This window comes from Capsicum annuum, chromosome 1, assembly GCF_002878395.1.
Source record: "Capsicum annuum cultivar UCD-10X-F1 chromosome 1, UCD10Xv1.1, whole genome shotgun sequence".
NCBI classification, from domain to species: Eukaryota; Viridiplantae; Streptophyta; class Magnoliopsida; order Solanales; family Solanaceae; genus Capsicum; species Capsicum annuum.
Window position 1 is genome coordinate 14,790,649 of NC_061111.1, and position 64,478 is coordinate 14,855,126.

At 33.5% G+C, this 64,478-nt stretch overlaps 5 protein-coding genes across 5 annotated transcripts; 2 read left to right on the forward strand and 3 right to left on the reverse strand.

Moving 5' to 3' along the window:
- Positions 1 to 16,553: 16,553 nt before the first annotated feature.
- Positions 16,554 to 17,522, reverse strand: LOC107867254. The gene has a single exon (XM_016713448.2). It carries the CDS (start codon positions 17,520 to 17,522, stop codon positions 16,554 to 16,556), a length of 969 nt encoding a protein of 322 aa, XP_016568934.2.
- Positions 17,523 to 17,559: 37 nt separating this feature from the next.
- Positions 17,560 to 18,775, reverse strand: LOC107867336 (zinc finger MYM-type protein 1-like). The gene is made up of 2 exons (XM_047409984.1): positions 17,825 to 18,775; positions 17,560 to 17,628 (listed from the first exon to the last, which is right to left on the reverse strand). The coding sequence occupies exons 1-2, from the start codon at positions 18,773 to 18,775 to the stop codon at positions 17,560 to 17,562; spliced, it is 1,020 nt and encodes a 339-aa protein (XP_047265940.1).
- Positions 18,776 to 23,625: 4,850 nt separating this feature from the next.
- LOC107869091 (beta-amylase 3, chloroplastic) lies at positions 23,626 to 27,312 on the forward strand. Its single transcript, XM_016715666.2, has 4 exons — positions 23,626 to 24,366; positions 25,019 to 25,229; positions 25,871 to 25,981; positions 26,110 to 27,312. The coding sequence occupies exons 1-4, from the start codon at positions 23,843 to 23,845 to the stop codon at positions 26,899 to 26,901; spliced, it is 1,638 nt and encodes a 545-aa protein (XP_016571152.1). The 5' UTR covers positions 23,626 to 23,842; the 3' UTR covers positions 26,902 to 27,312.
- Positions 27,313 to 28,674: 1,362 nt separating this feature from the next.
- LOC107853259 lies at positions 28,675 to 31,031 on the reverse strand. The gene is made up of 3 exons (XM_016698258.2): positions 30,855 to 31,031; positions 30,413 to 30,533; positions 28,675 to 28,989 (listed from the first exon to the last, which is right to left on the reverse strand). The coding sequence occupies exons 1-2, from the start codon at positions 30,920 to 30,922 to the stop codon at positions 30,416 to 30,418; spliced, it is 186 nt and encodes a 61-aa protein (XP_016553744.1). The 5' UTR covers positions 30,923 to 31,031; the 3' UTR covers positions 28,675 to 28,989; positions 30,413 to 30,415.
- A 2,410-nt stretch (positions 31,032 to 33,441) lies between these two features.
- LOC107869098 (novel plant SNARE 11) lies at positions 33,442 to 43,845 on the forward strand. Its single transcript, XM_016715672.2, has 10 exons — positions 33,442 to 33,959; positions 34,439 to 34,531; positions 36,604 to 36,697; positions 36,794 to 36,831; positions 38,150 to 38,238; positions 39,898 to 39,977; positions 41,243 to 41,299; positions 41,407 to 41,499; positions 41,583 to 41,657; positions 43,312 to 43,845. The coding sequence occupies exons 1-10, from the start codon at positions 33,883 to 33,885 to the stop codon at positions 43,399 to 43,401; spliced, it is 786 nt and encodes a 261-aa protein (XP_016571158.1). The 5' UTR covers positions 33,442 to 33,882; the 3' UTR covers positions 43,402 to 43,845.
- The last annotated feature ends 20,633 nt before the right edge of the window (positions 43,846 to 64,478 follow it).

Below are 64,478 nucleotides of genomic sequence, written 5' to 3' on the forward strand. Positions count from 1 at the left end.
CTCCATTTATTAATTATTTTTTATTAATGTGAAAAGTAATGAATTAATTAAATTAAGAAATATTGTGATAAGTCATGACTTTTCAGATTATTATTATTAATTAGTTCTTTCCAAGAACTGCTTTTATTGAGTTGCGACTCGATATAGGTTGCATCTGTTGCAACCATAGTGAACCTGTTGCATCAGATAATTTAATTGTTGCAACATATAATCTACTTTTTTTAAAAAAAATAACAATATCATCATATCATTAATCCAAATTTGTTTACTTTTTTATTTTATAAATAAAAAAAAATACCTTTTCAAATTCCCTAATAAAATAATAATCATTTTATTATATAATAAATAATTTAAAAAATAAATTCAAAAACAAAAATGGTGAAAAGTCACGATCAGTTATTAAAATTATGGTTATAAATTATGTTTATTATTTATTTCCTTATTATTTATTTACGAAACATTTTTCATATTGAATAATCGGAACTCTGAGTTATGTCTTTCTTTTTTCACCCTCTCAATAACAACAATAGCCCTTTTTTTTTTATTAATAACCGCCAGGTGCAATATGTGATCGATCTGTCGTAGCATATTAACCTCTAACTGTTGACACAAATTGCTGCTCAATCCCTACCACCAATCGTCGACATGCTGAGAACAAGGAATAAACAGAATAATTATTATTAAATACTAAATCAGAATTAAAAATTCAAAGTCAACAACAAAATGAAATGAATGTTCATAGATTTGATATACAAAAGGAGGAAAATAATCGCAAAAATAAAAAACTTTACCTAATTATTATTACTACTATTATTATTATTATTATTATCAATCAGACATCTTTCATTCATCCGGCAGCCTTGCTCCGAAGTCAGCCAAATATCTCTCTGGAGTTCATCAATCAAACTGCCTTTGAAGTTCATGCAAGGACTCGATATGAATATTCTTGTACGAATCTGGATCATCCATATTTGTAAGGAGGGACCTATTTATAAATTATTATATCTCGAAAAGAAAAGAAAATTGCTTTAAAATAAATCTAACTGATGGGTAATCTGTTGCAAAATATATTCTTTTTGTCAGATAACTTACAACATTCTGGCAATCTTTTTGCAACAGATATATATATCTGTTTGATTTCTGCAACAGGTTGATCACTATCGTAACAGATGTCTCCAATTGATTGACAATATAAACAGATGTGTCATCTGTTGCAATAAGCTCGTCATCTGTTTATTCAATTTAAGCTATAGATGGGCTAGGAAGAATAAGGTGCAAGCAGATGGATCCACTATCATATGTATGGGAGTTAAGTATGTATTACTGATAAGGTTATCGGGACAACACACACAAAGTACAATGTTTTTGTGAATGCAGTTTTTAACCGATTAGGCATTGATCATTCAAACAAGATCCTGCATTACACCGTTAAGTTTGATAGGTTCGAAATTGATAAGGCTGAGGACCTCATGAAGATGGTGCAGATACCCTGTTACGAATTACTGATGGTTGGTGCTCGTGTTTATGCGTGTCAAGTTTTGAGAAGGGATCAATATTTGTCGTCACTGCAGAGAACCAATAGCGATTAGACTTAACTTTAAGTGTGCATTGGACCCTTAGAGGGCCCTCGAAGCCTCGCACTGCATCAAACAAGGATGGAAAACCAATATAGTTATTGCCCTGGCCAAAATTTATATGGTTGGGTTGCTCGCTCGGGTTGATGATTATATGCCAGAAGGTGCGGTAGAAAAATGCTTTTGAGGGAAAATGGGTTGTTGATGGAAGATTATATCATCTGAGAGCTAATTGAAGAAGAGACACAGGGTAGAAAGTAACTTCTAACGAATTTGGCCGATGGAATTATCTTAACAGATGCGAAATCTGAATAAGTGCAAATATGAAAGTGTATCCGATAATGCAATTTCGTCTGTTGTGTATCTGAAAGAAAAATAATGCAGATGGACACTTTTCTAGAGAGCTGCATGGTCAGGATTATCACCTAGGTAGAAAATAGGAGAAGACCAACAAAACAGCCTCACGAGCATCGAGGGTAAAAATGATGTTCAGCAAGTATAGAATACTTACGTCAACAACAACTACAGTTAAAATAAGGAAACTAAGCGAAGGCGGCAATATCTGAATTTTAAATTTTATCCCATCTTCTTGCTTGTGTTTTCGATCAGGTCCACTGCCGTTGACCTGATCGGAACCACAAACGAGATTGAAAGGCAAATAGAGTATCATTGCTTCCTTAGCAATATGGTTATAATTGATTGTGTTTTCTTGCCTTGACATGCTTTCGACATTCCTTGGAGAAGATCAGATGCTTGTTGTAGTATGTGAATCCCGATAATTTTCAATCTTGCCTCTAGCTTTTTAATTCTGTATTCAAGCTGGTCGTTACCGTCTTCGAAGTTGGTAAGGAGTTCCTCATATCTTGTGAGCTCGATCAAGAACACTACCTTCAAAGTTGTGGCATTCTAGAAGTCCTTCAGAACACATTCTCTTCAGAAGCTTTAAAGGATACATGGAGGGTCGTTGTGTTTGTTTTAGGTTAAAATGTGTTGATGCACGTTGAAGATGTGGTCCAAACAGTTGAACAACACACATTTATCGAGCGTTGCTCCATGCATCTTGCTCAACTAATTTGATAAATTAGTAAGCATGGAGTTACGTAGCATGTGATTTAAACTGGCTCTACCAAGCCTATCAAACGTTACGTAACTCCAAGCTCATTACCCTATTAAAACAATATGCCCGAGTTAGTGCACATAGAAAAAAAGCCCAATCTGTCAGCCTTTCTATTGATCACTCTTCTCCAATATAGATGACAAGATATCTGCTATGCAAAAGTCTACACCATCGCCAGACATGATTGCCTGGGATCATGTCTGGCGACGGTGTAGACTTTTGCATAAAAGATATCTTGTCATCTATAGTAGAGAAGAGCAATCAGCAGAAAGGCTGAGAGATTGAGCTCGTTCGATTTGTGCACTAACTCAGTCATATTTTTTTTATAGAGTAATGAGCTTAGAGTTACGTAACGTTTGATAGGCTTAGTAGAGCCGGTTTAGATCACACGCTATGTAACTCCATGGTTACTAATTTATCAAATTGGTTGAGCAAGATGCATGGAGTAACGCTAGACAAAAGTGTGTTGTTCAACTTTTGGGACCACATCTCCAACGTGCATCAACATATTTTGACCTAAAACAAACATAGAGACCCTCCATGTATCCTTTAAGGATTCTGAAGAAAGTATTTGAAGGGCTTCTAGAATGCCACGACTTTGAAGGTAGTGTACTTGATCGAGCTCACAAGAGACGAGGAACTCTTTACCAACTTTGAAGAGGGCCACAACCAGCTTGAATACAGAATCAATAATATTGAGGCAAGCTTGAAAATTATCGGGATTCATATACTACAACAAGTATCTGATCTTCTCCAAGGAATGTTGAAAGCATGTCAAGGCAAGAAAACACAATCAATTATAACCATATTGCTAAGGAAGCAATGATACTCTACTTGCCTTTTAATCTCATTTGTGGTTTCGATCAGGTCAACGACAGTGGACCTGATCGTAAACACAAACAAGAAGGCATGGGATGAAATTTTAAATTCAAAAATTTACCGCCTTCGCTTAGATTCCTTATTTTAATTGCAGTTGTTGTTGGCATAAGTTTTCTAGACTTGTCGTACATCATTTCTACCCTCGATGCCCATGAGGCTTCTTTGTTGGTCTTCTTCTATTTTTTATCTAGGTGATAATCCCGACCACGCAGCTTCCTAGCAAAGTATCCATCTGCATTGTTTTTCTTTCAGAGACACAACAGATGAAATTACATTATCGGATACACTTTCATACTTACACTAGATTCAGATCTCGCATCTGTTAAGATAATTCCATCGGCCAGATTCGTTAGAAGTTACTTTCTACCCTATGTCTCTTCTTCAATCAGCTCTCAGATGATATAGTCTTCCATCAACCACCCATTTTTCTTCAAAAGCATTCTCCTATCGCATATTCTGTCATAAAATCATCACCCCGAGCGAGCAACTTAGCCATATAAATTATGGCTAGGGCAATAAATATATTGGTTTTCTGTTTTTATTAGATGCAATGCTAAGCTTCGAAGGCCCTCTAAGGGTCCAATGCACCCTAAAAGTTAGTCCAATAGCTATTGAATCTCTTTACAAAGACACAAAAATTAGATCCCTTCATAATGCTTGACAAATAAACATGAGCAACAATCGACATTAAATCTTAACAGGCTATCAGAACCATATTCATAGTCTCTCAGCCTTATCAGTTCGGACCTACCAAACTTAACTGTAAAATTGCAGACATCTTGGTTGAACGATCTATGACTAATTAGTAAAAACATCATTCACAAAATCAGTGCACTCTATATGTGATTCTACGATAATATTATCAATAATAGATACCTCCCACATATGAAGTGGTTCCATCTACAAGCATCTTATTTCTCTGATCCCATCTTTACTGCAGCCTCTTGAGATATTTCGTCAAAAGTTGATCAACTGTCAGTTCCTTATATTTACAAAGAAGAGGAAAAAAATGATGTTACAGAAAGAACATTGTCCATCTGTTGCATCAGATGTGGAGTCTGTTGCAACAGATATGGAGTCTGATGAAATACATCAAACCAGCCTTTCTGGTGGTTTTATTTGTTCCAACAGTTTCTCCATCTGTTGCAACATCACCAACAGCATAAACATCAATAAAAAAGAAACAACATTTGTTCCAACAACATCATCAACAACAAAGAAACAACATCCTTTGTGCCAGAACCATCAACAACACCACAAGTTCCAACAACGCCAACCCCACCAACAACATCAATAACTGCATCAACAATAATGAAACAAACAAAATACATACAAAAAAATGATACTGCCAACAAGGCTTTTAAACTTCTCCCAACAGATGACTTTTTTCTCATATTGTAATAAAAATTCTCGAATTGTTTATTCAACACTTACAAGTTCCTATAAAATTTTTAATAAATATGATATGGGTAAATAGTAATTAAATAAAAAACAGATGTAAATAACATGTAAAAAAGAAGACGAGAATGAAAGAGCAATAATGAACCATACCTTAATATCAAAAAGGGGATCAAAACAGAAATGTAAGTCGAGAAAAGATATGGATGGGTTTAGATCCGAAAAGATATTTATGAGAAGAGAAGAGAAAAGAGAGAAAAAAGACTGTGACCCTAAAGAGGAGAGAGAAAAAGATGAGAGTTGAATAAAATAAACTGCAGCTGAAGGAAGAGATGAGATAATTTCTATAGATGTATTGTGTATGTAGACGTGGTGATTTTCAATATTCATTAATAATTTGAGGGGCACGAGGAAGACTAAGACTACTGACATTGAAAAGACAAGACAAGACTGCTCAATGAACTCATTTTGAGATATCCAAGAAATATTTTTTACCACCTTTAGTAGTAAGTACTACTACTTGATATTATCTACTCGGACCAGAAGCTTCTTGCTTTAAAATTAAAAGAGATAAAAAAAATTTCAAAAAGATATGTCATCTGTTGAAATATATATAAATATCTGTTTAGAAATTTGAACAACTCAGTCATCTGTTACAACAGATATAAATATCTGTTTAAAAATCCTAAAAGCTCAGTCATCTGTGCCAACAGTTGAAAATGTTAATTTGATAATTAATAAAATTAGATATGTCATCTGTTACAACAGATATAAATATTTTTTTGAAAATTTCCAACAGCTCAGTCATCTGTCACAACAGATGCAAATATCTATTTGATAATTAAATCAGATATGTCATCTGTTGCAACATATATGTACCTGTTTGAAATTTTTAACAGCTTAGTCATTTATTGCAACAAATTTCATAGCAATTGATTTAGGTGGAACTAGGGATGAATGAATGAGCTTGCAGGATCAACTACAAATCCAATCGAGTCTTTGCAATTGCATATAGTTGGTATTGCGTTCATACCGACCCGAGTCGTCGATCGATCACTTTGAGTTGATATAAGTTCTCATCAACTCAATGTTAGGATAGGGATAGTACCTAAGTTGATTTAGGTGGACTAGGGATGAATGAGTGAGTTCGCAGGGTCAACTACAAATCTAATTGAGTCTTTGCAATTACATGGCGTTGGTATTGTGTTTATCCTGACCCGAGTCGTCGATCGATCACTTTGAGTTGAAATGAGTTCTCATCAACTCAATATTAGAATAGTGATAGTACCTAAGTTGATTTAGGTGGAACTAGGGATGAATGAGTGAGCTCGTAGGTTCAACTATAAATCTAATCGAGTCTTTGCAATTGCATAGTATTGGTATTGCGTTCATCCCAACCCGAGTCATCGATCGATCACTTTGAGTTAAAATGAGTTCTCATCAACTCAATGTTAGGATAGTGATAGTACCTAAGTTGATTTAGATGGAACTAGAGATGAATGAGTGAGCTCGCAGGGTCAACTATAAATCCAATCGAGTCTTTGTAATTGCATGGAGTTGGTATTGCGTTTAACCCAACCCGAGTAGTCGATTGATCACTCTAAGTTAAAATGAGTTCTGATCAACTTAATGTTGGGATAGTGATAGTACCTAAGTTGATTTAGATGGAACTAGAGATGAATGAGTGAGCTCATAGGGTCAACTACAAATCCAATCGAGTCTTTGCAATTGCATGGCGTTGGTATTGCGTTCATCCCGACCCGAGTAGTCGATCGATCACTCTGAATTGAAATGAGTTCTCATCAACTCAATGTTAGAATAGTAACAGTACTTAAGTTGATTTAGGTGGAACTAGGGATGAATGAGTGAGCTCGCAGGGTCAACTACAAATCTAATCGAGTCTTTGCAATTGCATGGTGTTGTTCATCCCGACCCGAGTCATCGATCAATCACTCTGAGTTGAAATGAGTTCTCATCAACTCAATGTTAGGATAGTGATAGTACCTAAGTTGATTTAGGTGGAACTAGGGATGAATGAGTGACCTCACAGGGTCAACTATAAATCCAATCGATTATTTGCAATTTCATGGCGTTGGTATTGCGTTAATCCTGACCCGAGTCATCGATCGATCATTCTGAGTTGAAATGAGTTCTCATCAACTCAATGTTAGGATAGTGATAGTACCTAATTTGATTTAGGTGGAACTAGGGATGAATGAATGAGCTCGCAGGGTCAACTACAAATCCAATCGAGTCTTTGCAATTGCATGACGTTGGTATTGCATTCATCCCGACCCGAGTAGTCGATCGATCACTCTGAATTGAAATGAGTTCTCATCAACTCAATGTTAGGATAGTGACAATACTCAAGTTGATTTAGGTGGAAATAAGGATGAATGAGTGAGCTCGTAGGGTCAACTACAAATCTAATCGAGTCTTTGCAATTGCATGGTGTTGTTCATCCCGACCCGAGTCATCGGTCAATCACTCTGAGTTGAAATGAGTTCTCATCAACTAAATTTTAGGATAGTGATAGTACCTAAGTTGATTTAGGTGGAACTAGGGATGAATGAGTGACCTCGCAGGGTCAACTACAAATCCAATCGAGTCTTTGCAATTGCATGGCGTTGGTATTGCGTTAATCCTGACCCGAGTAGTCGATCGATCATTCTGAGTTGAAATGAGTTCTTATCAACTCAATGATAGGATAGTGATAGCACCTAATTTGATTTAGGTGGAACTAGGGATGAATGAATGAGCTCGCAGGGTCAACTACAAATCCAATCGAGTCTTTGCACTTGCATGGCGCTGGCATTGCGTTCATCCCGACCCGAGTCGTCGATCAATCACACTGAGTAGAAATGAGTTCTCATCAACTCAATGTTTTAAAAACTATAACTTTTAAAAATTTTAAAATTAATTAAGATCAATTCGGACCAAATTAGCAATTTTAAAACTTGTCATTCTTTTTCAAAATTACAAATCAACCCATACAAATCATCCATTTGCGCGAAAAACTTTTTATTTCAAATCTTAAGTTCTTGCTCTTCTCTCTCTCTCGGGGTGTCCTCTCCCTCTCAATAATACAAATAATACAAACAATAACTACTCAACATATTGCTCAACCCTTCAAAATAGGTCATTTTCTTCCCATTTACGACTACATATAGTTGTTTTTTTCGAATGCATTCCCACTTGTATCGGTTGTTTTCTCTATCTTCACATGTAACAGAGTTCGAGAAGAGTTCTACATTTGTTCTTTATTCTAAAAAATAGGGCTTTTTAGTTAATGATAAAAATCAGACTTTTAGTTGTATTATCTTCAAGAATGGGTTAACAATTTTGAGTTTTGATGCTAAAAAAGTAGGAAGCACCCGAGAAAATCTTAGTTTTTCTCTCAGTGTTTTGTTGACTATCATGGTATTGTTGGATGGTGTTTGTGGTGTTGTTGGTGATTGTTGTTGGTGGTGTTGGTATTTGTATTTTTTGGCGGTGGTGTCGGTGGTCTTGGTATTGGTATTGGTGGCATTGGTGGTGGTATTGGTGGCATTGGTCGTGGCATTAGTTGTGGTGGTAGTGGTCCATTTGTTGCAACGGGTGGAGGATCTGTTGGAAGATATTAAATAGGTCTTCAAACAGATTCCCCATCTGTTCCAACTGATAGGTTATCCGTTGGAGTATTTTCTTGTAATGTGGCAAAGAATAATTTATTGAAATTTCTCCACCTGTTGCAACAGGTGAAATATCTGTGGGGAGATATTAAATAGGTCTTCAAACAGATTCGGGTTCCCCAGCTATTCCAACTGATGGGTTGTTCGTTGGAGTATTTTTTTTGGTTATGTGGTAAGAATAATTTATTGAAATTTGTCTCAACTTTTTTAAAAAAATTATGCATACATCAAATGCAATGTTTTTTTTTATTTTTCTTTTGTTTGCAGTTAAAAGATGTCTCCCAAAAGAAAAGAAACAGAAAGTGGAGAAAGTGGATCAACTTCCAATCACCAAACAAAAAAGGCTAGAGTACAAATAGATTCAGAGGAACTTCCAGAACAATCTTAGTCAGGGAAAAATGAAGCCGAGGAAAGTGATAACTCCTCCTCACCAATGGGGCGTGAAATAATATCGAATTCCAGCATGATTCTGTCAAAACCATTAGTATTGACAAGTTTTAAGTTGGGATGCTGATGAATAACCCTAATGCAGTATTTGGTGATCTTGTACTTAAATGTCAGTTGGGGAAATCTTTTGACGAACTTAGGAGTATTATGAAGAAGGAAAACATAGATGGACTTTTTAAGAAGAGCTGCTTTGCATACTTTATTGAGCTATTTGGGCCCCGCCCTCTCCATTTTCCAATGATCATGGTATATGGCCTTCTCAAGCGCAGGATCATGTATGCGGGGGATGATGGAGGTCCGAAGGAGGGCGGAAATAAGATGGATGAAGTCTGGATCAACTACTGTGGCATGTCAATTTGTTTTGGATTGAAAGAGTTTGCCATTGGGATGGGCTTGAGATGCGATCGTCTAGAAAAACCTGTCATCAAGAAAACACCCCACAAAGGGTCCAACAAACACAAGGCAAAAAAAGATGGGTTGTTGGTCATTGTTGGACCTAGCTACAAAGTGAAGGATTTGATAGCGGATCTCAAGAATAAAGACATACCAAAGCACTACCGGGAGAAATTGTGCTTAGTTTGGTTTGTCCATTCCATTTTATTGGCGAGAGACGTCAAGAAAGTCATAGAACGTGATTTGTTGGCGCTTGCTGATGATTTTGGGAGATTCAATGATTATCCCTGGGGCTACGATAACTACTACTTGACTGTCAAATATTTACTGAAAGAGCTAAATCCAAAGACGACCATATTATAGGGCTTTCCTTGGGCTTTCATGGTAAAATTGATCACTATTTTTACTCATTCATTAATTTATATTGAATATACTTGTGACTTTTTTTTTTGCTTCCTGTTTATAATTTTTAGGCTTGGGCATGTGAAGCCATTCCTCCCCTCCGAAAGCATTTCACGGATTAACCGGATAAGGTTTCTCATCCAAGGATCCTTAGGTGGTTGGCTATAGTAGAGAGCAGCAAAAAAAATATTAATGAGGCAGATCTCTTTAACCCTCTGGATGATGCAGTACGTCTTCATTCAACTAAAATAATTTACCTCAAAGAAAGATATTGAAACAGATGTTTCATCTGTTGCAAGAGATTACCCGTCAACTGCAACTGGTGCAATGGGTAATCTGTCGCAACAGACAATCCATATTTCGCAACAGATTAACCATATGTTGCTCTGTTCCTTGAACCCTACTCAACAGATTACCCATCTACTGTAAATCATACAACAGATGGGTATTCTGATGCAACATATTATTAATATGTTTCAACATACAGATCAGCTATTACGGTAGCTAGATCGTCTGTTGTATAAGTTGGCTGTGTTAAAATAACTCGAACCCCATGTAACCCAACTGACTGCAAATTATTATTATATAATTTAAATTCCTCCTATTATTTTTTTATAGGTTGTGCATCCTTGGATCGTGCCTACCATTGATGAGCTGGGGATGACTTCTTTTCTTACTCTGGGTTTTGTTGATACAAAAGAAGACCCAACGGTGGAGTTAATAAAGAATGAATTGGATGGAGCAACATCCATAAGAAGAGCAGTTAGGCAAGGTCAGTCTAATGTTGAAGCTCTTCACGGCCTAACTCAAACTGTAATAGATCCGAGTACTTCTTCTGGGGTGTTACTGTTGGAGTTGTTTGTGATGGTGGCAGCCATCTGTTTGTTCTTTTGCTTCTGCTGCCAGTCGTGATTATGAGCATGTTGGTGCTCAACAAAAAATAAATATATTTGAAAACACCCCTTGCATAGGTCCTCCCTCTCACCCCTACACCGGTCTCTTTCACCCTTACAGTGGTCCCTCTCACCCCTCCTCACCCTCATATTCTCATTGCAAATGCAAAGTGTTCAAGGATAGAGAGGATAAACTCCTCGACAAGCTAGAGACTATTGCTGAAGCTGCCGAGGAGTTGAAATCCAGGAGGGATGTCATACTATTCAATGAACTGATAGAGCCATGCACTCCTACAGTGGAGGTTAGGAGGAAGAGAATAAAAATTAGACAAATTCTCTTTGTTCTGACATCAACAAAAAATACAACCCCTCCCCCCCGCTCCAATAGTTGTTGAAGTTCAGGGACCGCCGAAGAAGGTGGACATATTTACGGTGTTTGGCAAGGAGAAGAAGAAGGAACTGGAAGAATTCATCAAGATGAAGGTTAAAAAAGAATACACTATGCATTCATTTACCGCCAAAGACTTCTCGAATATGACAAATATGTGTGTGTGGTACGAGGACAAGGTAAGTTTACTTTTGCTAACCTACCCTTCCAATCTACTCCATGAAGAAGAATCTACGCAGCAGATATGTAGTCTGTTGCAACAGCTTAGTATTCTGTTGCAACATAATACACATCTGTTGCATAAGTTGCGTTGGCTGGGTAATCTATGAACTGATTCAGAGAACCCTTTACATCGAATTCTTTTCACTGTGTTTTTATTCTTTACAATTACTAACCTATTTAGAAATTATCTTCTTATACCACAGTATGTTGATGAAATTCTCTGCCTCATGAGGGGCAGGCAATTAGCGTACCCAGATGCTTATGATGCTACTGATAGGATAATGGACCTCAACTTCTACAATAATTTCAAAAATAGGTACGCTGATCTTTGTAATCTAGCTGATTCCGGTGGACTGGGATTTGATCAGTTATTTTCTGCGTTCCAATGGGATGAAAAAATGATTAAATATATTAGAGGAAAGAGGCCATATCCACGCGGCAAGAGCTGGACCAAGGCAAAGAAAATCCTTGCAGTCATGAACGTGGATGTCACCCATTTTCTCACTGTTGAGATACTACTATACGAGGGAAAGATTAAGGTTTATGACTGCAACTTACCTGTGTTCAGCGGAAGACGTTTTTAACCCACATGCAGCCACTCTTGAAGTTGTTGCCCAAGTTATTGACGTAGAGTAAGCTGATGGATCATTTATCGGATGAAGTCTTGGCGAAGAAATCATGGGTTTTTGAAGGTCGAAATAAGAACATCCAGCTCCCAAAAAATACAACCGGTGCAGCGTGCGGGCCGTACTCACTTGCATACATGGAGTGTTTGCTGACAGGCACACAAATGACCGGTGTGTGCAACACCGTTGTTGGAAAGATGCAATGGGTCTAGGCAATGAGGTACTAACTAAATGGTTGAAGCCTGTGTATAAAAAAGAACATGTACAAAGACAGAGACGAACACGATAACAAATTTTTATTTCAAGCCAATTCACTATGCATATAGGGGCAATAATTTTTATGTCTGGCAAAGTTGAAATTTTATAATGCAACAAATTTTATATCTGTCGTAACAGATATAGTACCTGTTGTGACAGATTGATTATCTGTTGGAATAGGTTGGTCATCTGTTGCATTATACAGATGTTCCCCGTCTGTCTGTCGTAATAAATTTACGATCTGTTGCAACATATAACTTATCTGTTACAACTGGTCGGTAATCTATTGGAGCAAATAAAAAAAGTAGGAATACCTGTTATATAATTTCCAGCAGATGACCTACGTGTTGCATCTCATGTTGCAATATATGTCTAAATCTGTCTGATAAGATATGTCGTCTGTTGCAGCAGATGTATTATCTGTTGCGATATTTGAATCTAGTACTCCATTTCAATTAATATGTTCAAAACACAGAATTAATTATATTCATAGACAGAATAAAATAAATCGAAGCCTTCGAAAATTACATGAAATAAAATAACTCAACAAGTAAATGAAATGTAAAAAAAATCATTATGAGTACAAACGATCTACTCTACAAATAAATCAACAAGTTAAACCAAGGAGGATAGGTTATTACATTGACGAAATCGAGCTATAAAGATCTAATCAATATGGACAAGTTGTTCTTCATCCAATGCTATGGAATTCGTCTTTGGTCGTCGTGGATCTTTAACGTCGGTTGCGTACGGCTTCTAAGCTTTCGCTTCTCCATATTTCCATAAAAGAGCAGCATATCTTTTGCGGAGTAATCCGGTATCAATTCCATCATTTGGGACTTGTAATCCATCGCTCAAATACTCAGCATAGGTGGCAATAAAAGGACCGCAATCACTGCGTTATAAAAAAAATAGATAATCCATATCTTGCAGTTCATGCAAGCGTTGTGAAATTTGTGAAATGAAACTAAATCATGACACTTAAACTTACAGGCTACCAATGTTTTGTTGAGCAATTCCGTCAACATATTGTACATCAAATGGATTAGCCATTTTATCCCAGTATGCTTCAATCATCGACCAATCAGTACGAACCTTTTGATCCAAAAATCCACTCATATCAAGGTAAGTAGGCAATATTTTGGCCAGCTTTTGTATCTCAGACGACGGCCCGAAATGTCTCCTTTACGACATCGAGTCATAAACTCGGATGTGCCTCTCTTTTAGAACGATGACAACCAACACCCAATGGAATTCATCACCATAATTGATTGGGATGTACACTTCGTCGACCAAATGCCAAGGTAAGCTAGTAGAAATGCTAAAATCTTTGATGATGTTGATTAAGCATTCCTTATTTCGGGAAACTTCCGGCTGCTGTTGACAATACCTATCGCAGACATTATTGATGTAAACTTTGTACAAACAATTGCCTGTGGTATATCTGTATTGTTCTTGTGTTTGCAACTTGGCCTTCTTTCGAAGGTAGTAAAAAATGACATCGATGTGCTGCACATATTATCAAACATTTCGGATTAAGTGACGAAAAATCAATATGCAGATGTAATCATATAAAGAATTAATTAATAGTAATATGTATGGCCTTTAAACTTCATCATTCCAGCAAGTTTGGGGCTGTGACATCAAATAGAACCAATTCTTCATTTCGGGATGTGTAACAACAAAGTCAAACATATCAAAACCAAGACTCGATTCATTCACTTTGTAGCGCTCGTCATTTGTTTTCTACATAATGATTTATATGTGTTAATGTCAGGTTCTTACAACAAGAATTGTATAAACCAATATTCATAAAATTGATTTATGTACCTGCCGGCATAATGGTTTAACAGTCCATCGATAATCCATTCTGAATAGTCGTTGATCAACTGTATTAGTTTTTTTGGAGCTTCATTCGAGATGTTGAACCCTTTAAACGGGTGATTCTTCCGTTCTCCCAAACTGACAGGCTCCACTTTTTCTTCATCTTTGGAAGCAATTGATGGATTATTAACTGTCATATTATGATCTTCGGCAGTAGCTGTAACATCCACCTGGAAAGCCAGAATTATTAATACTAAGTAGAGATATACAATAAATTTTCCATCTGTTGCAATAGATGATTCTTATGTTGCATCAGATGGATTATTTGTTGGGACAAATCGAACAGGTAAATCAAAGCAGTATGATAATTTTGAACAGATGATCCATCTGTTGCAACATAAGACTTATATGTTGAAACAGATAATGAATCTGATGCAACAGGTTAGACAACAGTTGCAACAGATGTATACATCTGTTTGATAATTTTCAGCAGATGTATCATCTGTTGAAATAGATATGTTCTTGTTTGTTTTTTAGAACAGATGATGTACATTCACCTTCTTCAGCTCATACTGCTCTTCTGTGGCCCTTGTACACTGAACATCCGTGCAAGACAAAGACAGAGGCATTGCAATCTTACTTTTTTTTATGATTGATGATGCCTTGGAAGTGTCTTTCCTTCTCCTCTTAGCCGCCTTGATCTCTAGTGGAGTGTCTGGATATGAAATCCTCTTTGATGGAATGACACCCCTCTTAGATGTCATTTTCTTTACAGAAGCAGTTAGTGCATTAATCACTTCATCGTGTTTCGCCTTGCAGCCTTGATATTTGCATGAAGAACATTCACTAGATGCGGCAAAATCTGGAGAAAAATCTGTACAACTATTATGATCATAATCATAATGGCTTGTTGTTTCAAAAACTGTAAGAGGAGCATCATTAGCCCCACCCTCCAAAATTATTTTTCTTGTGATGGTTGTTGCTCCAAACAATTCCATTTTTATTCCATCAATGACCTTAGGGTCCGATAAAGTTTTCACTGACCGTAAAGTAAGAAAAAATAGCATCTTCAACTCTTGGTTGGTTGGAACAAGCCACAGATGGACAATCTAAAATAAATTGGTACATATATTAAGAATGATGATGAAATCATTTAATCATTAATTAAAATAAAAACTTGATTAGAATTGGACTTACTGCTTCCTTGGGGGATTAAAAAGATCAAGAAATTTTGCATTTTTATCGGTTTTGGCCGACAACCATCTTAGAATTCTTGGACAGGAAACTTCTTCCTGGTAGTTCACTTGTTGTCTCAAATAAGGAATGGCTTCAAATGCCCAAGACTATAACATAACGCTAATAAAACAAAAGCATTATTGTATAAAAAATGATGAATCATATCATGATAAAAGAAATATTTACCATAAAGGCCCATGAAAAACCATATAAGTTGACTATTTTTGGCGTTAACGGAGTCAACAAATATTCAACAGTCATTTTGAAGTTTTCATAACCCTAAGGATAGCTGTTAAATGCCTCAAGATCCTCGGAGAGATTTATTAAACCGAGGCTTATGTTGTTGTTAACGTCTCTCGCCCAAAGAACATTATGTACAAACCAAACCAAGCACAATGATTGCTTGTGCTTCTTTGAAAGTCCTTTATCTTTCAACGTTTCAATCAGATTTTTGTTTTTGAAGCTTGGACCAACAATGGACACCAGGTCATCACGATCACTCGCCTTGCCTTTTCCTTTTTTGGGTGTGTGGGGTGTTTTTTTTTTGGGTCAGAGTAGGTATAACTTGAAAAGGAGAAGGAGGATAACATTTTAGTCCGGTAAATATGTTAAACTCCTCCCAACCAAAACAAACAGGCATGCCACAGTAATTTATCCATACCTCATCCATCTTATCTTTGTTTTCATACATAAACCTGCGCTTGAGAAGATCATATACCATTTTCATCTAGAAACGAGCATTGTTGTCCTCCGGTAAATCAAGATATTTCCCAAAGCAACTTTCCCTGAAATAAGAATCCAATTTTTGTTCTCGAAGCATTTTTCTGAAGGCGTTAAAAGATTTTTCCATGACTGACTTAACCACGAGATCACCCGTTAAATCCGTGGCACCATCGCACTGCATTCTTACAGGGTAACGATCAATGCTGAAGGTTTTGACCAACTCTTCAACGGAAGGGCTATTAGCATTTGGATCATCTCTTTTGAAAGATTCCTCCTCCCCGTTTTCAGTCACAAGTTTCATACAAAAAAGACTTCAGGTCATAAGTCTGAATTCAGAAAAGACCTCTAATCATAGGACACCAATTATAACTGTGCTCGACAACTTTTCATATTTTGAAAACGATGAATAATAGCATCATTACTTATAGTTGCAAATATCTTACGCTCTACATAAAAAACTAAACAACCATTTAAAAATTCATCACCCATGCTATTAAGGAGTTCATTTTTTATGTAGTTCATGGAAGAGAAAGCTCGTTCCATAGAAGCAGTAGCAACGGAAAGAATGAGAGTCAACTTGATGAGCAAATAAAACAAGAGGCCAGGTCTGATACAATTCTGATTCAACCAATACTTTAGCAAGATCAGTAATTCCCTTCATATTGAAAAATCTTTTATCAGAACCTCGAACATGTGCTATGAAATTATCAAGCTGACAACTGAGATCTCGAAGTTTGTTGCTATCAAATTCATTCGAATAATATTCAGCCAATCTCATTATTTTTTTCTTATCAAAATTACCAAATGACTTAGCGGGATGTAAACAAGCCATACCAAGAAGTAAGTCAGTACTCACAACGTCGAAACGATTATTAAGCTCCCGAAGTAGCAAATCAATAACAACATAAAATCTTTCAACCCTAAAATGATGATAATATGTAACATCAAGAGCTTTACGTTTCGACTTACCAGGAATGTAGCGAGCATCCATTTTCGGGATCTCTATCTCATATTTATCACAAAAAGAAAAGACATCATTTAGTAATGAGTTCCATCTACTATCTCTCATCCTTTGCAACTCTTGCTTTGCAGTATTGAGTAGTTTCAAAGCATTGACAATATCTTGATCCATCTTTTGTAATAAGAAGTTCAAATGATTTGTTATCATTAGAACTTTCAACATCAAGTGTAGCATAAAAGCAAAATCAAACCCCTTAATCATATTCTCAAGAGTTTCAGCTGTAAGTTTGTCAAGATAATTTAGGCACTCACGTGCAGCAAATCCAAGCAAATAAAGAATTGATGAAAATATGTCAATGAAGTTCTCTAATGTCTTACAGTGAGAACCACAACGAGTGTCACATGGTCGTTGAAGTCCACGTTCTTGATTTAGTCCCCGTCCTGTGTGCACTTCACCAGAAATGATCAACTCCTCTAACTTTGCAGCTTGATGTTGTCTGAGCAAATCCATGCGCTTATAAGATGCTCTAGCAATATTCAACACATTACTAATTAAACAAAAAAAAATCATCCACATCTGAATTCTTCTTCACAAGAGCCACAAGTGTCAGCTGCAACTGGTGAGCAAAACAATGAGTAGAATAAGCAGATGGAGTATCACGCTAAATTAAACTCTTAAGATCATTTAGTTCTCCTTGCATGTTACTTGCACCATCATAACCTTGTCCACGGATTTGGGACGGACTTAGTGAGTGATCGAAAAAAAAAAGAATAGATTGACTCCTTCAAGGATCGTGCGAATGTATCACTAACATGGACTACACCAACAAATCGCTCTATCACTTTACCTTTTTTGTCAACGTATCGTAGAACAAGTGTCATTTGCTCCTTATGTGATATATCTTTTGATTCATCAACTAATATCCCAAAATAATCACCATCTAGGTCTTCCATGGTAACCTTGATTGTTTCTTTTGCATAACACATGATTTCATTTTTTGGGGCATTTTCTAAAATAATGCTTCCAACATCCTCATTAATGTTTCCATACCATCGTAAAAGCTCAAGAAATATACCTCTATTTGTAGATGATACACTCTCATCATGACCACGAAATGACAATCCTAATCTCAAAAGAAACCTTGCAACATCGATTGAAGCACTCAAGCGACATCGAGATTCATTTTTTTCTTTCTCGGAATGCTTGTCAAAAGATGTGTGAATAGATTGTAATTGATTCATCATGTTTAAACACTTATTGTGGATGCTATTAACCTCTCTAATATGAGTTCCGAATCTCTCCAAGGCCTTGTTCCAACCCTTAAATCCATTTTGCGTAAAAGCAATATTCGCCATATTTCCACGAACTTCATGCTCATTTTTAAATAAGTAGCAACACAAACAATATGCAGCATCTATTGATACACTGTACTCTAACCACTTGGAATATGGACCCTTCAACCAATTGGGATAAAATTTACGCATTGTAATTTTCTTCTTCCCAAATTGAGTTTTCGGAAAATTATGATCCTTAGGCTGACAAGACCCCTTTTGAGTATAATATCTTCTAACTTCATCACGTATATTAGCATCATATTCTACTATAGGCCTTCTTTCTTCCGGGCCGGCTTTCAAATATGTAAAATCTATATTTGAAGGAGTAGTATCTCTTTGAACTTCCGAAGGTGTGGATGAAGCAACGAGTGGAATAGTAGCATTAGAGCTTGGTTGCCCACGTTTTGATCTAATGACAAACTTATCCATCCCGATTTATATAGATTTATAAAAATTCCTGCAAAACAAGATCCAATTAATACGACTTTCAAGGAAAAATCATTCATAGAGTCATATCTATAGCAGATTGGTGAAAAAGAAAAATTTAAAATCCTTATTTCATTATTGTGACATTTCGAATATTGGTGAAGTAGCAAAATCTTTTAAAACTAATTGCTAAATGCTAAACAAGATACATGAATTTATTCTACGCTACTGTCAACTGGATATAAGAAGGTGTCGCTTGTAATTTCCTTCTATCACTTGAAATTGTGAATTAAAGATTATCTTAATGATCTAATCATAAAGTGACTATGTATATATTTTGTAGTAATATTATTTAACTTTCCTCTTAGCAAAGCAACATATTACATTTATGTGTCAAATTGTCAATTGTTATTTCATCTTTTTGAGAGGAATAGTGAATCACCTAAAATTCCCCAAATCAAGTACTCTTTATGCTAACTCAAATATTTTCTATAGAAATAATAATGGATAAGAAATAGATACACATCATATAAAAATTCAAATCCAACATCATATTTTGAATTTTTAACTCTAAAGAAAATTAAAGTACCTGCGTTTTAAGATTAGTGAATGAAGATTATGAAAATTGAAAATAAAATTGAAAGAAAAAGAGAACAAGATGATATTTTGTTTTTAAATTTTGGAAGAGAAAGATGAAAAATTTTTGCCTTTTGGTGAAGAAGGGTTTTGAGTAAATAAGGAAGAATGGTTTACTTTTGATTTAATAAATTAAGAAGTGAAAAAAGAATATAAAAATAAATTAATATTAACATTGCAAAGTCAAACTCAAAATTCCGTGTAATGGCACAAGTTGTTAAAAAGTTTATAAAAAAGAAACACTACTGTAGGGATTTGAACCCATGCAACAGGACACGAAAGTTGCACCTTTTGCCGCTGCACCCAAGCAAACATTTGTTCATTGGGTGCTTTTTTATATATAATACCATTTTTGTTGTGATTCTTATATAATTATACCTAATCTACGTCGAGTTTACTGGGTACCGGAGCACCCCGAAAAAACACATAGATCCGCCCCAGCTAACTTACAGAAGGTTTCATTCATGCAAGAAATTTTTACCCTATATCATGAAGGCTTACTGTAAATATATAATCGACATGATATATAAAAGAATGTTAATAACAATATATATAACTTAAATTCGTATTAAATGCCCATCCTACTTAACCAAGTCACTATATTTGATGACAACGGAATGCAAATTATTATAATGAACAAAAGGAAGAATTGAAAAACTCATGAATTAATAAAGATGGCATTATTTCATTTTAAATTTGAACTTTTCTTCTCCATTTATTTAAATAATAATAAGCTTTGTATAAGACATTTACATGATAACAAATATTGAACACAAGTGGATAAGATTTAATTCCCTCCACAAAGGATTACTAGGCAGAAATTGAACGAGAGGTACATATATAGACTGCAAAAATGAAAGCTAAAAAGGACCAAAATCTATCAATTCACTACTAATACTTAGCTGTGACATATTGGAATTTTCCCCGCAATTGAAGATTTAAACAAAATCTTTTGGTAACCTTTATGTTCTCATGTTTTCATAGTATTTGATAATAGAAACTTATCCACCGACAACTTTAATTTCAGTTCAGTGCCTTCAATAAAAGTATCCATGGTTGAATTTTAATGATTTGACATCCTAATTTCAATAGTTAAACTAACCTATAAGTGGTACTCCTAATTCATTATTGGGGTGGTAAAATTAATCGATAAAAATATGACTCAGCCTAATTTATTCAAATTTGAATTGCTGATTGATTCACCCATTTATTATTTCAACTCATCTAAAATTGAGTTAGCATGTGGCACAAGTGATTCATGAGAAATCATGTCAAAATTTTACGATGAGACATCATTGACGCGTCAACAATAGAGAAATCGTAAAAAAAAAAAAAAAAAACTAAAAAAGGACCATGTGAAAATTAAAAAAAAAAAAAAAAGAATTATCTTTAAGATAGAGTAATAGTTTTAATCGAACTACTACTCAAAATTCTTATAAATCTTTAATTTCCAATTGTGTTTAATTGGTCTTAGGTTGAGTTGGTGGTTTTGTTGAACCACCTAACATGTCAAATGCTAGGTCACACGTTGGATCGTTCGGCCAAAAATATTTATAATTGCTAGTCAATTCTATTCATAAATATACGTTTATTAACTAATATTTGGGAGGCGGCTATTCAAGTTAAATACAAACTAAAAAAATATCCAAAACTACTGTCAATTCATCAAGGCACCTTTTTAAAGTTTTTGTAATTCCTCATAATTCAAAAAGCTCTTTCTTGAGAACAAATCAACAATGTGTAAACTATATCCGACTTGGAAAAATTCTGGAGAAAAAGAAAAAAAGTGAAATTCCAAGAAAATGAAAGTAAAGACTTCCGTTTATCTTCTTTTTTTAAAAAGGTGGTATGTATATATAAGGGAAAGTAGAAAAATTTTTGTTTTCGTTACTCCACGTAAGTATGAATTGCAAGTATTTTATTTTTTTTGTTTCCCAAGGTATCCCAGCCCGACATGCCAAGGATCCTCCCCGGATCTGAGCTTCATTTAATGGTTTGCCACTAGCCAATTGATTGTTATATGCACAAGGCGAGAATCAAACCCCCGACACTTGCTTAAGCAACCTAGTGAGCTAACCACTACGCCAACCAAGCTTGGTTGCAAGTGTTGTTTTTTAGTTATAAAACACACAAAGAAGGTGGCTAAGTTTTGTGGGGTTTCCATAATTTTGGCAAAAGAAAACCACTCAATGATTATCACCACAAAATTATGGCTGAGAATTTAGTTGGAAAAAAGAAGACCAGAGACTTCATTGTCTTGCCCTTTATGTAATCACTCCGTCCAATAATAGTGGAGTTTAATAACAAGGATGAAAAAAAAAAAATTATTCATTGGTTTTCCAAATTAAACAATATTATTGGACATTTAGTTTTAGTATAGTGAAGAAGTATTGTTAGACAGAAGAGGGGTATTTATTTATTTTTGACTACGTACATTGTTTTCATATACACCTTTTTCTTCGATTCAAAAAATTAAAGGAACTTGAGAAATATCTTGAAGTTAAAGGTCTTAGAAATATCTACAAGTATCAGTGCTTTATGATGATAATATCTTATAGTTAAAGCATATTGTAATTTCTAAAATGTTGCTTCCCATTTGATATTTTATTCATTTAGCTTCTTTCATATGAGAATTTGGACAGGACTAATAAGGAGAATAATAACTAAGACATCCTCAATCAAATGTTAGTTTTAAGACTTTAAGGAGAAAGAAGCCCTGGAACAGTCCTATGCGCCATTAACAATTGCACAGGCTCTGTCCAAGGCCGGATTATTTCAAATATATAATGAGTTCAATGCTAAAATATTAAAGGTCAAATTCATAAAACTTAAATCGTGAATATAATTTGAAGGCTGAGAGGAGTACTATTGAGGACATTATAAGGAAAGTTTCATAAATCTTTACTTTTACTCTTCATTCACCTCCACTTTTCTAATAACCATAATGTTCAAACCACGAGTAGCTTATATGCACCTCGATTGATTTCATAAAGTAGCTTAGTATCTTTCACCGGCACAAGTAGCTTGATATCTTTGTCTCCGCTGAGATTTAAACATGAAACATCTTAGTTTTCAGCCCAATTCATCGAAATACACACCCTCGGGTGCCTTTTATCCTCCCCACCTCCCCTTCCAATAAAACTCATCAGAGCCTTAGACCCTTACCTTGCATTTCTGTCAGCAGCTTGAACCTGTGACCTTTTGGTCACATGACAACAACGTTACCAGTTACTCCAAGGAAGTTACTTCTCTACTACAATAAAACTCTAAAGGGTCATTTGGTGTGAGGTATAAGGGATAAGTAGTCCCGGGATAAAATGATGGATTACTTTATCCCATATTTGGTTGGAGGTATTAGCTAATACCGGGATAACTTATCCCACCATTTACACCATAGTGATGGGATAAGCTATCCCATATGCATAGTGGGATAAGTAATCCCGGGATTAATCACTATTTCCCAACCAAACGACCCCTAACCATATTAAACACAGCAAAAAGGTGGATTGACTGGATGACATATTGGCATTATGCACCAAAAACCAATGGAAGTGACTCGGCCAACACAAGGACTTTTCATGTTTATCCACTAATAATGCGTTCCAATTCTGATGTTTCTATTGGTCAGATAACTTGAAAAATGCCTATAGCAGACATGCCAAGTGGATTACCATCATATTCTCAAGGATTTTTAACTTACATATCAAACCACTAATACAACGAAATAATACGGTATAATCCCACAAATATTGTCTGGGAGGGTAGGATGTGTGCAGATCGAATGGATTGTTTAAAATAGACCCCTTACTAAAAACGAAGTATCTAATGCAAACAACAATATGTACGGAATAAGTGTAGCAACAAATATTAACACACACTGGAGAAAGGAAATTATACGATACAATCATACACTTGGAAGTACGACAACTACCCACTAACCGTCTATCCTAATCCTCGATCACCAAATCTTACTATCTAAAATCATGTCCTACTTATTAATAATTTCATAATAAGCCCACTCCCATATCAAGAGCAAATAATATTTAAAGGAAATCAGATGACATAATCTCTGACTGGATGGATAATTTGACAGTTTTTATTTTACATTGAAATGCTTTTTTATTGACTTGGTGCAATATTGAGAACATGAAAAAAGGAATATAAATAATAATATGGTTGTTATATGTGTCGCCACGTCAAGTAAGCTGACTTGTTTTGAACTTTTGCACTTTTTTTACATTCTAAATAGAGCCACCACCAGATTTGTCTCCTTCATTCACCTCAAACCTTTAGGGATCTTGCTTTTATAAATACAATACACATTGCCTATATCTTCTATTATCAGCACAAAATCATCATACATATTATATTATCAAAAACAACACATTCCTACTTCTGTTTATCTATTTTCTATTATAAAAACAGAAACAAGAAATGACTTTAACACTCCAATCATCAACTTCTTTTATCAATTTAAAAGAAACCAAAGGTGTTAAAACACCTGATGATTTCTTAAGCATGGTTTCTTTTGCACAATCCAAGCCATCTTGCCGTCTCGTAGCAAAAAGCTCGATGCAAGAAGCTCAACTCTCCCATGAGACAATCATGGAAGGGAGGAAAAATGAGAAAAGAGAGAAGCTACATGAGTTAACAGCTAGTCACAGCAATAGCAGTAGAAAGGTACCGGTTTTTGTGATGCTCCCACTTGACACCATGACCATGGGAGGGAACTTGAACAAGCCACGAGCGATGAACGCGAGTTTGATGGCCTTGAAAAGTTCTGGAGCTGAAGGGGTTATGGTGGATGCTTGGTGGGGATTGGTAGAGAAAGATGGACCGTTGAAGTATAACTGGGAAGGGTATGCTGAACTTGTCAAGATGTGTCAAGAACATGGCTTGAAGCTTCAAGTTGTCATGTCTTTTCATCAGTGTGGAGGAAATGTTGGAGATTCTTGCAGGTACTAATACAAAGTTCTTTCTAACAGCTCTATGTTTTATGATTTCATATCTAGCTTTATCAAGATCTAGCTATATTCTGCCTTGTTTCCATTAGACTAGAACAAACTCCACTATTGTAGAGCTAGTAGATATTCAAGGCACATTTAAATAGCAATCTGTATAAATTAGACCTTGCAACAATGTATTTGTTGTCGAAATTAGTTGGATGAATTTTTCCCTGGATACAGGTTTCACTGGCTTGTATCAGACTTTGAAAAACCTATTGCTTCTGAACACACTATTTGCATAGATTCATGAATTATCTAGTTGAGTTCTGAAGAACTGGGAAAATTATCTTCTCGGTTCTCATAATTCCAAATCAAAACATCAGTAGGGCACAGTCTGTCATGTTAGTACTGTTTCTTAATCTTTCATAGGAAAAATATCCAACGGACCTATAGATCTTAGGTTTCTTCAAGTTTTCAATCCTTGGTTTGAAATGGTTAACAGAATTTAATCTTTGTCCAAAGACCTAATTTGCTCTAATCTTAAGTACTAGTTCATAATTTAATGGGTATATAATTCAAGTAGAAATAGAATTTCTCACTGATCAGACTATCAGCTAAGAGAAACCAATCGATTCATCACTAAGAATTGTTATGGATTTTGCAGTATTCCTCTACCTCCATGGGTACTTGAAGAAATCAGCAAGAATCCTGACCTTGTCTACACAGATAGATCAGGCCGGAGAAATCCTGAGTATATATCCTTAGGTTGTGATATGTTGCCAGTACTCAAAGGAAGAACACCCATTCAAGTATACGCCGACTATATGAGGAGCTTCAGAGAAAGATTCAACGATTATTTGGGAAATGTCATAGTGGTAAGATTTATGCTTAACAATCACATATCATATCTTGTTACTTTAAGAGTACACTTCCTATTAATTCACAATACCTTAAAGCAACATCAACTGAAAACTCCAAGTATAAGCTTTATAACACAGACAAGCAGGCATAAATTAACATTTCTTTAAGAGAGGATATGAGTTAGTTGGAAACTAAAGCTGCTAATTAATGTAAAAAGGAAAAGTTTAAACATAAAAGCCACTGCAGGTCATACTGTCATAATTCCCTTTTAGGATAGAGAATAAATAATTCATCCAAATCCAGAAGAAATATTGGCTGAAGTTTAATCTGAATCTAAACAAAAATAGATCAGGGAATTTATCCAAAAGAGAAAAAAAAAGGTGGATAAGAGAACAAGCGAATAAGAAAAATAAATAAGTTACTTTATGTCAGTGTCATGTGGTCCACTTAATATATTTTTTTTTATTTTTTTTTATTTTTTTTTACAAAATGGTCTACTTAATTTATTGGTTAGGAATCTTAAAGGTGGACCACAAAAAGTACATAGAATCATCCAAATGACACAGGGGACCACCTAATATACTCATGTTAGATTAGATTTTCCAAGTTAAAATGGTAGGAAAAAGTGAAATTGACATTTTGTTTTCTTCTACAGGAAATTCAAGTGGGAATGGGTCCTTGTGGGGAGCTAAGATATCCAGCCTACCCAGAAAGCAATGGTACATGGAGGTTTCCTGGAATTGGAGAATTCCAATGCTATGACATGGTAACCACTTGAATTTATGGCTTGAAATATTAGAATAATCTTGTTGAATACATGAATAATATCGGAAAAAATTAGGAAGACCTTCAGATGCTGGAAAAAATAAATCTAACATCTTTTTGTGAATGCAGTACATGAGAGCTTCACTAGCAGCAGCAGCCAAGGCAGCTGGAAAGGATGATTGGGGCCGGGGAGGGCCTCATGACTCTGGGCAGTACAATCAGTTTCCCGAGGATACTGGATTTTTTCAAAGGGACGGAACATGGAACAGTGAATATGGACAGTTCTTCCTAGAGTGGTATTCAGGAAAACTACTAGAGCATGGAGACAGGATCCTAGCAGCAGGAGAAAGTATATACCAAGGAACTGGGGCTAAGCTATCTGGAAAGGTAGCTGGGATTCATTGGCATTACAATACTAGATCACATGCTGCAGAGTTAACAGCAGGATATTATAATACAAGACACAGAGACGGCTATCTACCTATAGCACGTATGTTAGCGAAACATCGAGTTGTACTTAACTTTACATGCATGGAAATGAGGGATGGTGAACAGCCCCATAGTGCAAACTGCTCACCAGAAGGCTTAGTTCGACAAGTTAAAACTGCAGCGAGAACTGCTGGAGTAGAACTTGCTGGAGAAAATGCTCTAGAAAGGTACGATGTAGGAGCCTTTTCTCAAGTTTTGGCAACAAGCATGTCAGATTCTGGAAATGGGTTGAGTGCATTTACATTCTTGCGAATGAACAAACGGTTGTTTGAGCCAGAAAACTGGCGGAATCTAGTGCAATTCATAAAGAGCATGTCGGAAGGAGGTCGAAATGCTAGCCTTCCAGAGTGCGACTCGAGCAGGACAAACCTCTATGTAAGATTTATCAAAGAAAGTCATTCTAAGAAAGCTACCGAAGTTGCAGTAGTGTAAAGATACAGGCTGTATACATGTAATATATTTATCCCATTTTAGGTCAGCAGAAAGTGGCATAGAGTACTTAAGTGCCATACTCATAGCACCCCAAAGGGTCCAGAAGAATTTGAGCCCGTGTCTAACAAACTATAGGAAAGAGGTAATAGAAGCTAAGTATGCCAATCTTTGCCTCTCTGGTTCAGAGTTTGTGAAGCTCTGGGTCATTGGAGACAAGAAAAAGAAGCTAAGTGAGTCAACCTTTGCCTCCCTGTTTCAGAGGTTGTGAAGCTCTGGATCATCCAGGACAATTAGATAGTATCATACAAGGATTTGGATGAGCATACTCTTTTCTTTGTACAAAAATAAAAAATTTCTGCCTTCCACATTTATTATTGAAGAATAAAGGAGCTAATGATATTGCTTCCTACAGATGCATTTTCCGGTTAATATTTACACTTTCTTCCTTCGAGATATTAATTATCAACAAGCCACTTACTTGAATGATAACATATTGCTAGACCAATGGATATTTCAAGTCGAGCAGATCACACTACCCTATTCATTGTATAGAATCATCTCATGCAACAACCGATGATAACAGATCATAAACATATCAGCGATATGGTGAAATTAGTTTCAGGCTCTCGAGGCTCCACAGAATAATTTTTGAGCTCTTAGCATTATTTTGTTAGCCATGTTTTAGAATACTTGACAGAAAAATAAAACAAAGTTCACAGGTTAAAGATATTTGTCATGTCTTCGCAGCCATAATAAAAATCAAAGATCTTAAGAGCTTTTATAACAAAGAAAACGGAAAAAAGACGTACAAAATATTTTATTCAAGTAAACGCAATATCCACTTGCTTTATACATGGTCTACGGCCTATGTACTTCACTAGATATTATTCCAATGTATCTGTGGCAATTGTATGTGAGTGTATGTTGCTACTAGGTGGGTGTCCTATTCCTTTTTTCCTAGTTCCTATTTTCTCTTTTAGTGTTGCCCTTATTTCTCATATTTTGCTGATTTTTATTTTTATTATTTTCTATTCCTTATTTCTGTTATGTCATCCAACTCCTCGTTTACTATGCGTTATCTTGAGACGGGGGTCTATCGGAAACAACCTCTCTACTTCTTCGAGGTAGCGGTATGGTCTGCGTACATCTTACCCTCCCCAGACCCCACTTTGTGGGAATACACTGGGTTTTTTGTTGTTGTTGTTGTTGTATCTGTGGCAATTACCAAGAAGTTAACCTAAAGCAGAATGATAATATTGGGGAAATTATGGCAGCTGTTCTTAGAGCTTCTTCCAAATGTTTGCCTATGAAAAAAAAATTATGGACTGCCATTCGCCATACTTCTTCTTAACTGAAGTATAGCTTGGTCAATAGGTGGATACGGGAAAAGGCATTTAAGAGACAAAATCAAAAGAAACAAAAATAAAGTTAAAAGTTTTCTCAGATGCAAAGGTATTGACACACTTATACAAGTTCTTTCAAGATTGTATCTTTTCTCGCCCTTACAAGAGGAACAAGCTAACAATGTCAACATCCCGTGAAAGACAAATACCAATCGGGATGAATCTATGATCGAAAGATCCCAGTACATGTCAAAATCAGTATATCAAAGTCTTGACCTTTTTAATCAAACTAGATTTAAAGGAACCCCTCCCAACCTCAGCACAAAAAGACCATAACCCATTCCAGAAATTAATAGAACTAGAATACTGACCAGAATACTATTACTAGCATGAAACTTCCAAGATAGTTGTTAGGGCAGACATTAAATAGTTGCTTGGAATGGGCAAAGTATGCCAATCGTAAAGAATAAACCTGATATCCAATACAATTATACTACTTTCTTCTCAATGAAGAATATCATTATACAAACTTCTATCTTAATAGTAAAGGCAATTAAGTTATCATCAACGACGAAATTAATTTTTCAGCAAAAGAACAAGAGAAACATGAAACCTAAATTGTTGTCACGATCTCAAAGAGTTTTCTACCAACACCTATGTACCTTCAGTTGTCTCAGCTTCAACAAGAAATGAGGCATCATTCTCTTCGGTTGTCCAAACTCACATCATCACTTTTCCTTAGCACCTACAAATTGAAGATAGGGATTTAAGAAGGATTGCTTTTACGAAAATTAGCAAGATTAGTTCTGGTGAAGAAATGTGGTAGAAACTGCTTTTGTCTATTAAGAAGATGCGGCTGGTTCATTTTTTAAGAAAAAAAAATTGAGAATCATGGCTGGTTCAGTTTTAGTATTATCCATCAATACAAGCATCCCTAAAGCACAATGTCATCTTCAAGTTAACAAAATGGCAACAACAGTTTTTCCATAGCCAATACAAGCATTGTAAATTAGTAATGACCATGTGACAGAATCACCCACCAAAGTAGAATCATGTCTATTCATCTCAAGTCGACATACTACTACTGATGGTAAAGTAAATAAACACACTCGTATCATACCCTTTTTCCAAGGTTAATCATTGAGCAGCTAAGACAGAAATGCAACGTAACGTAAGGCTGCATATAATAGACCCTTGTGATCCAGCCTTTTCTGGACTCCAGGCATAGCAAGATCTTAGTGCACCGGACTGCCTCTTTGTTTGAAAAAAAATTATCAAGCAGCCGAGGTTTCTAGCAGTTGCAGTCAAATCCAATTAACATGATACAACTAAGCAAGCCTAAAGTCACATCACATATATACCAAATTGTTTGGCACTATTACTATTCAGAAGTAAACATTCTTATCATTTGTCTATGTTAATAGAAACCTTCCTCCTTTTTAATAACTGTGGATGCCAGCTTTTGAGCACCTCGACTAATTCCACGTGACACTTGCCAAAGCCGCATCACATATGTACCAATTTATTTGGCACTGTTTTTTTGGGGGAGGGAGGGACAAAGTATTTGGCACTATTTCTATTCAACAGTCAACAATCTTATCATTGGACCATCTTAATACAAACCCCTCCTTTTTTCTAACTGGGGTTTCGAGCCAACTTCCGCGCACCTCAACTAATTCCACGGATGCTTGCCACCTCCCACCAGCAATAGGTTCCAGGTAACTCCGCCCACTCCGCCCATCAGGACTGGAACACATGGGAAGAAATCATTTAGTATTTTTGTCTGTGTTGGGATTTCAACTTTGAGACCTCATAGTGCTCGATCCAATTCACTGACCGCTAGAGCACATCCTTCGGTGCAACACGAACCCCTCTTTTCCAATAAAGAATATGTAACATGGGGTGGCTGAGAATTTATCACTTTTTTGCACAGTTGGACTACGGAATACACGCTTGGCCATAAAATTCCGGAAGTTGAATTCCAAAAGTTTCAAGAATTAGAAAAACAACAAAATTAGTTGTTTTCACTCCAAATTACTTACGAAAATTCAAAAACCAACTCCAATTTATATTCATCGAAAAACACAACTCCAATTTTCAATATCAGTTTTCACTTGAAAACAAAAACTAAACATAGCCAAAAGCCAACAATTTATTGGGTATAATACCTGCTACTCTTGAGAGTGAGGAGCGGGAGGTGACACGGAGTCAAAATTGGAATTGCGAAGACTTTCAATCAAACCTCCCAGCTCCTTCCTAGCTGACTCTCTCCCAAACATGAACCCATACCTACAAACCAGTAATCGGGATTTTCACTAAAGAATTCAAAATATAAAGAATTAAACACACGAAGAAGTCAAACGGAATCCAACATCTAATACATATACATATATAAAAAAAAAAAGAATTAACCATGTATAAACAGTGTAATTTCCCCCCTCGCCCCTACCTGGCTTCACCAATAAAGTAATAAATTCGTAGATCCAAACAAAACCCACTATTCAAATTTCCTTCTTAATGAAACTAAACCATTTATCTATCAGAAAATTAGCTGAAAAAAGCTTTCTTTAATTAACATAGAGAGAAATACATATAGAGTTGATTAATTACCAGCCAGAAACAGCAGAAAATACACCTGAAATTGCAATTGTCTGTAAGAGAGTGAAGCTTTTCTGCATATTTATAATCGAATTGTAATATGAATTTCTCCTCCTTCTCTAGCAAGATCAATTTTTGGGTTTTGGGTTTTAAGGAACTGGGTTTAACGTAGATTTCAAGATTCATCAAGGACTAGAACTGAAATATTTTTCGTAAACTTAAGTCCCATTATTTTCTGTTTTTTCTCTATTGGTATCCTTCTTCTTTTTTTTTCCTTTTTATTTATTTTTTATTTTCCATCCTTTTCCATTTCACTTCACTTTTATATGAAACCATGAAATTATTCGAAACATAATTCTCAACCAAAACACTACGCTAATTTGAAAAGAAGTACAGCATTAAAAAGAAAAAAAAAAAAAAAAAGGGCCAACGTTGTCATGTTTCTAATTGGGTTAAGTTCAAAATAATCCTAAAATGAATTGATTTTCAATCTTTTATTCTACATAAAAAAGTATTACAAAAAGGGCTACACAATAGACGGTCTTCATTTTTAGCTCCACCTAATAAATTTTATCTATGTGGCAGATATTTTAATTTTTACCGAAAGATAAACATTCATAACATTTCGTGTGATGAATCTGTACATTTGTCCAGTAGTTCAATCTTATAGGCCAAAGTTACAAATTATATATATTACCTATAAGACAGATGTTCAAAAAATTTTAAGATAGTGAACCTACTTAATTAACCAAAAATTATGCCTTATAAGCAAAAGTTAGAACTTACATATACTACCCATAAGTACATTTTAACTTCTGGCCATAAGACAAACATGCAAGAAATTGCTCAATTAATCACAAGTTATGCGAAAATTAGAACTTATAGTTATTACCTAACAGGAATAAATTATACAAAATTTTATGAATGAGATAGATATTCAAGATATTTTAAGACAATAAAAATATTTAACTGATTATAAAAATTTATCTTATACATAATATTAAGATAATTAATGAAAATAAAGATTCAAAATTACAAATACTTTGAAGGACATTAGGGGTGTGTTTGGTATGATGGAAAATGTTTTCCAATTTTCTCTTGTTTGGTTGTAATGAAATGTTGGAAAAATATTTTTCACAACAACTCATTCTCCTTCATTTGATGGAAAATGACTTATCTCATGGGTCAAGGGAAGTTATTTTTCAGAAAATGACAAATGAGACTTATGACCCCACTTCCATCCCTTTTCCCCACCCAACAACACTCATATTCACATGACTCAGAAAATTTGCATTTCTCAAAAATTTACACTACTCGAAAATTTTTTTCATTGCACTTTACTTTAATTTTCCACTGTTTGAAATAAAAAAAAGTGAAACCCAATTTTTTTTTCATTTTCACTATTCGTTGAATGTATTGTTATTTTCATATTCATAAAGAAAGACTTACCTATATTACTTTTGCTAATTGTATATTTCAACTTGTCATCGATTTAACTTGTTTCGCGAGGTTGAATAAGCTTGTCGTTCCGTTATATTTTCATTGACTGTAGTATTTTGAGATTGTCCTGACAAAATATTGAAAAGTATCTCCTATATTTGTTAATTAATAGTTTCTTAAATTTAGTGATTGTAGTACTTTAGAATTTGATATTGATATTATTTGTTATACTTAAATTATTTCTTACAAATTGTTGAGTTGTTAGACTCACTGATATACTAATTAACAATTAATAGTAGTATTTTCTAAAAAATATTTTTTCACTCACCAATCAAATACTAAAAAATATTCTCACCCATCAACCAAAGATAAGAAAATAAATAGAAAACCAACTTATTTTTCAAGAAAATATTTTCAATCGTACCAAACACACCCTAGACGTAGTTTGTTTTGGAAATAAAACAGGGCCTTGTCCACGTTTGGTCCATGACAAGAATTTTATGTTTCGGACCATAATCCGAAAGAAAGTAAACGCATGGTGGACCCCACCAATCATTTTCAACACACTGCCTAAACATCGGTTAACTAACATTACTATAATCAATTAATTACGCTAATTACTAATCTTTGACTAATACTCTCCATCATATTTTAACTTGATATATTCATTAAAAAAATAATTATTAATATAATTATTTTATATAGTATTCATTTCAAATAAGTAATATTTACTATTGTATTTTAAAAAATAATAATTAATGTTAAGATAAAATAAAAAATAAAAAATTATTTTTTTATATGTCAAAAATGATCAAAAATAACAAGTAAATAAAATCTAATTAGGAAATATAATGGAGGGAGTAGAACTGCTCTTTTCCTCCGTCTCATATTAATGGTCATTTTACTAAAAATAATCGTTCGATAGTAGTTGAAGATCTTATCAAATCAAGAGTACATTAATTTATTTATTTTTCATATTATTTTTAAAATATTTTTTTTAAAAGTGTTCAAACTTTTATAAAGTTTTCAAAAACTTTTTCAAGGGTAGTAAAATTACTTTATTATTTCTTAATATAAAAAAGAAAATATAAATTAGTAAATTTACCTTTTTAATTTCTTATTTAAAAAAAGTAAATGACAATTCATATGATATCGAGGGATACCCATTTTCCATTATTATTCCTATTTTTTAAAACCTTCTTCAAAAACCCCTCCAAAACGCCTAAGCTTTTAAACTCTCAAAAAAATATTTGCCGAAAAATATAAAAATATTACAAAAATGGCTGCAAAATCACGAGACCAGCTCATACATTATGGTCTCCTTCTCATCTCTTCTCCCTAATTATCAAAATTTTCAAGCCGTACAACCTCTAGTTTTACCAGATCCATAATCAGATCCCTTAATTATCCTAGATTTTTCGCAATCTGATTTGAATCGGCATTGTACATTTATCGAATTTGAAATAATCGTAAAGTTTCAAATTCATTAAAGTTCCCGATCTGATCGCCGATTCGTATGTTTTTGCAATGTTTTGAGTTAGTGTTTTGGTGTTTTAAGGATCGGCATTGTTTGTGTTTTTTATTTTGGTAACATTGAGGAATGGCTTCGTTATCTGGCCTTAGCGAGGAGCTCGGGGACATTGAGGGACAGATTTCGGATATTTTTCGAGCACTTTCGTAAGCAGTTTTTTTTTTTTTCCTATTTGAGTAAAAATGTATTGTCTAAGTGCTTGTTGTTGATGTTTATAATTTTTTTAATTTTTGGATATTTTTCGAGCACTTTTGTTAGCATTCTTTTGTTGTTTTTCTCGTATTTGAGTAATAATGTATTGTATGTGTGTTCATTGATGCGGATGATGTTGTTGTTGATGTTTTTTAATTGGGTTTTCATATTTTTCGAGCTCTTTTGTAAGGATTTTCTTGTTGTTTTTCTATTATTTGATTAATAATGTATTGTATAAGTGTTCATTGATGTGGATGATGTTGTTGTTGATGTTTTTAAATTAGGTTTTCAGAGCTCTTTTGTTAGGATTTTTTTTTTCCTAGTATTTGAGTAAAAATATATTGTGTAAGTGTTCATTGATGTGGATGCTGTTGTTGTTGTTGTTGTTATTGATGATGTTTCTAATATTTTTCTTGTGTGTGGTGTGTTGTAGAAATGGGTTTCAGAAATTGGAGAAGATTAAGGATTCGAACAGGCAGAGCAGGCAGTTGGAGGAGCTAACAGGAAAGATGCGAGAATGTAAGAGGTATTCATTGCAGATCCCCTTACTGCTTAATTATTGTAGTGCAATTTGCATTTACTATATACAAATAGAAAATGGTGAACTTTGTTTTGGATGTAGTGGAAAGTTTTGATCTTTTTGCTTTCATGAATAGGATTTTAAATAGAGAAACCATTAATAAAGGTGCATACTTGCAAATGACACAACAATAGTAACAATTACTAGAATGCCTCTTGTTCGTTACTCGAGCCGAGTGTTTTTCGAAAACAATTTCTCTACCTCCTCAAGGTAAGGGTAAGGTTTGCGTACACCCTATCATCCCCAGACTTGCTTTTGGGACTACACTGGATTTGTTGTTGTTGTACTAGTATGCCTCCATTATGTAGTAGTTGGAGTTGACTGTATGAGTCCTCCATATCCAGTTTACTTCAATATTGTGAATATTTATCATTGATTGACTAGTTTTATTTTGCCTGGTCAACCTCCGGAACCGTCTTTTTATTTTAGCTGGCGTTGAGCGGGCAATGTATGTTCATGTAAGAGAAGTAATGATACATATTTTGGATTTAAAAGAGAAATAAAAATACTAATTGTCATTTTCCATTAAATGAAAAAATAATGTAGTTTAATACTGTATGCCACTAACTAAAGAGCCACGAGGGTTTAGCTGATGTAGGAAGATCTCCTCGTAGTCTCTTTGATAAAAAATTGAAAAGTATCCAACTTTTGCATCACAGTTTTTGCAAATTCTGACAAGTTTTTTTCAGAATTCTGATCAGTGAAATCAATATGAAACTGTTTCATGTTAATGGACTGTCTCTGTTGGCCGTTCAGTGACATGCTAGATAGTTGGGATTTCTTTTTCTTTACCCAAAGGAAAACAAATACAGTATTTTGCATAAACTTCCTGCTTAAGACCTTAGCACTTTAAGATGTACATCAGGTTGGTTGTAGAATGCCAAACTATATCACTTGTAAGTTTGGATCACATAGCTAGGCTTGGATGATAAGAAACTTGTCAAGATGGTTACCCAAGGTGTATTTCTGCAATTTGATGCTAAGTAATTAGTCAGGAAGAGTACCCAAGGGTCAATAAAGTGGTTACCTGAGGTGTATTTCTGCAATTGGATGTCAAGAAATTAGTTAGGAAGAGTACGCAAGGGTCAATAAAGTGGGTGCAAAGCTTGGAGACTCGAGTTCAAATCCCATGAGAGATAAATACTCTAGGTGATTTCTTCTCATTTGCCTCAACCGTAGTCAACAAAGTTGTCCGATACCTATATTGGCGGAAATGATAAAAGTCGAGGTGCACTCAAGTTGGCCTAGATGCTACTGTTATATATAAAGAAATTAGTCAGAAAATTTGAGGAAACTGGTGTTAAGCTCCACAAAAAATGTGTGAGAAAACAAACAGAAAAAGATGGCTTCACAAGCGAATCCGAACCAGAAGATTTGTCTATATAGGATTTCTCATCTCCACAGTGAAGCCAATTGAGCCTCCGACATAGATGAATTAGCAAAGAATATTGATTGGCAACCATAATCAATTTTTAATCTCTTGGCAACGAGAATAGTGATCCTCAATTTCCTGCTTATTTCTGTTTGAAGGGGAGCCTTGAAGCAACAGTAAAGTTGTCTTTATGTCTTTATGTGAGCTATACGTCACGGGTTCGAGCCTTGGAATTAGTCTCTGATACTTACATCAGGGTAATCACTCTATTTAGGGCGAGGCACTTCCCCAGACCCTGCACGAACGCGAGATGCTTAGTGCACCGGACGTTCCTTCTGTTTGATGCTATCACTGGTTAGCTCTAGGTTCTTGATATCCAAAAAGTTTTAAGAAACATAAAATTGTTGGATTTCATTTTACTTTCCATTGTCTTCTTTTATTCTCACAAAGTTTTGAGATCCAAATGAAACGACAACTTGTTAAGTGTTTCTAGTGTGTAACCAAAATTCTTGTAGTCAATTCAGATTATGACAAGCATTCAAGAGTGATTTGGAGAACTGTCAGTGTCTTTCTCGCCTTATTTTCCTTGAAAATTACGTTAATTGAGCTATATTGATATATGAATGATTACTAATTACTTTGACAGGCTTATCAAGGAGTTTGATAGAGAAGTAAAGGATTTGGACTATAAAAGTGACGCAGATACCACCAAGATGCTGAATGAGAAAAAGCAATCAATGGTTGTCACCGGGAATCTCTTTTATATTGTTGATGCCACAATGAATGGATCTGCTTTTTGCTGAACTGATCTTGTGTTTTCATATTTTCCTTTGCAGATCAAAGAGTTGAACTCTTACGTTGCTCTGAAAAAACAGTAAGTGTTTATTTGGTAGCTTTACACATTTTCTTCTTCATTTCATTAGTTCGTTGATTTTTGAACTGCTTTACTCTTCTTTAAGATTCATCAATCAAAACATATGCTTTCTTCAAATATCTTGGCACATAGCAATTATACTTGTTCTGTTCCAGAGTGAGTTGCTTGTTAGTACCTTTACAATATTAAGTGTCTTCTCTTTCCCACCGTGATTCTGCTTTCCGGATTTTATATTGTTCGCTTTGCCTTGTGGAAATTGATCCCTTTTACTTCCTCAAAAAGTCTTACCGCAGTCCCTTATATCCAGGACACCTTGATTGGATGTTAGACTGTAATATTGGTGAAACTGGCTGTAACACTTTAAACAGTAGTGTTTAATTGAATGTGCCTGATAGGCTACAAAAATGAATTTTCTTCCCTCAAGACTTGATGCCCTGAAATGAACATAGGAATTTGCAGCAGAGTTAGAATCATTAAATTTAACAACTGTAAAAGACATAGTACGCCACTTGTATATTCACATGAGGTTCCTGATTTGGACCTAGTACAAGCTTTCCAGCTATTTATGAATTATTCAAACTCAATATACTCCTCTATTTGTGAAACTATTTGAGGAAATCGACTATAACTTCTGATTCAAGACTCAAAGTTACCAGTTTCGAAAAAAAAGGACTTCTGTTTCAAGATCTTGATTATTCATGTTAATAGTTAGTCTTGAGTTTTCTGGGTAAGTGAATTTGATGAGGGCCTAGAGGCGATACATAAGCATAGAGAGGTCTCAGATTGTAGTTTTAATTGCTAAGTATTACTACTCAAGGATGGTTAAAGAGCAAAGATTAAGGGTGTGTTCTTATGGAGGAATTTTTCTTTTCATAGAAAATATTTTCTTGGGAAACAAGAACAAGTGGATTTCTTACTTATAGCTAGTGTTTGGTAAGTAAACAAAAAATGTTGTTCCAAAATCATTTATATGTAATCTAGCAAAACACTATGAGGGTGGGATGGGAGGAGTGAGGATTTTATGGAACTTGTTTTCCCGACTTTCGTTGGGGAAGTCATTTTTCTCATTTTTAAGGAACTTGGTTTCCTAGAGAAAATGTTTTTCAGAACATTTTGACCAACCAAACATGGAAAAATCGGAAAGAAGATGTGTTCCTCCGTACCAAACACACCCTAAGAGGCTAAGACAATGTTTTTCCTTCGGCAAACACACAGAAGTAGCACTTATGTTTTTTTTGTTGATAAAGTGAATTAGAACGTATGTTTGTTTTTATTGTTCTGCATTGTAGACTTAAGTCTTATGTCTGTGATTCTCTAGATACGCAAGCAATATTGAGAACAAGCGAATAGATCTTTTTGAGGGTCCTGGTGAAGGGTTTGCTGAAGACAATGGTTTGCTAGCTTCAAGTAAGCTTATCTTTCACATTTGCATTTTTGAATTCTATTCATCCTTCATTTATCTTATCATTCTGGTCTTTTGTGCTGCATTTTGAGTTTTGACATATATAATGTGTTCTTTTGGACTGATATATGATGCATTTCTTCTTGGCTTTCATCTGGTGATTAGTAGTCCTATCTTTTTAAAAAAAAAATTGTTTTCACTTCTTTCTCAGCTGAAGAGCTGGTTTTGAGGTTTCTTCTCTGTTAGTTTGCTGGTTGAGTGGGGTAGTGGAAGCCACCGTTGAAAGAATACCAGTTCTTGCTGATAGAGTCTGGTTGAGATTGATACACAATTTAGAAGGTTACCTTGCAAAATTATCAAATTATAATAAGCGTCTTTCTACAATTGCTGAAAATGTCTCATGACTTTCCATTAGAAAGGAAATTCTACCATGTTAATTATATTTGGGCTTATGGCTGGTGTCAGAATTAAACTTAAACTAGAAAACTCTTATCACCTCCACAGATACAAAATGAAAGTTATTGACGCCATTTTCCTCAACATTAAACCGATGTGCGATTTAACCTAAGTTACTTGGACTCTTCACTTTCGGTGCCGCACCCGTGTCGACACGACATGGGTGTGGGTGTGGGATCCGTATCCGATCTAGTCAACCAATTTTGGGTACTTTGACCAAAATCGATTAGGAAAGTCCGGACAGATTTAAGAAATTCTTTAGTCAAAACAAAAGCTAAGGTGGAATCGAAGAAAATGGAATACCTTATATATAGAAATTTCTATGTTAATGCTTTACCTTTTATCTCCTTTCAGGATTTTCTTCTTGAACAATATTTTCTCCTCAAGTTTTCCACGTGATATCTCATAATTTATGTTCTATAATTCTATTTTTAGATATTTAAATTATTTTTTGTGGAATCCCTGCACCCATATCCATCCCTAGATCCATATCCCCGAATTTTTAAATTGAAATCATGAAGGATCCGACCTCTAGATGCGTACCCGTATCGGACACCCGCACCCGAGTCCGAGCAACTTAGGATTTAACCTTCACTTTATGAATTGCTGCAAAGCAAGTTGCATAGTTTTGATCGGAAGACTGTAATTTTGATGAAGAGGCATCCTCTATATATGTCAAATTTGTATGGGAAGTACAATTAAATGCCAAAGATAATGGAATAAAAAGTATGGTCAAGAGGGATGTGATTCAGAGTGACATTCTTTTGTCTGGGTCAGATGTCCGGAACTGTTTAAGCCCAATCTGAAAGCAGAGACTAGGTTGCCGTATATGTCGCCACGATTCAGTTTGATATATTACCGGCTTACTTTTATTGACATACATTGCACATATACACACACACACACACACACACACACACACACATATTTATGCACATATACGCATGTAAAGGCTTTTAAAACGGAGCAGTTCTGATTTGATTCTCTTGAGTCTTTGACACAACCAGTTCAGTCTAATAATCTTATATAACAAGAGCTCATTTGTCCTTCTCATGTGAGTGAATCTCTTTTGCTGGCAATACATGACTTTTTTGACAACTTGCAAGTGAACTTTGACCTCATTGATTTTTAATTCTTCCCTATATGTTTTAAAATATTTTCAAAGCAATTGTTCCTATATAGCTTTCTGAGCTGATATAACATCGCAGATATGAGCAATCAACAACTGATGGATCAAGGAAATAGGATGATGGATGAGACAGATCAGGCCATTGAGAGGTCGAAACAGGTTAGTATTTTATTGATATGTTTTTGGATTGCCAAGATGAATCTCAAACCGTATCACCAGTTGGTTTATGATGATTTGCGTTGCTCTTCCCGCCGTTTCCAGACTAACAAACTAACAAATTATATGATAAAGAAATGAAATACTGTTGTGGTTCTTTCTTTAGAATGCTTCAGTACCTTTAAGATGAGAAACATTGTGCTTCTTTCCATTTTTCAGTTTTGGGGATTTTGTTTCTTTGGAGATATTTGATATTGTCTTGTGAGTTCTCATCACGAACCATGATTGGGTCGGAGCTAACTTGTTCTGAATCCGGTAAAGTGCAAATGCCTTTTGGGATTAAAGTTGGCAAAAATTAGGATAGTCTAGATTCATTTCACTCAAATGGGGAACCTAGTGTGGAACTTGGCTTAGATTTGGTTTGATACAGAAAAAAGTGCATCGCCTCTAACATCCTTTTAGCTCATTGCAATGCCATAATGCTGGAATGCTATCATTTGCTTGTTCTGTGAATGTTTTGGACTAATGGATTCCCAAGCTATGATTTGACTGTAATGTTGATTCAGTATCAATTATAGCCAAAAGAAGGACTAAATGAAATCTGGATCAAACAAAACATAGTTGTTGTTTTCTTTTGTTTTTAAAATTTAGGTTAAGAAAATTGCAGTTTTCAATTTGCTCCACTTTCGAAAGGTTCCCAAACAACAACATATCTAGTGTAATCCCACAAGTCGGGTTTGGGGAGGGTGGTGTGTATGCAATCTTACCCCTACCTTGTGAAGGTAGAGAGGGTGCTTCCACTAGACCCCTGGCTCAAGCAAAGCATGATAAAATCAAGTATGGGAAGGACGATACAGTAGTGAAGCAAGCAAGCATGCTGAACATAATGGAGAAAAACATTAGTAGTGCTTTTTTTACTATGAAAATAAATGTCTAGCAACAAAAGTGTGAAATAACAAATTAGTATTTGAGTAAGACTGCTAGAGAGGGGTAATTGTACAAAGATGTATTGTTATACTGATGGATGTTGTTGTTATTAGTAAAATGTTGTTATAAATAGGTTCCAAAACAAAGGTTCAATATTTTGTCATCAAGGCTTGAAACCACTAAAATGAGCAATGAACTTTTTTGGTGTCTTAGGCAGTAGATTAAATAGAGACTGTTTCGTTCCTGCATAATGCTCATTGACATTAGCCTTTTAGGAGCTAGTTTGACTATTTGCTTCATTATTCTGTAGAATGGCTTTTACATGCTCTTTTATCCCACAGGTGGTTCATGAAACTGTAAATGTTGGAACCGAGACTGCTGCAGCTCTGAAGGCACAGGTATATTATTTGGAGAAAACTAACATGTTTCAGATGCAAGACTGTGATTTTATATTCATTTGTTGCCCTTGCTTTGTCCTATGTCTTATATCTGCCTGCTTTCCCAGACTGAACAAATGAGCCGTATAGTCAATGAGCTAGACTCAATCCATTTTTCGATAAAGAAGGCTACACAGTTGGTCAAGGAACTCGGGAGGCAGGTAAATTTCTAAATTGTACAATCCCTCTTTCATTTCCTTTTCTTTTATGTCATCTTGTGATTCTAAATCAGATCCTTCTTTAGGTTGCAACTGACCGATGTATTATGGCCTTGCTCTTTCTGATTGTGGTTGGGGTGGTAACAATCATTATTGTGAAGGTCAGATGTCTTGCCCCTTCTTCTGCAGTTTTACCAATTTCTTTTGTTGTGCATACCCTTTAATATTCCTCATATTAGTATTGTTTATCTAATATTAATTTTTTTGCATAGTAAACTATATCCAAGCATATTTTTAGATTTCATCGAGTTTCCTTAGTTGCCCTCTGCAGTTTCACCCAGTTTGTAACATTGTAGTGGTCTTGTACTTGACAATGTTAGTACAACACTGACAATTACATTATTTGCTTTATTTGGCTATGCCCTATCTAGCACTTCATGGTACAATTTCTTGTACCTTTTAAGTTTTAACCATAAAGCTATTAGACAGCCTAATGACCTACTTCTAACTGTCATTGTAGGTACTTCCGCACATAAACTATAGCAATGAAGTATCTAGTATAGCACAATTAGACTTCTAGTTTTCCCGAAAAAAGTTCTTTTGCTAGTTATCCTAATGAAGGCTTTTGTTATGTCTCATTTTGGTTGGGAACACATGTAGTAATTTATCCGATGTGAGTACTGCATTTTATTAAAGTTTACTAGCTAGTCCTGTTATGAAGTACTGATAAAGCCATTTTACACTAAAATCCATTTCTAAAAGAATAGAGTGAATGAGAAAGATTTCGTCTCTTTCACCGTCCAAGTGCCTATGGTACCAGTTCATATTTGGTTACCCGAATAAGTAAAAAGTCACAGTAGCATGTAGGGAAGTCCTGTTATGAAGTACTGATAAAGCCATTTTACACTAAAATCCATTTCTAAAAGAATAGAGTGAAGGAGAAAGATTTCGCCTCTTTCGCCGTCAAAGTGCCTATGGTACCAGTTCATATTTGGTTACCTGAATAAGTAAAAAGTCACAGTAGCATGTAGGGAAGTGCTGTGGAAGGTGGGTAGCTGATCTTTGGAATAGGAGGTATCTGATAATAATTGAAATGTTGATGTATAGTTTTATGAAGAACAGCTTGCATTTCCATTTTTTTGTTATTAGTGCAGCATTACCATTCGTTTGTTAGTAGGTATGCCTGAAGCATCTTTATTACAGATGTGACTTTCAACTGTAGTCTCAGTTGCCAACAGCAATGATATGATAGTGATAGAATTTAAGGTGTCAGTTTATAGAGACTTCAGAATTGGAGAAGTAGTCCATTATGGAACCCACTGTTCACTTCTTCATAAGGCTTGATCATGCTTTGTAACTTAATAAAATTCCACTGAGAAAATACATAGCTGAGACAAACAACACTAGGTGATTCTTTCCATTTGGCCTAGCCTTGGTGGGCAAAGTTACCTGATATCTGTTGCTGGTGGGAGGTATCTCGTGGATTTAGTCGAGGTGCTCGAAAGTTGGCCCGGACATCACGGTTATCAAAAAAATACATAAAATGACTCCTAAACTTGTCCACTGAACTTCAATGCAACTTTATGGGCGTTTCTTTACCCCCTATTCTAGTATGAAGTGAAATTAATAACCACATATAAGCTAACTGGATTTTGCTTTTGCCATGAACACGGGCGTGGGAAAGAAAAAGAAAATAGGGAAAGAACGAAGATGGGAAAATAAAAATGATTAAAAAAATGATATTATACACGTGTCAGATGCCTGTATAACACTCTTTATCTTGAGGCTAAAGCTACTTACTTTTGGATTTTGCAGATTGTAAATCCACATAACAAAGACATTAGGGACATCCCCGGTTTAGCCCCTCCAGCACCCAGTCGAAGATTACTTGCTTATCCTTACTGAAATCTTGAAACCAACGACATTCACAAGGATAATGCATTACTTCTCGGCGGATTTTACTTGGTTTTTGACTTAAGAGCAGAGAGTGGCCGAGCTCACGAGCAAGGCAAGGGATGAAGGAGAAATACCTGGTTCAGAAAGGAGGGTCTCCCACCTTCTCTTTGGTAATGATAGTTTTCCATTCTTTGTGCTGTTTGGGATAGATTTATATGATATTTGTTTGTATGATTATTATCTCTATTCTAGATTACTGGAACTATTCCATGGAGGAAAATTTGAACTACACAAAGCCTTTGGCACTGGTTGATTTGTGCATAGACCAGCATTGTATAATAGCATCATTTATCTTTATTATACTTGTGAACCTCTTTTAGTTATTATTGTTCAATTCTCCAAGAAGTTGATGCTAATCACTAGCAAGATTATTATATGAATGACCCTTTGTACTCTTTCTTTTTCTTCTTGGAGCCTCTCTTCTGCCTACCCTTTTCCCTTAATATTAGTTGGTAACTTATCCGTTGTAATGTAAATATTTCTAGTTTTATATCTACTTATTTTCACTAGAATGTGTTACTTCGATTGCTTTGTTTATCTTGCTATTTTACTTAATTTTCGCAAGTAAAAATAGAATTGCCTACTAGTTTATCACACTGTTAGCAATGATAAACTCTCTATTCCTCACTGTTAGCAATGATAAACTCTCTATTCCTCACTGTTAATAAAGTTACTGAGAAGCACAAAATCAAAATTATTGCTAACAAGCAATAGACAGCTGGAGTCCACTATCTTTTATTTTACCAAATTCGATAAAAACCTCGGTGGAAAATAATCTAAACTTATTAGACTATGTTGAACTTTTTTTCCAATTTAGTGCGTTTGTCTAATTAGACTTTTAGGAAGTGTTTGACCAATGTAATTTGAAGTTTTAATTTGCAATCAGTTTTTTTTTTTTTTTTTGTTAATATTTGAACAAAATTTCATCTTCAACTTCAACTTCAATTTAAAATTTTAATTTCAAATTCTACTAAAAGTTAGGATTTCAATTCTATGTTTATAATTTAATAAGTTTATATTTTACGAGAAAGACAATCAATGCTCATTGTAAAGAGGTTGTTCATTGTGAAGAGGTTGTTTGTTCGTATCATACATGAGAAGATTATATTAATAGAGCTAGCTACCACTACTATTAAATTAAGGGAAAAGGATACCCACTGGCTATTTTGAAAACAAATGGTCAGCATTTGATTAATTTGTTGGTTAGTCGATCAAATTAATATTATTTAATAGTCATTGGGCTACTATAATCCTTTCGTACATATATAGTTTTTATATCAAATTGATACAACACTTATACCATATTGATACACTTTTTCAAAAGAGACGGAACTTATGCATGCATATACAATCCCTATATCAAATTGATACAATTCCTGTATCATATTGATACACTTTTTCAAAAGAAAGGAAACCTACACATGAATATACAGTTCCTATACTAAACTCGTACAACATACCACTTTGATACATTTTTATTTTTTACAATTATAGTAGTGAAATAAAAAAAATAGAAAAACTAAATTTCTTTTCCATAAAAAAAAAATGGGCAACGTTTTCTTTTTAAAATGGAACAATAATTAAAAAAAATAATTTGGAGAAGGAGACGATACCTACAACGAAATGGCTAAAAGTAGAAATTAGTTTAGTGACTAATTGTAGGTAATTAGATTTGGATGGGTATTATGGTAAAATTATTTTAGGAAAAATTACCTATTAAGTTTCAAAACTACTAAAAATTCCTCCACTTTAAAAATATTACCTATATCCCAACATTTACTACTTTTACTAAAAGTTGAGATACAAGTTAAAGGATCCTCATCATACGCCCTTTCTTTACCAAATTAAGAACGGCTTCTTCCACCATCTACGCTATTAATTCAGGGGTTGATTTCAATCTCTTTTTTTCTCTAATTCAAAATTTTGAATGGGTAAATTTCCTTCCTAAAATCTTTTTCAATTTCTTCTAATCTTGTATGACGGTTTTTTTAAAAAAATAATCCCATTTTTTCCTCCATCATGTGGGTTGTAATTATACTTTTTCTATTGTTCTTGGTCCCTTGCCTTTTATTTCTTGTTAGATTTATCTTATACAAAACAACGTTGATTTTCTTGTTACGAAAATGGGTAAATTGGATTGACGGCAGAATTCATGTTCATCAGTACCTTAAAGTTACCGAACTGAACGAATATGGACAGTAAAATCAGTTTTACAAGAGAGTCTTTCTTTATGTCAATTCGTTGCCATCAATCGAAAATTCGAATTATCCTAATTATTCTCCGATAAGAAATCTAATGATATTATACTGTTATTGGATGATAATCAGGTCATTTAAGATGAATTTCTCAGAGCAAGAGTTTCTTGGATAAACAAAGTTGAAAGATTTGGAGGAGTTTGTAATCGGAGTTTCTTGCTGAGGATTAAGAAGAAGGATAAATAGAGGACTCTTCGACCCTATCTTCAGTATATTCATACAGTTTTGGATGATATTAAATAATGAAGAAGAGAACTAAAGTTGTTTATGAATAATGGGTTGTCGAAAAATCTTGTAAATGGACGGTGGAGATTTGTTCCTTTTATACATCCGTCTACTTTGGATACTATAGCCATGGATGTCGATCTCAAGAATAAGGTGAAATCTGTTGTGGGCAATTTTAGGCTAAGATACATATTTAGACACTAAAGATACTTTTTTCAATTTTGTGTATCTTTTGTTCTCTGTTTATGTTTTTGTATGTATCTCTTGTTTTTTAAGGTTTAGTGAAATAAGCATATATATGTTAGTAAGTTTAAAGATATATATTGTGTACGAGGGTGTTTTGTATGTATCTCACATTATTTTTTGATTTGATTCAATTATTTATACCAAAGATACATATGTTGTAAAATAACAGATACATTTTAAGCTTTTTGTATATTTGATTTTGTGTTATTGTATATTTATGTATCTCTTGTTATTTCAGATCTGTGTAATTTTAGGCTTAGATACATATTCGGACATACATGATACTTTTTTCAATATCTTGTATCTCTTGTTATCTGTTTAAGTTTTACATGTAACTCTTGTTTTTAAGTTTTAGCGAAATCAGCATACCAAAGATACATGTTAGTAAGCTTAAAGATACATATTGTGTATGAGGGGTATGTTATATGTATCTCACATTATTTTATTTTTTTATGAATTTAATTATTTATATCAAAGATACATATTCTGTAAAACAATAGATACAATTTGTAAATGTATGTATGTTTCAAACATAATGCAAGTTGGGCCAAAATCAATTTTACCAAATAAGCCAATTATGAACCAAAATCAATTTTACCAAAAAGAATATCTACGTTAAATAAAAATTAAAATTACCAATAATGAAAGAAATCAGAATTTACCAAAAATACATCAATTAATCAAAAGCCAAAATTAGCAATATTGGAACAAAATCAAAATTTACCACAAATATTATTAAAATTGACCAAAAACAAAAATTAGCAATAATAAACCAAATACACCAAATATACTATTTTATTTTTAGCAATCCGAGTAAGAAAAATTTTATTTTATTTGAATTCTTTATTGAGAATCCTAATTTGTAACTGCTACAAGTTCTTCATTATTTCAAAAAATAAAATTGTATTGGGCACAATTTTTTAACCTCTATGTAAAACTTTACACTCATATCATTAGGATGAGCAACGGAGATTAGTTTTCATCAACAATTATGGGGCTTCAATTTTATTCCTTGTTTCATCGATTTTAAGTTCTGAAGCATACTTACTTTGAATAATTTGGAACCCTTTCAATATGACGTCTTAAAAATTCATTCACAAGTTTTAGAAAAATATTTTATTTTTAGCAATCTGAGTAAAAATTAAGGATTTTATTTTATTTGAATTCTTTATTGAGAGTCCTAATTTGTAACTGCTACAAATTCTTCATTCTTTCAAAAATAAAATTGTATCGGGCAAATTTTTTTAAATCTATGTAAAACTTTACACCCATATCATTAGGATGAGCAACGGAGATGAGTTTTCATCAATAATATATGGGGCTTCATTTTATTCTTTGTTTCATCGATTTCAAGATCTGAAACATCTTTCAACGGGCATGTGTGGAAATCTTGAAAAAATCTAACTTTAAAGAGTTCAGTCCCCACCGACATAATGCTTTAAATATCCAAACACAATCCTCTGAACGACATCGTAGGACATAGCTGGAACAATGAAAACAAAACTTCAGCGTATTTTTCTTCACCTACTGAAAAAATAGATACATGAACTGCACAACATGTATCTATAACATTACTCTTATGTATCTTTCGTATGTTGATATAGATAAAATTAAAACACAACGAGATATGTAATTAAACACAACTATAGAATCTCAGATACAATATTAGAAAAATGTATCATGTGCACAGAAATATGTATCTCGGCCTTTCAATAAATTTGTGTAAAACAATAATTATGTAACGTTAGGTACATAATTCATTAAAGTAGAGATAATTAACAACAACTGATCGATACGTTAAAGACGAAACATATATTTTCTTGTGTGATCTTTTCGCATAGAAATTGAAGGAATGCTCAACTGCATACCATGTCATAACTGAAATTAGAGTACACTTGTCCTCGTAGATTTGAACAACCTCAACACCACGCTCACTTTTCTTAATTTCGATATAAAGCTTCACACCCATCTCATTACAAATCAACAACGGTGCCGCATTACCATCAACTATGTAATGAGCCTCAATTTTTTCCTGCTTTCGTTAATTTTTAGTTCTACAACAATTGTCGAAATCAGTTTTTCGTAAGTTACGTGTTCACTAACCACGATCCCATCACTCATATAGCCCTCGTAATTGATATCATTAACCCAACACCGTAATGATGTAACAACTCTGAAATTTTCATTGCAATTACTCAGAAAAAAAAAAGAGAAATAAAAAAAATGATTCTATTATTTTTTTGAACAAGTCATATAAACATTTTGAAATTCCAAAACAGATTATGGAAAGGCTCTTATTTAGAATGGTAGAATAACAAACTAATTACCATAAATCGTGGGATATTATTTTATTTTTATCATAGTTAGTTTGCTTAATTACTGTTTTAATGCTACTTTAACCGTTACATTCCTTAAAACGTGCTAATTAATTTAATTAAAACATGTATATGTAGGATGTATCTAAGTTAAGTAACATGTATCATCAAAGGCTAAAAGTTGGGATTTTATGAAATTTTGAAAATAGTTGAGATTTTTAGTAAATACCAGAAAACATGCTGTTATATATGTAATTTTTACATTATTTTAGAGTGAAATATTATTTTTTCCTTTTCTCTTAGTTTAATGCACAGTTGATCTTTGTAAGTTATGCAGATTTGAAAGTTTGTAATAACATGTAATTATAAATATATAAATAATTATAAAAAGAAATATAGAGATATATAATTTATTAATGTAACATCTTAAAATATTTTGATACCTTATTTACGAACTATAATTTTCTCATTTGATAAAATTATAAGAATAATTTTTTTTTTAATAAATAGTTCTCACATATTATACATTTTTCTTTATTTTTTTAAATGAAAAAAAGACACTTTATAAATTCTAGAATTCAATTGAATGCACACATGAAAATTTGAACTTTAGATATGCTTTGTTACTTTTTCCTTTTTCGTGTGATCAATTAGAAATGGTATATTCGTAGAGTGGAAATCTGACCTATTCGGAATAATGATTGCTACGACCCCAACCAAGTCATGGTGGTGTTTTTCCAAGGTTAATAAAAAGAAACAAATTAATTCATAATTTGCTCAATTTATGTGGTATAATTTAAATTTTTAAAAATAATTTTTTTAAATTATAACTATAAATTCAAATATGAATAATTTTTACTTTTTAAAAATAAAATTTATATATTTAAAAATTGCATAAGAAACAGAGGCAGAGTCAGCCAAGAAATAGGGGATTTGTCCAATTCTTCTTAGACGAAAAATTATATTATTCATACATGATTTAAATGATTTTTATCTATATACTGTAGATGTTGAATCCCTTCGATGAGGTTTTCTTTAAATTTTGAGCTCTCTCAGCAGAATTTCTAGCTCCGCTTTAAATAAGAAATATTATAAATTACAATATTATCATAATTGTGTATTTTCAGCTATTTAAGTCCGTTTAAAGAAAGAATTTTGATTGTATAACTTAGAATTAACATATACTTGGACAAATGATCCAACAGTCCTAATGGAAATTTTACGTCGTTAGCAGGTCATGCTTTCATCATAGTGCATGTTACGATGTCATGCTTTCAAACTTAATTAATTAACAACACATGATTGACATTTATTACTTTTAACTTTTCATAATTAACACCTTTATCAAGTGAAACATATGGCTCAAAAGCCTCATAATTTTTTTTTGAAAATAACTACAAAATGGTGAATGTAAAAAAAAAAAAAAAAAAGGACATTCACATGTCCGTATGATATGGAATGCGTGTTAGCTCTTTAATAGAACCAAGCCTTTTCGCACTTGAAGAAGAGCTAGGAGATTGGTCTGAAATCAAAAGAGATGTAGCGGTTATTATTAATATTAATTTAGTTGCACGTGTCTCGCACATATAACTTTTAAATATTTAAAATCAGACGATTTTATCTAATATGAAGGTTTTTAATGAAGTGCAAAAAGTTCAAAACATATAATTTTATTGTAAGCACATATATATTTTGCCACCAGAAGTTTTAAGTGGTTAATGAATTTAATATATTGGAGATGTAATTAAATTTAGTCAACCTCGTGCTTCGTATGTCCTACCAAGTAGACCCAAGAATTATGTTGTATGTTGAATTTTCACTTCATTCGTGAATACTTTTGAAAAAAAGTTTATGAATACTTTTGTACCGTGATTACGTTTGGAGAAATTCTAACACATATTTAACAGAACCAAAACATAATTGCCTAACATCTTTAACTTACCTTGGTGATAACATCTATCAACCATTACTACTTAATTTAAGTAATGTTAAATATATATGAGATGAAAAAATTTAACCAAAAAAGAAATTATTCCCATATAATAATAAGTATTCTCAATTCCACCTTTCAAACAATTTTTTTTAAAAAAAACTAATCTCAAGAGGTGAGTTTAATTTAGCCAAACCTCATGCTTCGTATGTCCTTCCAAATAGACTCAAGGATTGTACTATACATTAAATTTTACTTCATTCTTGAATACTTTTGTAGAAACGCTTATCAACTCTTCCTTATTGTGAATACATTTGGAGAGATGTTCGCTCGTTCTCTTCTTTGTCTCTTGTTGCGTCTCTTTGTCCATTATTGAATTTTTTCATGACCAGATTTAAATTTATTTTTCATCATACTATTTTTTTCTTTATCGTAAAGTTTGATAAATTACATATCATATCATAAAAGAAGATAAAGAAAAGATCGTTAATGAAAAAACTACAATAATTTATATCATTCAAAACTAAAAATTATCACGTGAAATTAATAACCTTTCAAAATTCGGATCATGAGCTGTCTATATACATTGTCATCATCATCCATTTTCAAGATATCTACAAAATCAATGCACCTTAAAGTAAATAAATATTACAAAAAAAATTCTTGATGTAAAAAATAATTCTAAAGCAAATAATAAAGAATGATTTAAGATCAAAAATATTTTTTAAAAAAAATTTCATAAGTTCATTGAAGATGCTAGTATATTGTTGTAGAAGAATTTTCAATTTATAAAAGTTCAAAACTTTTTAAAAATATTTATCTAAATATGATAAATTTATATTTTTTTCCCCATAAATAACTACCAACTTTAGAAGAATAAAAAATTCCAAATAAGAAGCTACTACACGTATGGTTCCTAGATAGTTTTTTCTTTCTAATTCTTCTCACCCTAATATTTGTTTGTTACTATATATTTTCAAAAATATTTTTTTTATTTTTCACACGTTCATTGAAGATGCTAGTATATTGTTGCAGAAGAATTTTCAATTTATAAAAGTCCAAAATTTTTTCAAAGAAATTATCTAAATATGGTAAATTTATATATGATTTTTCCACAAATAACTACCAACTTTATTAGAATAAAAAATTTCAAAAATAAAAGGCTACTACACGTATGGTTCCTAAATTCTAGGAGTTTAGGTAAAAAAATTTCTAATTCTTCTTACCCTAATATTTGTTTGTTACCATATATTTTAGTACTCTTAATTTTTTCTTTTCATATATATATATTTCAGAATTCAATATTATAGTTAATATTATTAAAATAATTAAATAATAATTTAACTAGACAGTGAAAAGATGATTTTGTTTATTATAGCGTCTTTTAATGAAGGGTAAAAAGTTCAAATCATTTTTCTAAGGGTCTTCACACTTTTAATATATTATTATATTATATATTATATTATTATAGATTGTAGATATAGATACAAAAGAGTATTGTACACGAGATATATAAATGAATAATCTGATCTACACGATTTAATTTAATTTGGTTTCACTTAAAAGAATTCAAACCGAACCAATAAATTCTATACATATTTTTGGTTTTCATCCGTTTTTTGATTTTCTCATTGAAGTCCAGCTAAATTTGGATCCGTGCAGAAAAGGTTGAGGAGATAAATCAATCTTTAATAAAAAGCGATTATGTATTAGGCAGAGCTCAAACTTGAGACTTTTGAGTTAAATACAAAAACATACTTACTACTCCACCACAATTCTTGTCGGTAACAAATTTTATAATTATCATTTATACAAAATACATACTACAGTATATTTTAGTGAAAGGGTAAAAAAATATATATATAGAAATCAACCAAATCAGCAGGGTGTGTATCTTGGACTTACCAAGTCAACGTCCGTCCTCATTATCATTGCATTAATGCATTATAAACGGTTCTAAAAACCGCTGATTGTCACTTGCAGGCTGTGCACGGAGGGTTTATTCAGTGCGTACATTCGGAGGGTGTAGCGACTGCGGGTTTTTCTGAAATTTCAAAAAAAAAAAAAAAAGGTTCTATAATTCTTAGTAAATGGGACATGCCATGCACAGTGATCCAAATCAGAATTTTCATTAAGACTATTTAAAATTTAGTATATATATATATATAAGAAAGATAATTTTTGATCTATATAATTTATGTAGATTTTCATATACATAATATAATTTTTCGAGGAAAGGCGTTTAGTCGGTCACCCTTCACTACATGTGGCTACGCCCATGGGAGTAGCTATATAGAAATACATACAGTTTAGGTAGCCCTAGTGATAACATGTCATTAAATTAAAATTAAAGTTACATGTAAAAGCTTGACTAAAATTGGTGCGACAAAATTTTCCAAACGTCGCGTGGAAGCAGAAAATTGAGAACCATACTTTATTGTCATTGCTACTATTATTGTTTGCTAGAGATCTAACATTTAAAGGTGGTGAGAATGGGCACTCATTTATAATCTGTAAGCATTAATTAGTCTTTTGTAGAAGTTGAACTGAATTCATGATCATTATTGAGTAATGAATTTTAGGTCTACGTCAGTCATCATCTCAGCATCCTAGTAATACGACTCGCTCCGTTTTATATTGCTTGATCCTTATATAATGGCGAATTCAGAATTTTCGTTAAGGGGTTCGAAAATAAACATATAGTGCTTGAGATTTGAGTTTCGAACCTCTAATTTTATGTCGGAGGGTTTCCAAATGTGTATATACACATAAAAAATTTAAATTTACCATACATATATCGTGTAATTTTTTCTCGAGAGGGTGTGGATGAACCCCAAGCTACACTCTAAATCAGCCCATGCTTCCGTTAACTTGAAGCATTTTAAAGAAAATTTTAATTAAATGTGTATTTTCTTAGCGAATTTATCCAATATTTTATGATTAATCGAGCAAAGTGAATTTCGAATATCGAATATGTAAAGGAGAAGAGAGAGAAGTATTTTGTAATTTTTGTTTTATGAGTTTAATGTTGACATTTGCAAGAAAAATGAAAGAACTAAAACAACAGCTCATTATTAGCTGTTGTTGTTACTACTTTTCAATAATAAGAAATAGGATAAAATAAATCTAATATCAAATTTCATAATTGGTAGACCATATAATTTGTGTTTTTAAGAAAATTGTTAGTGTTCTAATTACCAACCATATTGAATAGTGTAAGTGTGGAAGATAGAAGTAAAGCTTAAGTCAAAATATGGTCAAATTCATGATATATACCTTAGTTGAATAAATTACAGGATACAATAATTAAGAAAAAATATGGACCCCCACCCCAAACAAAAATAAGATAGAGCATATTTTTCACTTTGATGCGGTGGTAGATTCAAAATTTTTATTTAGGATGTTTGAAAAATAAAAATATAATGTTTGAGGTCTGAAATTGAAACGTCAAAAGTGAATCTTGAGCCCCCTAAGCCGTAACAGTTGAGTCAACCTCTAATCTTGTATTCACGAAATTTAAAGTCTCTCTATATATACTAAAATAATATTAAAAAGTATTTTACATATTCTAAATTTTGTCAAGGGGATTTGAGTGAACACCCTCACCCTCATTGGCGGCGCCACCTATATCAAAGAGTGGTCAGGTACATAATCTTTATCAAAAAATTATATTCTGCACATAAAATAAATGTTAGCTATTATGAATGTGTATTTAATTTTATAACTCCTTAAGGCAATTGGAAAAAAAATTACACACTCTTCGTCAAATTTCTGATTCTGCCATTGTTCACCCTTTCCTAAATCTGTCTCTGCTTCAATAGCTAATAATATTTTAAATTTTAAATTAATATTCTTAAATTATGGGTTCAAGCCTTGGAAACATCCTCTGACAGAAATGCAAGGTAAGACTGCGTACGATACACCCTTATGGTGGAGCCCTTCCCCAGACACCGTGCATAGCGATAGTTTTAGTGCACAGAGCTGCTTTTTTTATTCTTGAATTATGAGAACAATTATGTTTGTAACATATTTATGGAACAAGATTGGAAAAGTAACTCAATAAAGTATTTTGCATGAACATTTTATATTATAAAATTAAATAGAAGGAAGAGAATTCCAATTTGAACACAATTATTAATTGTTGAAATGAATAAGCGAAAGCTGATCCAAATTGAACACACATTCCACAAGGAAGATTATGATCACATCTTTTTTTTTTTGGCAAAAGAAGAAAATGGTACAATATTTAAATAGCAAATCATGGAGATGGATTTTAAAAACTTTAAAACTCTAAACCCATAAGAAGCACATGCAATTAACTAATTCTATTTATCTCATTTTATATAATTTTTCAATTGACTAAAACATAAATCATAATGTTTGAAATATTAATTTTGTATACATATTATATATTAGCCTATTGAGTGGAAAAATAGTTTGATTAGAAAATCACTATTTGAATGATTAAGATTAAAATAGTATCGAATTTAAATTTCTCAAAGTTATCGTGAACAATTGTAACACCCCACATTTTTTAGCTAGAAATTGAACCGTTGTTACTACGTGTGTAAATTTTAATCCAATGATTTATATTTGAACATGTGTCATGATCATTATCCTAGTTTTAAGAATGCTTTTGAGGTGAAAAATGTTCCTAGGAATCACTTAGAGGAAAAAGTTGACCTAAGAGCCTTTGCTTCGGCCAAATTTTTGTATTCGATTCTACAAGGGTCAACTTTGAACATGTACAATTTTTGTTCTATGTGAAATTTTGCAGCTCAATACCCACCAAATGATAGATAATTGAGTTAGCTTTCCAATGATACCAATTTCAGCTTAATCTGATACCCGAGCGAAAAGTTATGGCCATTTTCGTGAAAGACAGTAAGGGGTCGCGATAGCCCCGCGCTGCGAGGGCTATTCCATCGAACTAGGGGTTGCGTCGCAAGGTCTATTCCATTGGAATAGGGGTCGCACCGCGAGGGCCATTTCCACGGGAAAAAGAGACCAAGGGGCAATTGGGTCCTTTCCCCTCAATCCCAATCGCCCAAAACACGGATTTTAACATTTCAAGGGGCATTATTTGCCTTTTACCTCAAAATTTCTCACTAGAAATCCTTTCCCTTTCCCCAAGAACAAAGTTCAAGCTTTTCCTCCCAAGAACACAAGAATTTATGTTTCAAATACAAGATTTCTTCAAGAATTCGTTCAATTAAGGTATGAGGGGTATTCATCAATGGGTCCCTTTCACCTATTGAGCCTAAAATCCCTCTCTTTGATTGAAATATGAGTTTTTTCCTTCATTATGGAATGTCATATGTTCAAGATGAGTTTAATTCATGCTTTTCCTTGGTAATTTGATTCAATCCATGTCCACATATGATCCCATGAAAAATTAGGTTATTTCATGTTTTAAACTTCAATTTCTCATGTCATATTCAAGTGATTTCATGTTACAATATCAAATATTGTATTAAACCATGTAATATGTTGTTCTCTCTTGTTTAACACATTCCCATGTTCGAATTCATGCTTCTCACCTATTTGTTGAAATGTCTTATGTTTTGGGTCTTTGAACTATATTTTCATACCACTGTTTTAAGCCTTGTTAACGCATTCTTGTAATCATTGCTGGAGGGTTATGAACACCTGATACCTATTTGTTAATACATGTCTTTATTTTCAAGTTACAAGTCTGTCAGATCATGTTTTCATTATTATATTAAGATTTTCATATTTATGTTGAGCACTTATCAGTACAATATCATGTCATGTTAGACCCATAATAATACCAGTGTCATTCAGTTGGGATTCGGATTTAGCACCGAGCGAACCTAGGGATGGGAGCTCACCCGACAGTCAAGACTGGGTCCTTAGTAACAGTCCCTAAGTTCTAGAACTACGTAGCCAGTGTAAGATTATGAGATGACACCTGCCAGTTTAGGACTGACACTCTCTTAGAGGTCACCCGCCAGCTTAGGACTGACTCCCTAAGTCCCTCAAGATTTTAAATTAGTGGATCTACACAGTCAGTGTTGGTACCCGTGGTAAGGTACTAACATCCTTTCAACTGGGGTCACAGATTAGACCCCAATTAGCTCAGATTGGGGCATGCCGGTGACATGATGGCTCCCACAGTTTCAGTCAACATTTAGTTTATCTCAGTTCAAGTTTGCTTGACCAAGTTATCAGATTTCAGTAACTATTCAGTCAGTTTTACAGATTATTCATGTTATTCAGATCATGTCAGTACATGCTATACTTGGTCTTGCATTCTCAGTTTTACATATTCATGTTTTTCATGCCCAGTATCCACACATAATCCTCAGTTCAGTTTTACAGCATGTTCAGTTTTACATGAGATTCACATATCGTATTCATGTTTTACTGCTTCCCAACTTCAGTTCTACTTATTCTACAAAAGTATAGATTTAAGAAAGTAAGTGTAGTGATTCACCAGCTTATCAGATTATGTTTGTTACTCATGTTTTAAGATACTTCAGCTTTCAGTTGGTTTCAGTCTCTTGGTGAGTCTACTTGTACTTAGCATGCATGCTTTTAGATTGTGTATCTATTCAGTTTTACTTATTGCATACACCCCCACTTACTCAGTATATTCCAAAATACTGGTCCACATATATGTCTATGTGTTACATTATCTCATAATATAGGTACCAGTTGTAACCCACACATCATAATCAAACAGTTTGCAGATTTCAGCGAGCAAGTGATGAGTTCTCTTGTTTCGGGGACTCCAGTCAGTTGTAGTTCATGTACTATCTTGTTATTATTCATATGTATTGATTAATGGTAGTTTGAGCCATGTCCCAGCTATCTATAGTCAGTATAGCAGAGGCTTCATAGATAGTCAGTCAGAATCGTTACATATAATTCAAATTTCCTTCCTCAATTTTATCATGTTGTAAAATTTATGAGTATTATATTTATTCAGACTTTCTCATGATTATGCTTCCGCTCAATGAATTTAGTTATTAGATAATTTAAATCAGTTGCTCAAGCAGTATGTCAGTTCATGGGTTAGCTTGAGATCCCTTGTGGTTCTGAGCACCATGTTACGATTAGGGGATAGTCTTGGATCGTGACAACAACCGTCTATTCAGGATAATTCCACGGGTGAAATCTGATACAATGAGAAATTATAGAGGAACTTGGACATGCATACTTTACTAAAAAAGAAATTCAAGAAGAGAAAAAACTTAGGCCCCGTTTCTGGAGTTGGAAATAGAGTTGGAATTGAAATTTGAGTAGGAATTGTGTTTGGCCATAAATATAAATTAAAGTTATTTTTAAAATTTTGTGAGAGAAGTAGGAGAGAAAAAAGTGAAAACAAGTTTTTCTTGTTTTCACTTTTCCAAAATACAATTTCAAATTGTAGTTGAAATTTTCATGGCCAAACACTGTGATTTTTACTTTTTTCACTAAATTGAAATAATTTTTTGCAAAAAAGTAAAAAATACTCATGACCAAATGGCTACTTAACATATAAACTCAAAACCCAAAATAAATAAATCGATTAATCCAAACTAATTAAACTTAAGAGAAAGATTCAAATCAACTTTTTTTGAATAGGATGTGAGTTTTAATTTCATAAATCTAAAAATAAAAAATGCAAATAGAAATTTTCAATTCTATTGGAACTGTCTGAATATTCATCCCTACTTGTACCTCCACTCTTTTTAGTACAAGTAAATTATATCATATATTATTTTTAATACATAAAATTAAATATTACATAGAAAGATCTCAACATAATTAATTTTAATATTATTAATACATTATATTCAACACTATTTTTATATATCGTACCAAACAAGACTGTGGTACTATCTAGGATATGAACAATCTAGCTTAGTTTTATTGAAGGGGCACTTAAATAGCTTAGCTTTATTGAAGGGGCACTCAGTTTGCAAAATGGGCACCGACATTTAAAATTCTAACCACCTATGTGTAGGGGTCATTTGGTTGGGAATGAGTTAATTCGGGATAATTAATTTTGTGATAATTAATTTTGAGATTAATTATTTTGAAATTATTTGGGATTAGTTATCCGATCATATGTGTATGAGATAACTTATCCCACCACAATGATGTAAATGGTGGGACAAATAATTCCGATATTAACTAAAATCTTTAACCAAACATGAGATAAAATAATTTCTCATTTTATCTTGAGATTATTTATCCCTTATACCTTACATTAAACGACCAAGGACTTGTTTGATCATAAAAATTATTCATTTGTTTGATCATAAAATTATTTATTTTATTTGAAAATCATGATTATAATTATGAAAATTTCAAATTCAATTTAAAGTTATATTTCAAATTTAGAAAATAGCTTACAACTTGTTTTTAGAGTTGATGCTAAAAAACACACCTATACTATTTTAATTTTTTGAATTTCATATCTGAACTATTGAAATGTGAGTTTTCATCTGAACTATCACAAAAATAATTAATAAAACACACCTCGACTAATATCTACCGATGTGTATTGCACTATCTTTTTTGTTTAAAAATTATGCTATGTGACATTTCTTGTGGAAAAATAATTTCACTGTGATAAAGTAAAAAAAATAATATTAGGTTAAAAGTCAAGGTTAAAAATTATCACCATACAAATTAAATTATTCTACGCTTCAATATCTGTAACACCCGCATTTTCGAGCTAGTATTTGAACTGTCGTTCCTACGTGTATAAGTTATAATCCAAATGATTTCCATGTGAATATAAGTTTCATGATCTTTATCCTCATGTTTTATGTGCTTTCGAGGTGAAAAATATTCATAAGAATCAATTAGAACAAAGTTGAGCTTAGAGCCTTTGATTCGTCCAAAGTTTGGTATTCGATTCTACAACGGTCTACTTTGAACGTGTATAATATTTTATATACTTAGAATTTTGCAGCTTAAGACCCACCAAATTGTAGATAATTGAATTACTTTCCAATGATACTATTTTCGCCTTAATCCTATACCTGAGCGAAAAATTATTACATTTTCTGTGTGAGGTAATAAGCCAACGCGATTAGAACGCGGCGCGATGGTCCTCGACATGATGAGTGATATGATACGTTGGCCAACGCGATACGGAGTTGTTTCACGCGCTATTTCAGTTCCTAAAGAGTCTAGGGGCACTTTGGTCACTTTCCCTCACTCAAATTCGTCCATAACACTTAATTTCAGCCCCCAAAAGCATTATACACACTATTATTCATCTTTTCTTTCAAAGAAAAAAAATCCTAGCCACCTCCCAAGAACACCAAATTAATTATCTTCTCTTCAAAAAAAATCAAGAACTCAAGTTTCCCAAATCAAGAAAGCTTTCAAGGTTGTGTTTTTCCTTCAAGATTAAAGCTTTAAGGTATGTGGGAGTTCATCCATGGGTCTCCTTTCATCCATGGAGTCCAAAAATCCTCTTTTCAATTAAAGAATGAAATTTTATTCTTATTATGGAATTTTATATGTTCAAGAAAGATTTAGTTTCATGATTTCATAGTGTTTTTGATTCAATTCAGTCCATGTGTGACTCCATGCAAGATGTTGAATTTCTCATGCAATGAATTTAAGATCCCCATACTTTATTCAAGTGAACTCCATGATAGACCCTAAATTCATGATTATTAGCAACATCTCCATATTTCAAATTCATGCTTTCCGTATGTTTGATGAAATTTTCATATCATGTTTAATCAATTTCAAGATGAATTCCCAGATTATAAATTTTGCCATGTAACTCTATTGTTCCCTCATGTTTAAGACTCTCTTATGTTCAATCTATGATCTTTACATGTTGTGATGAAATGCCCATGTCACACTTCAAGTGAGTTTCATGTAAATTCCCCAATTCACGATTTTAGTTATGTAATCATGCTATGTTCTCATATTTAAGATATTTCCATGTTCAAGTTCATGATCCCCATGTGTTTGATGAATTGCCCTATGTTGAAGTATTAATCTCCATGTGTTTGATGAAATGCCCAAGTGATGGGTTTCTTTTAATAATGACTTCACATTATGATTTTGAAACTTTAGTATGTCCTATTGTTATTGTTATCGAGTCCTGGGGGTTATGAATATCCAAAATTTAGCTGTTTACCTAATTTTCAGTATTTACAGAATGATTTCAGTTATTCCATGAGCAATATCATTCAGTTAGTAATATGGTTAGTTGTGAGTCCAATTAAACTTAGCTCAGTCCAGTTTCAGGTCCAGTATCAATTTACACATTAATAATTACCTCAGAATTCGTATGCATTGTTATTTCCAGAATATCATAACCCGAGCTTATCAGTTATTAGTTATCAATGCATGCACCAGTTAGTAATCCGTGTAAGTTCAGTTGAGAGTAAGATTTAGCACCGAGCGAACCTAAGAATGGGAGCTCACCTGCTAGTTGAGGGTGGGACTCTTAGTACCAATCCCTGTGTTTCAGAACTACGTAGCCAGCGTAGGTTTGAGATATTAACCTGCAAGTTGAGGGTTGACACGTATCTCACCAGAGCACCTGCAAGGAGAGGGTGACTCTTTAGTCCTTCAGAACTTTATTTTAGTGGATCCACAAAGCCAATATTAGTACACGTGGCATGGTATTAACACCCTTTTAATTGGGTTTACAGGTTGAACCCCGATTAGCTCAGATTGGGACATATCAGTTAGATAATACCTCCCATAGTCTCAGTTCAGTATTCAGTTTCAGAGTTTAATTTCAGGTTTGCTTGACTAAGTGTACAGACTTTCAAATACTCAGTTTTACAGCTTTCAGTTTTTTAAATTATAGATTATCTCAGTACCATAATAGATATACACTTAGTCTTGCATTCTCAGATAATACAGTTTTCATGCATTCCCACTCAATTATCTCATGTTGTTCTATTAGTCTTTATCTCATATGCTCAGTATCTCACAGTTTCAGTCCAGTTATTCAGACTAAGTACAGTCCAGCCTTACATGACCAGTATTCAACTATCAGTCATTCAGTTAATCAGATAAGCTTAGTATATGTTACGTTTGGTTCTGTACGTTTAGGTATTCGTGCTCAGTATAATTGTATATTCAGATCCCCGATGTTATGTCAATTTTCATCACGTTGTTTCAGAATCAGTATTCATACAGTATTTACATTTTACCGTATCCCAGCTTCAGTTCTACTTATATCATAAAAGTAAAGTTTTACAGAAACTAGAAACTAAGTGTAGAGATTCACCAGCTTATCAGATCATGTTTGTTACTCATGTTTTAAGATATTTCAGTTTTCAGTTTATTCCAACCTATGGGTGAGTCTACTTACACTTAGCATGCATGTTTTAAGATTTCGTATAAAATCAGTTTTACTTATTGCATTCACCCCTGCATACTCAGTACATTTCAGAAGTACTGATCCACATATACGTCTGTGTGGCTACATTGTCTCATAATGTAGGTTCCAGTTATAGCCTACGTATCATGATCAGACAGTTGCAGTTTTCAGCTAGCAGGTGGTGAGTTCTCTTATTTCGGAAACTCCAGACAATTTTAGTTCATGTACAGTTCATTTATTTTTCATTTGTATTGATTAATGGTAGTTGGAGGCATGTCCCAACTTTCTATAGTCAGTATAGTAGAAGCTTCATAGATGTCAGTCAGAGTCAGTCATGTAATTTCAGTTTCTTCCTTCAGGTTTATCAGATTGTAAAACTTTATCAGTTACATACTATTTCAGATTTTTAGTATGATTATATTTTCGCACAACAGAACTTGTTATTTAATGTATTACAATTCAGTTGCTTAACAGTATGCCAGTTCATGGGTTAACTTGGGATCACTTGTGGTTCCAAGCACCATGTGGCGTCCAGGGTGTACTCTCGGAGCGTTACAATATCCGACATTTTTTTCCACCTTCTCAGTCGTTGTCTCGCCTTAGTCGTGGCGTCGATATCTTCAACTTGAAAAAGGAGAGTTTAAGGTCGTAAAGAATCAATTGAAAAATATAGTATTAAAAAATATTTTAGCTAATTATAAAGTCATTATATATGCTTGGTGGACGGATATTTTATAGCCAACGGGGCCTTGAAGCGTTGGCAGACTTGGTCTAGTCAATGTCTAGGTAGTTTAGGTAGGAAACTTATACTCCCAATAACTCAAATATAAAACTCAAAAAACTGGATAATTTAAATGAGATTTTTACCTTTAACTCTTGTTTTAAACTCAATTTTCACTCTTGAAGTTGTATTTAATTAAGTACGTTTAAATATAAATATTATTTCAAATATCATTTATATTATAATAAAAAGCAACTCTATTTTCAACTTGATATTTCAATAAAATAAAAACAATATTTGAAATCCAGGCCAAAACAAGAAGACATGGACTCGCGCCAAAACGCGTTTAACGGTCTTTAGCTGTTTTAGAAATTTCATTGTCACATAAAAAAACACCTAAAATAATTCGGTGCATTAAAATTTTCATTATGTGCGAGATTTAGGAAAATATCGCACCACAAAAGTTTATTATATAAAGTTTTACTTTGCATTTCTCCATGGCTTAAACCCGTGACATCCTAGTCACATAACATCTACTTTATCGATTATTCTAAAGCCCTCTTTAAAAAAACATGCAAAAAGGTAAAATAGTTTGGTGAATTAAAACTTTCGTTATGCGCGAAATTCAGGAAAGATAGCCGCACCACAAAAGTCTATTATATGAAGTCTTACTTTGCATTTCTGCAAATGAGGCTATTTTCAAGACTTAAATTTGTAACCTCCTAATCATATAACATCAACTTTATTGATTATTCTAAGTCCCTCTTAAAAGACATGCAACAAGGTAAAATAGTTCAGTGCATTAAAACTTTTATTGTACACGAAATTCGTAAAAGGATCGCACCACAAAGGTCTATTATATGAAGTTTTACTTTACATGTCTACAAATGAATCTATTTTCATAACTTGAATTCGTAATTTTTTAATCAATAAAATCAACTTTATCGATTATTCTAAGTTACTCATAAAAAAAACACAAACGAAATTAATTGAATTTCCTATTGAAAATCAGCACTATTTTTTGGTTTGAAAAAACATTTAAAAAGGTCCTAGTGAATACTAATAAATTAATCATAAGCTGTGGAAAACAGAAGAACGCTGTATCTGACAATTTCTAATCAAATATATTTATCCTATACTAAAATCTTATTAATAGGAAAACATCAATGTCAAATATTGGTCCACTGAATTCTCCAAGAAACTCCCTTCAGACAACCAGCAAGAATATTAAACAAAAAGATGAAGAAGGAAAAATAAAAAAACAAGAACATAGTGCTCATCACACTACAAGTAACCATAATTATGCCACCCTTAACCAGAAGTCGAGGGTTCGACCTTAGATATGGAGAAAACTCTATTGGGAGCGCTATCCCCGAATGGGGTCCTATCCGACGCAAATCCAGATTAGTCAGGCTCCAATGCGGGTACCGGACACCGGATGAAAAACCAAAAAAAAAATCATAATTAAGGGCCCGTTTGTATTTTGTAAGAGATTTGGATTTTTTTTTTTAAAATTTATTTTTATAAGTAGTTAAGAAATCTTAATTTCTTGTTAGGATATGAGTTCTTTTATTAAAAAAAATAATCTTCAGTGGTATTAGAATAATTTTTTTCATGAGAAAAACTAGTTTGAATTTGTTAAGTTTTTCGAGTATTGTTTTTAACTCGTAAAACTCAGCTTTTTTCTATGTGAAATACATTTCTAAATATCACCCAAAGTATCCAAACACCTACTTATAAGTTACTTGATGATTATTACCTATTGTATTGTCTTATATTGCATCATATTTTTATTTTAAAAATAACATTTATTTTGAATTTTATCGTATAGTATTTTAAGATCATCGTTATATAATAAAAAAAAAGTTGCAAATCTCATTTTTTTTTTTTTACTTCAACGTTGTTTATGATTTACCAATTATATTATATCAATATTAATATACTGCTATTCATTGAGATAGTATCATACAATACTCTCTTCGTTCACTTTTTACTTTTATTTACTCTGCACTCT

What these genes read in the sequence shown, in the direction of transcription:
- LOC107867336 (XM_047409984.1), bottom strand. Translation starts at nt 18,775, where the DNA reads ATGGATAAGTTTGTCATTAGATCAAAACGTGGGCAACCAAGCTCTAAT. An exon ending in GATTTGTTGGTGTAGTCCAT is followed by an intron (nt 17,629 to 17,824) that starts GTTAGTGATACA and finishes TTTGCTCACCAG; the next exon opens with TTGCAGCTGACACTTGTGGC.
- LOC107869098 (XM_016715672.2), top strand. Translation starts at nt 33,883, where the DNA reads ATGGCTTCGTTATCTGGCCTTAGCGAGGAGCTCGGGGACATTGAGGGA. An exon ending in AAGATGCGAGAATGTAAGAG is followed by an intron (nt 34,532 to 36,603) that starts GTATTCATTGCA and finishes TTACTTTGACAG; the next exon opens with GCTTATCAAGGAGTTTGATA. An exon ending in TACGTTGCTCTGAAAAAACA is followed by an intron (nt 36,832 to 38,149) that starts GTAAGTGTTTAT and finishes GTGATTCTCTAG; the next exon opens with ATACGCAAGCAATATTGAGA.
- LOC107853259 (XM_016698258.2), bottom strand. Translation starts at nt 30,922, where the DNA reads ATGCAGAAAAGCTTCACTCTCTTACAGACAATTGCAATTTCAGGTGTA. An exon ending in TTTTCTGCTGTTTCTGGCTG is followed by an intron (nt 30,534 to 30,854) that starts GTAATTAATCAA and finishes ACTGGTTTGTAG; the next exon opens with GTATGGGTTCATGTTTGGGA.
- LOC107867254 (XM_016713448.2), bottom strand. Translation starts at nt 17,522, where the DNA reads ATGGATTTGCTCAGACAACATCAAGCTGCAAAGTTAGAGGAGTTGATC.
- LOC107869091 (XM_016715666.2), top strand. Translation starts at nt 23,843, where the DNA reads ATGACTTTAACACTCCAATCATCAACTTCTTTTATCAATTTAAAAGAA. An exon ending in AATGTTGGAGATTCTTGCAG is followed by an intron (nt 24,367 to 25,018) that starts GTACTAATACAA and finishes TGGATTTTGCAG; the next exon opens with TATTCCTCTACCTCCATGGG. An exon ending in ATTTGGGAAATGTCATAGTG is followed by an intron (nt 25,230 to 25,870) that starts GTAAGATTTATG and finishes TTTCTTCTACAG; the next exon opens with GAAATTCAAGTGGGAATGGG.